We start from the raw sequence: 71,833 nt of genomic DNA on the forward strand, positions 1-71,833 counted from the left end.
ACGGTGTGAAGAGTGGAGGGGGAATTTGTAAAGTTTTGATTTTGAGGGGAGTGAATTCTATTTCCAATGGATATAGATGAGTTTCATGGAAAAAATTCTAAATTATTTTGCGGTTTTATGTAGAGTCAGGGCTAAGGTCAGGATCGAGTGCTTGACCTTGTACACTCATGTTCATGGTTTTAAAAAGCCCGGTCCAACCCACCCGGCCCAACCCGCCCGGCTACAGCCCAAGTCGGACACCCAAATTCCCCACCATGCCAACAGGCTTCTGGGCTATGGATTTCTCGACGCAATCCTTCGAGGGCTGGAACTGGAAGGAGGAGGGAAGAGTGAGAGAGAGAGGAGACGACCGTTTCGCGGGAGGTGAGGGAGTGAAACGTGAAAGACCTTCTTCCCTGATTACTTCCTTACGTAGAGAAACCCTAAGAAGCTGAGGATTCCAGCAACTGAATTGGCCACAGCCACAATTCCCGTTCTTCCCTCTTCTTGTTCCTTCGGTATGTTAACCCGACCTTTCACGCTACTGTATCTGGTCCTTTACTGCTCTCTATATCTCTTTCTCTCACTCTCTCACTCTCTCTTTGTGTGTGCTAATCTTATTTTTTCTGGGTTTTGTAGGGGCAATAGGGTTTGTTCTGCAGAAGGCTCAATTGCACTATCGGCTTTATCCGCGTCGTCCCAGCCTTGCATTGTCTACGCCAACAAAGCTCCGGGAAAGGTCAGCATTTCGTTACGGTTTTGTTCAATTTTAGTCTCTCTTTTTTCCCTCCTTTGGGGTGGACACTGAGATGGGAGAATGCTTCGTGCTTCCCACCTTAGTCTCGATTTTCTCTGGGGCTCCTCATTGAATCCGTTTTAGGGTTTCGTTGAACCGTTGTAATGTAGTTCTGCAGATAACTCCAGTCTGTCAGTTATCCTACAGATACACTAGTAGAGTTGTCAATGTAATATATCTAGCATAAATGCCTTGTACTCTCTCTGCTCAGGTTTATCGCTTCAACCGATCTCTCTGCTTGAAGCCGAGCCCTCTCTCTGCAACCGATCTCTCTTCAACCGAAACCGTGTGTCTACAAACCATTTCTTCATCTTCGTTCAACTAGGAGTGGAGGTATTTTCCACTTTCCCCTTATCTCATGGTTGTGGATTCCTCTGATTTGTTTTTATTTATTTATTTTTTTTATCCTTCTCTTTTTTGCTTAAAACTTTTGTTCTATGGATTATTTGTAAATGTATCTCTTCCCGTGATGATTCACTGCAGGTCATGTGTTGGCTGTTACTTTCTCTTTGTTTCTGTTAGGTGGGTTCAGTTGATTTTATAAAGTAAACCTTGATTGAGGGTTTAATTTGGATCTCAATGATTCAAAGAATGAATGATCGTTTATTAGGAAAGGAACCTACTGTTAAGTTGTGAGGGATTTACTTACTAATAATTTAAGAATAATCTCTTGGTGTCCCCTTGCTTGAATTTCCTGTTACAAAATCACGAGGCAGAGTTCTTTATTAAACCTGTTATGTGGGTTCAGTGATCAATCAGAAATTATTATGGAAGAGTTAGATGGGACTGGAAAATTAATATAACTGACCTCTTCACTGTAGGATTTACTCTCCAAAATTGAGAATGATCCAATGGATGGATCTGCAAAATTTCTGTTCAACAAAAATTAGTAACTATGGAACTAGAATGACACAGCAGTAGCTTAGGATCAACTAATCAGATGGACCTTTTAATCTGGTAGAATAGAATAAAACTGTTGTAAGAGTACATAACATGTCAAAACTTTAACTCATATCCAAGGGCCATATAAGCCATCAACTTATACTAGAGAGTGGCTGCTGCTTCACCACAGTAGCCGTCAGCTTCAAAATGAAGAATACCCAAAATAAATTTAGCCATAATATTCCTTGGGATTTCTTGGTTGCCTTAGGATTTGGCCAATGATATATGAGCTTGAACTGTTTCATTAATATTTGTGTTCGATGAGGGAAAGATTACAAAGCTTTTAGCGAGTGCTTTCTGTTCTCAACTCAGGTGGTAAAGGATTAAAGTGGCAAGTTGACAGCTGATACTGGAAAAATACATCACCATAACTTCAACATGGACTCTGAAGTCTGTTATTATTGGTGATAAAGGACCTAGGACCAGACCTGTTTAGTTGAGGTAGGTTTGGTAGCAGTCAGCTGAACCATAGGGACTTTGGGATATTGATACCTTTTAAAGTTAATCAAGCCGGTAATTCATTTGTCTAGTTCCTGACCTGTATCTGTTCTGTGGCTTATGGAATATTTGGTAGCTCTACTATATTATGCTAAACAATTGCAATCCTGATTTTACATGATCATTTCACACTTACCATTTCCTGAATCAATTGAGAATTCCTTTTTAGTTCTGGATTTTTAAAACCTTTATTACCTACCAATGTGTATGAAAATGAGAAATGGAACAGCTTCATTGTGTTACTCTTTCCTCCCTACCGTCACCTGGTGTCAACATAGAGAAGTTGGTCTGCTCTATCAAATATTATTCACCTTAATATCTGTTTCCAAACACTTGTGCAAGTTAGAATAGGACACCACTCTAGACTCTGTTTTTTTTTTCCCCATTAATTTTATGTTGTATACCAATCGAGACAGATGCAGCCATCGCACAAATGTTTTAGGTAAGACAAAGGATCAAGGAAAGGAGATTGATGTGCCTCAGTGAGTAAAAAGATGGAATCTGGGCTAGAACCACTGTAAAAGCTCCCAATATGATCACAAATTCAGAGAGCTTCATGTTTCCATCTGAGCTTGATAGCAAGTAAATTGGAAAATGCTATATGTGGAAACATATGCGAGTGTTATTTATCCTGTGTGTTGGAAAAGGAGGTTATTCTTTATTCATTGATTTTATAAAAAAAAAATTTCTCTTTAAAGAAAGGGCAAGAGAGGAGCTGGAATGTAAAGAACAAACATACAATTTTTCTATCTGAATCAGGTGGTTGTGCTGTAAGTTCGATAGAGTTCAATTAATCTGTGAAGTTGACATTTTGGATTTGTGTTTTCCATTTTCTTGTTCTTCTCCACCTTGGTTTTTTGGTTGGTCTCCTAAATAATCCTTGAAGCTTAGATTGCTCAATTTCAGTGGACCACATTGTCGGAAAATGATATTCTTATAAAACCCACATAATAGGGCAGAACCTTGTGAAGCTGTTTGGAGGCTGATTTGAAGTGGGCTCATCTTCGATTCATCAGACCTGAATTTGTTCTTGAAAACCCTGGATAAGACCAGATATGACCACAAATTCAAGTTCAATGTAATGTTCAATTTTCATATGTTCTCCTGCAAAAATAATCACAGTGCACTACAAGAAACACAAGTATGATAACAAATTTAAGTTCAATCGGTTGTTCAATTTTCATATCTATGTGCGACATAGATATTTTGTCAACTGATGTGTATCTACCTTTTTTAATTATTTTATTAAAAAAAAAGTGCCCATTTTTTACCCTGATTTTGTGCCAATTTTGCCAGAGAAACGTGGCCATCTGTGTCCAACCATACAAGATTTCAGTACAGATTCTGTGCCAAATTTGCCCAATTCGGCACAGAAGCCTAAAAAGTGCATTCTGTGCCGAATTGAAAAATTTGGCATAGAATCATTGCCATACAACCCCCAAGTTAGGCTTATTTCCTCAGGAATAAGTTTGAGGATTGGTCATATAGGTATTTGGCCTTCAATTCCATGGTAATTCAATGGGCCAAGTATAGGTAGAAAATAGGAAAACATAATTCACTTCACTATTTAGTTAGAGTCTAATTTCAGTCTATCTTCTTTATTATGTCACATTTAATAATCAGTTTTTGTTGCTTAATAGGTTTAATGATTGGGTTTGACCTTAACTTTTTAGTATATGAGTTTACGGTATGTCTTCGATATGTGGTTGTAATAGTGGCCATTGACAAAACAAATCAATGAGTTGAGTTTTGAGTTTTGTTTATTGTTATAGGTGAGGGAACAATGGCATAGCAAGGTTGTGTGACCATTTTTCCCCACCTCAAGCTTGTGCAATTTCTTCTCTCGTGTTGGAAATTCTGCAAGTTCAAGGATATTAGTCCAAGCATTCCAGTGGCTGTTCTTCAATTACTCTAACTTCTGTTCTGAATTTCTGCAGTTTTTCTAATCCTTAAATTTCCTAAACCCGTATTCCTTTTTTCTGAAATTCGTTTTCCCTAAGCCCTATCCATCAAAACCTATGTCCATTCCAAACTAACCACTAGAAGCCATCGAGAATCCATTCCACAGCCTATATACATCATCCGCTTCACTCTATCTAGTACACATTGAATATCAACCATGATCCAAGGTTTTCCTTCACCCCAAGGAACTCAAATCCAAAGCTAAATCTAGACCAATCAAACCATCAGAACTGTTCCAAAATTTACATACTATCTTAATAATACCATTACTTGGTTGATTCCAACTTATAGCCCTATCCAACTGCTACATCCTGTGTTCTTTTGTACCCTAATCAACTAGCCCAAAATTCTAAAAACCCAACTTTTTCAAGAAATCTACTTCTACCCATCCAATTTGTTTCAAACTTGAAATAATCTCTTGTTACGTTTTTCCATATACACTCAAAATCTTGACCAACTAGATTGCCGGGGGCCCTTATTGAAACACCCCATCTCAGCCCACAGAAACTAATAAAGATCTCCATTCCAATTGACAAACATCTTAACCATCATATCTCACAAGCAATCTTTTGGCCTTTCATCGTCACTGTTTAACATTGAACCCAAACCTTACCATAACAAATTGAGTTGGTTCTTGAGAGGTACTGTTATTGGCCCTTGAACCTCCTCAATCTGAGGCTACATGACCACCCCATTAAGCCATTTTCTCCACAGAGTTTGGTTTAAGTGTTACTTTCACACAGTCCCTCGAATACTTCATTTTCACCTCCATCTTAAATCCGTTGTCAAACAAACTATCCAAGACCCTATTTGTATCATCCCAGCTGCATCCCACATACCCAAATTGAATACAAAAAATGCTAATTTCACCCATTTGAGGTTCCGAGTAAGGATCTTGGTAGTGGCCCTGATTTAATGGGGGCCGCATCATCGTATCCTCCGTTGCCTCAAGTTCACGTCTTGGTTTACTGATTGGAGGTTTCTTCTCTTGTTTCTTGTCCATCGTCAAAACTTCCATTTTCCCAGTAGCCTCTGCAGGAGGTGGAGGGCAATGGGTACCATGTGTGGTTTTAAATGTTCGACTGGAAGGAGCCATTGGGTTCCATTAACTTATGTACTATCCTAGCTTTATGGCCACATGATCCATCTATACCATACTGGTGGGGGCTTTGGTGTTTTTTTTTTTTTGGGGGGGGGGATTTACCTTTTTATAACTCATAGTTAGACCCCTATTGTAGGCTTACTAGTTGCTTGATTCCCAACTTCTATGATTCTAATTTTTACAGATTATTGTTTCTACATTTATATGTAAACAGTTTAGGAAGGTTTCTTTCCTAAACTGGGTTCCTGGGGGTGTGGACGCTCACACTTTCTAGTGCAGTTCTGTCGCCCCTCTTTTTCTCAACATCTTCTTCCTTATATTCTCGATGTTATATTTGATTTATTAAGTTCTTTTTTTGTCACATGCTATTAGAGCAATGAAAACCAGCGATAGATCCAATTTCTTATTCTGCTCTGGAAGTCTTCTTCAAGTAGATGACGGTTCTACGTGTTTATCCACTGCTGTAATTCCAAGTTATTGGCTGTTTTGGACATGTGCTAGATCTTTTATTTATCAAACGAAGAAGGATTATGAAGGATTGAAGTGTTTTGAGACTCAATTTATGATGAATTTGCTTACTGTGGTGCTTTGCGGAAATTTTTTTTCTGGAAGACTAAGTTTACCTACTACTACTGTAGTTGATCTTGTTGACATTTTAAGGCCTTATTATTCCTAACTAATGGAAGCTTCAATCAAATTTTTGGCCTACTTCAGTGGCCTGATCATCTACTTCAAAGCCCTAATGAGAAAACTGCTGATTCTCTTTTTTGGTTTTTTTTTTGACAACCTGCTGCTGGCCTGTCTTCTGGAATTACTTTTTTGACTGTATTTATTGGTATTGTTTTGTCTTCTACTAGCTTATGCTGCAAGCCTGTAAAGGAAGAAGGCATCCTAATCTCCATGATATTCCTCTCTCTCGCTTTTTTTTTTTTTGTGTGTGGGGGGGGGGTGTTACAACGGGGTCTCCTGGAGACCCCAAAAAAACAGAAACTAAACAGCACTCAATCTGGCTCCATCCACCTGGAGAATTTCCTCCAAATTACTGGGGGGATTCCGGAAAGAACGTTAGGGAGTTCGCCAAGACCAACGACACCTTGGGCATCCTGTCAACTACATGATTCACCTCTCTACCTGCATAGGGAAAGGAAATCAACCCATTAGAGGTAGCCAAGCCCCTAGTATCAGCAACCAATCAAGCAAATCTTCCAGCTATAACCTGAAAAAGATCAAGGAGTGAAATAGCTTCCTTCAAGTCAGACTCCACCAGCAGAGGGAGTCTCCCTAACTTTACGGCCAAGACAGTCCCTTCTTGAATCGCTCTAAGCTCACTTCAAGAGCTGAGCACTCCCTCATTCTCATTGTGAAACCATCCCTATACTCTCCCTCCTGGTCTCAGAAAAGACCAGCAATCGGGGTGAAGCTCCCATTCTTTCCCGCCGCAGCATCTACATTACATTTGAAGCCGTCAACCTCTGCCGTGCTCCAGCTCTCCATCCCTCTAGACTTGAGTGGTCTTACCATTGAGTTGAGACAAGTAGACCAAGCTTCAATAACTGAATTGCAGTAGTCCCTAGTCAAAAGCAGCCCATTTGCAGGCCTTAAAAAATCAGCCCCCGTGTATGTCCTTGTTGTGCCAAACCCAAAGAAAGTAAGATGTGCAAGTAAATTTGATGGGCCAATCCACAGACCGTTTTGAGGCTGCCCCACACAGATTTGAGACAAGCCATTCTTCACAATCACAGCTGAGAATCCAATCAGTGTTGTGAAGGAACCATTTTACTCCCTATACCTTTGCATGGCTACAATTCCTCAAGACATGTATGTTGTCCTTCTTCCTGCCTAAACAGAAACTGCAAGATTCATTATCAAGAAGTTTCAATCTCCATTTCCTGGAATTAGTAAGCAGCCTATCATTACACACCAACCAAAGGAACCCACATGCTGTAGGGAACCTTTAGCTTTCAGGTCACTCTCCACGTCTTGGCATCTAAACCACCATCTCTCAAAGGTGCATCCATCTTCACCAATAAATTATAGGCTGACTGAACTGTGAAAACACCTCCAGCCGTGAGGTTCCAACTAAGAGCATCACTCCCAAGAGTCAAAGAGGGGGCACACATCCATCAATCTTCACATGAATATCATAAGGGATTTGATGTACACCCCGATCTAGGGGTAGGGGTATTTTAGTAATTTCCCTAAATCTAAGGGTTTGCCCTGGAAATCCAGCAAATATGGAGTCTGGATCAGGAGGTTTAGGTATCCTAAGGCTCTAATTACACCGCTGCCATTGGTAATTCAGATCTGAAATCTGAAAATTCAAATAAAAGTCAAATCAGGGTTTGTAAAGGGCAGTTAGGGTTAGGGAAGGGAAGCAACCTTGCTGTCCTGCAGTTTTAGAACAGTAGATGATGATGTTCTGCAAGGTTGGAACTTGAATTCAGTGGGTCAAGGGCTTAGGTGTATTTGAATTTTAGAAACTTAGGGTTTTCTTGAAGTTTAAAATTATGCAGAATTTCTTAATGAAGAAGATGAAGTGCAGGATTTTTCTAGGTCAAGGAAACTAGGCTGTCTGGGGGAAATAACCTTAGGACTACTACCTAGGGCTAGGTGTGATCCTAGGGGAGGAAAAAAGGGGGTCTAAAAGGGGCTGGGGAAGAGGGTTTAATTGGGGTGGGGGCTTTTGCTATCGCAGGGAAGAAGGGGGGAGGGGAGGGGCCTACAGTTGCAAGGGGAGAGGGTGGGGGCTTGCTGGAACAGAAGAGGAAGAGAGTGAGAAGTGTTTTGATGGGGGTGGGGAGGTCCTATGGGGCCACACAGGAGAGGGAAAGGTTGGGGAGGGGCTGCAGATAGGAGGGAAGGCAGGGGAGGGTGGGGAAGCTGCTGTACTTGATCTTACTAGGCTGCTGTGATTGAGTGCTTGAATGCTTGTAAGCTTCTGGATTGATGACGAAGAAGCTGAAACTTAATCAATTTACTCAAGCAGGGCTCCCTCAACTAGGAAACCCTGATCCGAAAACTCTTAACAATTTTATTAATCATCAAAACTGAAAAATTACATGGACTGTTTAACTATTTATAGTGAAAGACTTTAACTTGGGGTGGGAATCCTTAATTGACAGGGATCCCACCTCTTGACCAAGGTAAAGTAAACTGGAATCTAATTACTTGAAGACCTCCACCCTAGATTTGGAATTTGCGAATAGACGCATGCTAATTAAACATTAAGTTAACTTGAAAAACACATGCTAATTTAAGATAACTTGAGAGACTCATCCAAAACAACTTTGAATCAAAATAAAACTCTCTAAGCCAAACCAAACTCAATTCAACTTACTAATTTTAAACTTAACTAAAATTTTGAAATATTCTGGAAATAATTCTAGAATTAAAAAGGGGAAAAAATGTCCAAAAGACTCCCCCCCAATAGGGGTTTGGCCAAGTCATGCTGGTTTCTTGGAGCCATCTTGGGGGCCCCACTTGAGGATTCACCTAGGGGGTCCTTGTGTTCACATCAGGGATCCAATGCACAAACCAGTTCCACCACTGATTCCTTTATTGTCAACATACTAACATACCTTGTCCCTAATAGAGGACCTCAGAATAGTAGAGTTGCCACCCAGTTAGTTCTTTCACCATTCCCAACAGAGACTAGTGTTCACGAAGACTTTAGGAGCAACCAGATACATCACTTTCCACAACAAAGAATCCATACCACTAGAAGAGTAGGGAGAACTACTCCTACTTGAATCATACTTTGCGTGAAGCACGTCTGCCTAAAGTTTCTAATGTTGGATATACCCCACACCAACTTCACCATGAAAGCATCATTAACCTTCCCCAAATTCTGAGTTCCCAGTCCAATCTGATCAATGGGACGACAAACCCCATTCCCAACTGATAAGGTGGATCTTTTGATTTTGAGTCTCACCCTACACAAAAGCCCTACAAGCTTTCTCCACCTCCTTCAAAACACCCTTAGGAACGGGGTAGTTTGCATAGAGTGGTAAGGAATCATTAAGACAACCATCTCGCCAAAGTAATATGCCATACAGGAGAAGATTAGTTGCTTTATAGGTAGCAAGTCCTTTCACTTTAGAGACGAGGTCTATACATACTTCTTAATTCTTCTGGTCCAAATAGGCACGCCCAATACCTTCGGTTTCCACAAAGCCGCTAGCTCGAATAATGTCTCTGGACCTTTGCATCTCCACATTTTTTGAGAAAAAGAATTCTGGTTTTGTCAACATTGACTTTACTCCCCTAGGCACTACAAAAATTCTGCAAACAATCCTGAATGACCTGCATCCAATCAAGGTACCCCCTAGCTGAAACCAAGTGGGGCCCCTAGGATGGCTCCAAGAAACCACCATAACCTGGCTGAACCCCTATTTAGGGGTGTTTTGAGCATTTTGCCCCCTTTTTAATTCTGGAATTATTTCCAGAATATTTCATAATTTTAGTTGAGTTTAAATTAGTAAGTTGAGTTGAGTTTGGTTTTGTTAGAGAGTTTTATTTTGATCCAAGTTGTTTGGTTGAGTCCTAGGTTATCTTAAATAAGCATGTGCTTATTTAAGTTAACTTAAAGTCTAGTTATTAGCATGTGTCTTTTAGTAGATTTCAAATCAAGGGTTGAGGTCTTTAAGTAATTAGATTCCAATTTATGAGTTTTCAGTCAAGTGGTGGGATCCTTGTCTGTTAAGGATTCCTACCCAAGTAAGAGTCTGTGAAGGCTAAAAATAGCCAAGAATTCAATGTAGTTTTAATTTTTGATGATTAAAGAAGTTGATTGTGTTTGAGGATTAGGGTTCCTAGTTGAGAGGGCCCTGGTTGAGTAAAATTGATCAAGTTTCAGCTGCTTCTTCATCAATCCAGCAGCTTACAAGCATTGAAGCACTCAATCACAGCAGCCTAGTAAGATCAAGTAAGTGCAGCAGCTTCCCCACCCCTCTCCTGCCTTCCCTCCTGTCCGCAGCCCTCCCCACCCTTTCCTTCTCTTCCATGGCCCCATAGGACATGCCCACCCCCATCACGACCTCCCGTCACTCCCTTCCCCTTCTGTTCCAGCAAGCCCCCACCTCTTACCCTCGCAATGGTAGGTCTCTCCCCTACCCTTCTCTTCCCTGCGATAGCTGCAGCCCCCTCCCTCTGTTAGTCCCTCTTACCCAGCCCCTTTAGGTCTCTTTCCTCTTCCCCTAGGGATGCACCTAGCCCAAGGTTGCAATTGTAAAGTTACTTCCCCTAATCTGCTTAGATTCCTTCACTTAAAAAAAATTCTGCACTCATCTTCTTCCTTAGGAAATTCTGCAGAATTTTAAACTTCAAGGAAACCCTAAGTTTCTAAAATTCAGATATACCTAAGCCCTTGACCCACTGAAATCAAGTTCTGGACTTGCAAAACATCAACATCTGCTGTTCTAAAACTGCAGGACAGCAAGGTTGCTTCCCTTCCCTAAACCTAGCGGAACCCTTTACAAACCCTAATTTGAATTTTCAGATCTGAATTACTAATTACAACAGGGTTTTTAGAGCCTCAGGATACCCTATTACCTCCTGATTCATCCTCCCTATTGCTGGATTTCCTGGGAAATCATTAAAATACCCCTAGCTCAAGATCTGGGTGTCCATTAGGAGGCTTCCACATTCAAAACATCATCATCCACAAACATTAAATGGGAGATGCCAGGCTCCCTTTCACCAACTTTGATAGGCAACCATTTACCAGTAGCAACTGTGTCCTAGATACAATGTGTGAGTCTCTCCATGAACAAAACAAAAATGTATGGGGATAGGGGGTCTCCTTGACGAATACCTCTGGAAGGCTGGAATTTTTCACTTACCTCACCATTCCCCAAAACACTGAGCTTTGCCAAAAATATACACATCATAATAATAATCTCCACTAGTTTGTTAGGGATGCTTGCACTTCTAACAGTTTCCTTTATGAAACTTCATTGGATTTTGTCTTAGGCTTTCTCTAAATCAAATTTGATGGCCGTGGACTTTTGCTTGCCCCCCTCTTGTTGCATGGAATGAATCAACTCCTGAGCAACAGTAATATTCTCCTGGACATGATTCCCCGGGACAAAACTAACCTGATTCGGAGAGATGTGGCTACGCGTATACTCCTTCAATCTATTAGTAATTGCCTTGGTGAGGATTTTGAAGCTCACATTACGTAGTGAAATAGGCCTGAACTGAGTGATGCGATCAAGATTCTCCACCTTAGGAATAAGAGTGATCAAAGTCTCATTCATTTTTTCCTCTAAAACACCATTAAATGCCCCCTTTATCATCTTCATCACTACACCTCCGATGACCTCCCAAGGGTGTTGGTAGAAAGCCGCTTGGAATCCATCTGGACCAAGGGCTTTTTGCCGGCCAAGTTGTTTCTCCATCCTATAGATCTCCTCTTCCTCATCCTCACCTGCAAGCATGGACAGCCAGTCAGCATTCAAAATAGGGAAACCATGTGTCGTCTTAAGACTCAAGGGAGACTTTGTGTCATCTGAGAATAGAAGCTATTAACATGATCTTCAAAAACCTCAAGATTGATCTACCAATGACCCACCTTGTCCTTTGGACCCTCAATATTATTTCTCTTCCTCCTAGCAAAGGTAGAAATGTAAAAAGAAAATTGTATTTCTGTCACCTTGCAACAGCCAATTCTTTCAAGATTTTTGCGCCCATAGGATCTCCTCCCAATATAAAATGGCCTACAATTCAAGCCAAAGATCTTTCTCCAGCTTAGTGAGAAACAAGTAGGGGTGTCGGACTCTAATTTCCTCTACATCCCTCCTAACCTGGCATACAATCTCCTCTTTGAAACTTCCAACCTCTGGAAGCAGTTTTTTTTCCACTTAAGGTGCTATTGTTCAAGGCCTTTGAAAGATTCAAGTTGTTGTCCCAACTTTCATTAACTACTTCTGGAAAGTTGCCGTGTAAGCCATATAGCCTCCAAGCGGAACGGACGCCTTTGGGAAGGCCTTGGATTATGGAGCAAATCCACTGGCAAGGGGTGATGGTTAGACCTTAATCGTGGGATAACTCTAACAGCTGTTTCAAGGAAAAGAATCCGTCAATCAGGAGTATAGAGCCACAGTTCAACCGTCAAAAAATATGGTGATACCCATTCCACTTTGGACCTCACCAGGTAAACTTTGGGCCCACAAGTCCATCAAATTACACATAATCGCATTATTTTCTAAAATTCTTGCACTTCTGAACTGACATCGGGGCACCTCCTTTAGCTTTGAAACATCCATATCATTGAGATCCCCTACTATCAACAAAGGATCTTGAAACATCCCCTTGGCCGTAGATAAGTCATTCCAAATCTTCTGTCTAAGCCCTTCATTTGGGCTCGTATAAGTGATAGAGGGAATCCACTTCCTATTCAAAGTATCAATCACTTCCTCAAGAAGGAAATGCCTGTGTTCTTGAAGTAACTTACAAAGAAAGTTGTCGTTAAGAAAAGTCCACCAAATACCACCAGACATTCCTATTGCGTCACTTCTAAAGCTCATAACACCATTAAACTTACTTGTAACCCTGTCGGCTTTCACACTGCTAATTCTTGGCTCCAAACTAATAAGACAGTCTAGCTAATACTCTTTTCAATAATTCTTAAAGCAGTATTGAAGCCTTCACTCCCAACCCCCTACAATTCCAACAGAATACCTTCATAATAAACAAATGAGTAAAAAGCGAGAACATCCTCAAAAGCTTCAATTCATCATGATGTCATCCCCGACGGGCTGACTCGGCTCCAAACTCGATTCATGCATATTGGACTCACAGGTTACCCCTTCTGGATTTGGATCTGGCGGCTTGCATGGGACCGTATAATTTCCAAATCATTAATATATCAAGTTCCTTCCCCCGATTCTCCATATCATACGATTAGGACCAGAATTCTCCTTATATGAATCATAATCCCTTGAAATTAGCTGCATAGGATGATTATTGGGCCCCACATCCAAGAATTTGTACAATATGTTACGCAAAGGCATATGGCCAGCCATTCTCCACGATATCCTGGGTTATTTTCTTCCAGTCTGGACCCTGATTTTGTGTCTGTATATAATCACGTTTACCACTCTATTTGCTTCTAGTTTCTCTTTTACTTAGTTACCATAACAAACCTCATATATCCCTCATGTCCTTGCATTGTGGTTTCTCTCCTGAAAATCACTCTTGGTTCTAGTTACCCAACAACTAGGTTACTTTATATAGCAACTTACTTATTTCCTAGCTAATCAGTTGTTGATAACCAACAATGTCTTTGTTAACTGTAATCCTGCAGCTATGGTTTCGTAGTATTGATTTTCCTTATTTGTATTAAAAAAAAGTGTCCCCCCCCCACTCAAAAAAAAAAAAAAAAAACTGCCTCCTTCCCATAATACTCCAGCTTAATGTGTTTATCCTCACATATTGTCTTTTGCTGATTTTCGTTCCAATCCTGCTCTTGTTAATTAATTGCAAGTCACTATCCTATTATTCTCGTTGCACTTTCATGTGCACTTTGATTTGATAACAAAGATAGCCACCTTTTATTGTCAACGTGTTCAAAGGCCCGAAACAAAGTTTTCAAATCTGAGCTTGCACTAAAAGAATTGCCATTGGATGTTTTGTCATTTATATTTGGTGGCTATCAATCATATCAATCTGGGGTTCTAATTTTTTAGGATTGGCACATTTTTCATGCACATTATTTGCTACCATGAGGGGATACTGAAAATTGTCACTTGGAACCTTTACATGCCTGGCAATTATTTCTACTCTGAAGGGGTGACTTTGAAATTTTTGGAATCTGGTTGTAGTTCTACTACTACTTAATTTTTTCCTTTTGATTCACATGTAATAATACATTTGAGTAGGAGGTTGAAGAACTTGTTTTCTTATCTGCTCGAGACTAGAGGATTATTCAGCAACATGATCTTACCTATTTGGTCAATAGTAACCTAAACTGCCTATTTCTTCTGCAGTGACCCATACTACCTATTTTGTCTACAATAACTACATAATAGTTTGCAATATATAACCCATACCACGATTTGGTTTGCAGTAACCTTTACTGTCTATTTATCATTGGAGACATCTATTTGAAGCTTATCTCTGCCTTCGGTTGAGCATGTTAATTGTTACCTCAATGTCTTTGTTGTGGAACCAGATGTGTTGATGTTGAAGTTGCACTGTTATGTACTTTTGTGGATTCCTACCTATTAGTTGCTTCTTGTGAAGTAGCCATTGGAAATGTTACTCTTTTGAGACAAAGAGTGCTTACTACTACTGGCATTATTTGAATAGTGGCTTTGAAATTGTTGTCGCTGCTTCACTTGTGGATGCAGTTCTTTTTTTTAATGCCTGTTTTTTTCATTGTTGGATGGTTCATTCTACATGAATATTACTTATTGAAGTTGCTGAAGATTATCCCCCTGGGTGAAGTCCTCTCAGTGTTTACTGGCGTCTGCTAGTGTTGCTTGCACTTGTGAAACTGTTAATATCTATTCTTGCTATTCCAAGCTGGGGCTTTTTGGTATATAGACTCCAGCTTGAGGAGTGCTAATTTATGTACCACGATAACTTTATGGCTACGTGACACCATGGAGGTACATATGAGTCATGTGGGCATAGACTTATTAGTTGCTTGATTCTCAAGTTTTACATTTCTATCTACTAATTATTTAAGTCAGATAGCTACATAGGCTTATTAGTTGCTTGATTCTGAAGTTTTACATTTGTATTTACTTATTATTTGTTTATACTTTTAGACATAAACAGTTTAGGATGGTTTGTTCCTAAACTGAGTCCCTTCAGCTATAAATAATATTGTGGGGGGGGGGGGGAGAGGAGGCTACATTTTCTCACGTAGCTCTGTCGCACCTATTTTCTCACATAGCTCTCTCCTTCCTCTTATTCTTAACCTTTTCTTATTCTTATTCTTCATGTTGTCCCTGGTTAATAAGTTCTATTCATTACATGTCCATTAGTTGCTTCATGTTCTCTTCGAGTGTAAGTACAAAGGGAGAGCCTTTTGTGCATTTTTGGTAGATACTGTTTTCTGATTCATACTTCATCTCTTCCCAAGTCCTTGGTTTGTTTCCTCTAGCTATGAGTCTTTCTCAACTATTCATGGAGTTTCCAACATTGTTTTGCATGATCATTCAATTGGGAGTAAACAAACCTAAACTTTCATTCTTCTGTCGGGTTGTGTCAGTTAAAATATTTCTCTGGAGAATCCAACCAATCAAGGAAGCAGGATAGATCTTTCTGCCCAGTATAGGAAAGAACTTAGGATTTCATCTTCATCATTGTATTACCATTTAGGTATAGGTATTGGTCAGGCTTGTTGCAGCATATAAATGCAATCTATGTAGTAAATGAACAAGATCGTAACAGCCTTTTAATTTTTTCTATAGCGTCCAAAATACATATAGATTGCTTCTCAAAATGTCAAATGAAACAGCATCCAGGCAACACTATCATAGGCTCAAAACTGTAGGCAAAACTTAATTTTATGTAAGTTATCACTAGTTCACTTCTCCGGATAATAGTTCAGGGACACATTACCATCAGGGAAGGAACAGTTGACTGATCAGCCCTTGAAATATCAGTGGGGTACTAAAAGAGAAAGTACTCTTGGATTTAAAACCTCAGTGTGCAGAGACCAAACCAGCTAGCATATATGCCTCAACCCTGGGACTGGATTAAGCTCTCCAGTGGGAAAGTAATCTATGGTCCCGATCAAAGGTTGCTTGCAAAGAGACAGACAATCAAAACTACAATAGAGAAAGACCTAGCTCCAGCCAGCCTATGTCGAACCCTGGAGAAAATTCTAGATCCGAGATCTGTCTTCAGTATTTCGTGAAAACTAATCTACTGTACCTTGTAAGGGGAGGAACTACCATCCAAGTCTCACTCCTGTTTGGTTGAAAGATTGCTGAGATCTAGATCTTCAAGCCAGCAGAAGAAATTAGCAAATTGAAGCTGCTGCAGGCTCTGGTTGTCCTCTTCATTCCAGCAGTGATATAGCCTTAGATTTAAGAGTTTCAACTTGAGGCCAATAACAGGATCTCTTATGAACCAAATTAAATGGTTCTGGTTAGATTTGGGTTCAGTGTTAAACAGTGATGGTGAAAGGTTGCTTGTGGGATAGGATGGTTAAGATGTTGGTCACTTCGGTTGGTGATTTTTATTGATTTTTGTGGGTTGAGATGGTTATGTTTTTCAGATTGGGTGTCTCAATTAGGGTTTGGATCTGTTTGCATCAAGAGTTGAAGGGTTTCTATGGAATTATGTACAACGATAGTGTTTCATGTTTGAAACAAATTGGATGGTAGGAGTACGTTTCTCGAAAAAGATAGGAACCGTTGGGGTAACAAAAAACATATGTTGTAGTGGTTGGATGGGGTCAAGACTTGGTTAGAGTGAGGGGGTGGTAGAGGTAGTCTTCATGTGGTCCCAATGTTGGAGGGTTCTGATGGAACCCTAATAATATTTCTCAAAATTTCATACAAGAATGCAAGAAATAACAAGATAACACTGGTTTCTATGGTGCCAGTAGGGGTGTAAATGGATAACCGAAATCCACTTTCGAATTCGCATCCGCATCCGTTTAGGGGTATCCGAATCCGTCCAATTATTAATAGGATGCGGATATGGTATACCCCTTTCTTACCGATTATTATCCGTCCGATAAAATTATCCGATTAAGTCACTTACTTAGATTTATTATTCTTACTTTTATAAATTTTACATATGATATGTGACTATTTTTTCTAGAATTTCTACTAAAATAGCTACCAAAGTTGTTAAATTCTTAAATTTCAAACCTAGCCTTCACAAATAAAAAGGTAAAGATGTAAACAGGTAGTCGAAAACTTGTATTCAATCTATATTCATGCCCATTTAGAAGAATCTACTTAAGAAAATAACTATCCGATTATCATCGGAATCCGACCAGAATCCGTCCAAAAACGATAGGATATTATCCGAATCCGTCCGAATATAATAGGATGCGGATATGGATATACCACTATCCGATCCGAATCCAATCCGTTTACACCCCTAGGTGCCAGTCACTCCCCACACCCCACGGTGTTCCCTCAGCCTACGGCTGCCCACAAGACTTTCCAAAATTTGATGATCTTCCTTCCCTCTTTCCCTCTATTTATTATTTCAAATAACCCTAACTAACCCTCATTCCACAAGGCCTCTCATCCTAGGGTCCTAACATTACTGGCCCCTCGAAAATCACCTTGTCCTCAAGGTGATGGAATTGTTGAAGGTTAGTCGCGTGATGGTGCCGCATAACCGTAGTAAATCAAAATCATCCTCCCAGGCTGAATAACACACCCACTACTCAAAATCAGACTTGGAGCGTTTTTTTTTTTTTTTTTTTTTTTTTTCCTGCAACAAAATTAATCCCCATCGCACCGCTGCATCTCAAGGAGCCTGCGTGCAGCTGTTGGAAGACGATGGATTTTCCTCAGTTGCTGCAGCCCCAACCTTGCTGCCTCCCTTTCTATTCGAAGTTCCAGAGGTTGAAGACGATGGTTCCCCAACTTGTTGGTTCGGTTGGACCATTTTCTGGCAAGTTCTTGGTTCAGGCTTGGTTTGGGTTTGGGTTTTGACCCTATTGGTGCAACCTAGAAGGGGGGTGATTAGGTTGTACCTAGTGGTTTATACCAATTTTCTGGTTTAGTTGCAATTTCAAAATGAGTTGACAGTTTAAGATGAAATCTAATGACAAACAGCAATCACAAACACATAATTTATAGTGGTTCGACTCTACGAGTCTACGTCCACTCCTCTTTTAGTCTCAAGAGAGTATTTCCGCTAACAGATCTCTTTCAATACAGTGGGTAGAGAAACAAACCCTTACAATCTTCGTCTCGGGGCAAGAGTACCCTTTACAATCTTTGTTCACGGACAAGAGTATCCAATACAATCTTCGTTTACGGACAAGAGTATCCAATACAATGAATTTTAATCAACCTAGACTAGAATTAAAATAACCAATTCACAATACGAAAAATATTAGATATTACCTATCAAAAGAGAGTAACCCTTTACCCTTTGAGTGCAAGTGATGTAATGAATGAACCAAGAGTCAATATACTTCAGCGGTTTCAATAACTCCAGACTTTGCTTTAGTGAAAGCTTCAACTTTGGAATATCCCTCAAAGTTAACCGGAGTTGGGAGGACAGCAAAAAAAATGCTAAAAACACCAAAACTTTGCTTTTTCACTTGTGAGTGAATATGTGCTAGATGGGGGAGAAGGATGATTCTCAAATGGGGATGGTTGGGCTTTTATAGACCCCAAGTTACTGCTTTCCCCATTTCCCCAACGGACATAAAATCTTTGCGAGATTTTGTTCTAGACAGACGTCCGTCTGCGCCAGACGGTCATCCGTCTCAAAGGTATCCGTTACAAACAGCTGTGGAAGATATTCTCTTTAAACTAGCCGTTATAGTCAAATCTAGGCCAGACGGACGTCCGTCTGCCCAGATGGTCATCCGTCTGGCCTGGTTTGGCTCAGATGGGCATCCGTCTGCCAGACGGAACCTTCTGTTGTTTCTGAGAAACAGAGTTATGAAAACAGACGGACGTCCGTCTGTTCAGACGGTCATCCGTCTGCCCTGGACTGGCTCAGACGAGCATCCGTCTGCCAGACGGAAATTCCGTCTGACCTTCTGTTGTTTTTGAGAAACAGAGTTATGAAAACTGACGGACGTCCGTCTGCTCAGATGGACATCCGTCTGGGCTCTGTTTTTCTAAACAACTTTGGGCTGGGATATGGCTTGGATTTTTAGATCGTTTTGACAATCCTAAGCGCTATACACCTTACTAACACGTCCTAGGTCACTCTAGTAACATGGATTACATATTATGGATGTATTTACATGTGTGTGTATGCAAAGGTGTCCTAAGCCCTGATTTAGCCTAAGTCTTGATCTTTGACTTGGTCTTTGACTTGATCTTGATCAGTGATCTTGATGCTCTCCTCTTGACTTTGGTTCTTTGTCTAAGATGGTTTGATCTTGAGCTTGACTCTCCGGAATTTTCTTTGAACCGGATATTTACATCGAGATTCTCTGCAGTGATGAGCTGGACAAAAAACATATCTTTATGGAAACATTAGTAGAGTGTTTGTCATCATCAAAACTGATTGGAGACTGATGTGGCAAATGCTGACTTGGCATTTTCCAACAGACCCGTTTGAGTTATTTGGGTTTAAAGTAATGCTGAAAAGGCTTGGATTTTGGGTATACGAAATGGGCCAGGCCCATGAGTGATGATGGAAAGGAGTGAGGTCCAAATACTTAAACCCATGGGTGAAGAGTAATTGGCTGATCGTTGGTTTGATTGTAGGGATTAGGTTTTGGGTTATGAAACTGTAATGGGCCCAAAATAATTCTATTAAATGGGCTAGACATGAACACTTAAAATCATGGGTTGGATATTGAGTTAATGAAATACGATGGGCTGGGGATTAATGGAATGGGCTGGGCCCAAGGGGGTTTCTTAGGAAAACGTATAGCCCAATCTTTGAACTGGGATCTCTTGGGCTCTAAATCTGATTCTAAGCATACTTGAATCGGGCCCGAATTAGAAGCTCCTTGGCCCTTAATGTTTGAACCAAACTGATTGACCGGTTTGGGTTGAGCCGAACCAACCTCAAAATCCCTAAAACTCCACCGTCTTCTTCCTTTCCTGCGAATAGAATTTTTGGCCGCATGCAACTTGCCATCGATTGTACCTGGCCTCCTTCTATGCTTCTTCACTTCACTGCATCTCGATTTTATAGCAGAATATTGCTCCTCCACTCTGGTTCGGTAGGTATCTTCACTCAATCCTATCTTCATCTTTTTGACTCACGTTTGGTGATGCGTGACTTCCGTAGCCGGCAGTACTTCATCCTTTATTCGATACTTCTCAACCTGGTTGTTGTCTATCTCCAAATTTGATGTCGGTTGTCTCCCGTCGCTAAACTCACACCTCAGGGCTTCTTTGAATCCTGTCCAAGAAAATGTCGTCCAATTCTTGTGATAGATCCAGTCAAGTGCCTATCCTTCCAGATGTTGGATCGCTACCCCCAACCATTGCTCTTCCTCGATCTGGTTCTCCCAGCAAAAGAGAAGAACCTCTAAAATCCATCTCTGAACTCCTCTTTCACCAAAAAACGAAGGCAGTGCCATCACCTCCTTGGATCGTTACAGCTCTGATGCCAATTGATGAAACCCTAATAATATTTCCCAAAAATTCATACAAGAATGCATGAAATAACAAGATAACACTGGTATCTATGGTGCCAGTCACCCCCCACACCTCACGGTGTTCCCTCAGCCTATGGCTGCCTACAAGACTTTCCAAAATTTGATGATCTTCCTTCCCTCTTTCCCTCTATTTATTATTTCAAATAACCCTAACTAACCGTCATTCCACAAGGCCTCTCATCCTAGGGTCCTAACAGGTTCTAATGGGTAGATCGGGGCAAATTTTAGGTTAGAAGATAGGGTTTCTAGGTGATCTGAAATTCAAGAAAGGGGGTTAAAATGTTGGATCTTGGATGGTAATTTGATGCATAATGTTGATAGGATGAAGTGGATGAATGTATAGGCTGTGGGATGGATTTGGGAGGATTTTAATGGTGTATATGGGCTATGGGTATGTTCTTGGGAGTAAGAGATTACAACAACAACAACAACAATAAGCCTTGTCCCAACTAAATGGGGTCGGCTACATGGATTCTTGCCCTCCAATCAGTTCTGTTCGAGGCCATGCTAGATACGAGGCCTAAGCTATGCATATCCTTTCTCACCACTTCTCCTAAGGTTATCTTAGGTCTACCCCTAGCTCTTCTAGTTCCTTCAATCTGGATTATATCACTTCTCCGTACAGGGGCATTTATAGGTCTCCGTTGAACGTGGCCGTGCCACCTCAAACGACTTTCTCGAAGCTTATCACTTATGGGTGCAACTCCCAGACAAACTCTAATATGATCATTTCTTATCGTATCCATCCTAGTTTTGCCACTCATCCATCTTAGCATCCTCATTTCTGCTACACTGAGTTTATCTATATGATTCTTTTTAACAGCCCTACACTCTGCACCGTACATTATAGCTGGTTGAACAACGATCCTATAAAATTTTCCTTTAAGTTTTAATGGAATACGCCGATCCCAAGACCCCGGACACACCTCTCCACTTCATCCACCCTATTTTAATTCTTTGGAAAACTTCATCCTCTAAATCACCTCTTTTACTTATGATTGAACCTAGGTACCTAAAACAATCACTCTGAGGAATCTCTTTATCATCAAGTATCACCACCTTATCATCTGCCCAATCATGACTAAAGTTACAAACTAGGTATTCTGTCTTTGATCTACTAAGTTTAAAGCCTTTTGATTCCAAAGCTACTCTCCATGATTCTAATTTGGTATTAATCCCCACTTGAGTCTCATCAATCAACACAATATCATCCGCAAAAAGCATACACCTAGGTACCTCATCTTGAATGTCTTTGGTTAATTCATCCATTACCAGTGCAAATAGATATGGGCTTAAAGTTGACCCTTGATGTAGCCCAACTGTTATCGGGAATTCATTACTTTGTCCCCCTACTGTTCTAACACTAGTCACCGAACTATCATACATATCCTTAACTATATCTGCATATTACTTGCAACATTTCTTTTCTCTAGTCCTTGCCAAATTAACGCTCTAGGGACTCTATCATAAGCTTTTTCTAGGTCAATAAATACCATATGAAGGTTTTTCCTACATTCTCTATACCTTTCCGTAAGTCTCCTAATTAGGTAAATAGCCTCCGTTGTAGATCTTTCCGGCATAAACTCAAATTGGTTTTCTGTAACTGTAGTTAAGTGTCTCAAACGGGTTTCAATTATTCTCTCCCATAATTTTATAGTATGGCTCATCAATTTAATGTCCCTATAGTTATTACAACTTTTAATATCTCTTTTATTTTTGCAAATTGGAACCACGACGCTTCTCCTCCATTCGTCTGGCATTTTCCCTGTGCTCATAATCTTATTAAACAACTTAGTCAACCATACTAGTCCATGGGTTCCTAAGCTCATCCGTACTTCAATTGAGATTTCATCAGGACCTTGTGTGTTGCCGAGTTTCATCCTCCTTAAAGCTTCTTTTACTTTGGACATCGATATTCTACGTACATAAGTTCGGGCATTGGTGCCTTGGTGAAAGGATAATCGTCCGAATCATAGTGCTTGAAGAATAGAAAAGCAGAAGTTAGGGTTTGGGAAATTGGAGGGTAAGAGGAAGGGAGAGAGTTGGGGTTAGGGATGCTTATTGTTTTAAAGTATCGTGAACGAGTTTGGATGGTTGAAGATGTTCTTGAAAATAAGTAAAGAAAGGAAAGTAGAAAACCCCACCCGATGAAAAAAGAAAAAAGGGGGGGGGGGACTCCTTGTTCTTATGTTCTTGTGGTCTCTTGTATTTTACATATTTTTTTTATGTATAAATTTTTTGATATACTTCCAGGGTATTATCATGAAATTGTGAAAGCTTACTTGGCTGTAATCATTTATATTAGGAATAATCTTTGCACTGTGGAGTATTGGAAAAATTAGTTATTTTGTTCCTTCTAGGTCGAGGTATTGTGCTGTACATGTCTGCAAGAGGACAGCTACCATCATCCTTTGAAGGGCGTGCTATCCAAGCTCCAGGAATGATGCGTCATGGTCCATTTCCTGGCCTAGGCGCTGCTGGCCAACGCCTAATGGAGCCACATCCTCCCCCAGAACTACTGGAGAACAAGGTAGCCGTTCAGGCAGTGGAGATGGAACGGCTTGCAAGAGATAATCAAAGATTGGCACTTAGTCAGGTGGCCTTGAAGGAGGAAATTGTTGTTGCTCAACAAGAGATACAGAGGCTTAAGGCACACATTGGAAGCATCCAAACGGAAAGTGATATTCAGATTAGGGTCTTGTTGGATAAGATCTCAAAAATGGAGGCAGAAGTTCGAGCCAGTGAGAGTTTAAAAACAGAATTGCAACAGGCACATTTGGAGGCACAAAGTCTAATAGCAGCTAGAAAAGAGTTGAATGCTCAGGTTCAGCATGCTACTCAGGAATTACAGGAAACACTTTCTGAGGTTAAGGAACTACCAGGGATGCAAGCTGAGCTTGATGGTTTAAGGGAAGAACACCGGAGGCTGCGGTAAGATGGCACTCTGTCGAAACTCATCCTCGATGTCTTGCACTCTGCTTAGCTAAATATTATGTTTACCAACAGCTGCAATTTTCTAAAAATATGCTCTTGTTATTACAAACAGTGCTACGTTTGAATATGAGAAAGGCCTAAACATAGAGAAAGTGGAGCAAATGAAAGCAAAGGAGAGAAACTTGATATCCATGGCAAGAGAAGTGGAGAAGCTCCGAGCTGAGGTGTCAAATGTTGAGAACAGAGCACATGGTAAAATTCCTTTTCCCCTCCATTGGTTTCTACTATTGCTATGTTAGATTTAGCCCTTTTCCTGGTGTACCAAAAGAAACGGTAATGCAGCGATATCCTGAAACTGATTCTAGTGGTTATTTTACATGTAGCTCCGAATCCATATGGAGGGATGTATGGTATGCAAGATCCATCACATCTGCACACAATTCCTGGTGAGAGTCTCTATATGGAAGGCTATGGAAGACCTCATGTTCAGATGGGTGGGAGACCAGGAGAAGGAACTTATGGTTATGGCAGTATGGGTAGTTCTGCTGGTGGTAGTGTTGCTGGTGCAAACATTGGTTCTTCTGGTGGTGGTGGTGGTGGTGGAGGTACTCCAGCTAGCAGTGGGGGCAATGGTGATCGAGGAGGATCATATGATGCTATGAGATAAGCTCCCTGAGTTTCACAAATTTTAACATACAAAGAAACCTTCAGAGGGAGGCTGTTTATAAATGATTTCGGTGTAACCAATGTTTTTAGTGGTCAATTGGTTGGAGAGTGGAAGAAATGATCTTCGTTTTTCTGTTGAAACTATAATTGAAATAGAGAAGTTTTGGATTTTAAAAAGGATAATTTTCATCTGGACCCCCTAAGGTTTGGTCCAGGTCATTTTTAATCAAAAAACAGTCTTCCTTTGCATATGGCTCCTCTGATGTTTCTAAAAATGACTAATTAAGGACAAATCATAATTTGATGACCAAAATACCCTTATAGTGCAATGGTCAAGATTGTATCATATATGTCATTTCGATCTAACGGTTTATATTAAAAAGGAAATTTTAATTATAATTTTAATCTTTTTATTTTATTTTCGAGGATCTTAAGAATTCAAATTTACAAACTTATACCCTTAATTAAAAATCAATAAAATCCCATTACAGAAAGCATGAGAGAGACAATTAGGGCTTTGATGAGAATACCACTGGGAAATTGCTAGGTTGGGCGGCTACCGGCGTTGGATGAACGCTAGGTGAATTCCAATAAATTTAATCTTTTGTTGGTTTTTCCTTCATCTGAACCAAACCATTCTTCTTGGGTTTTGTCGATTGATCATAGGTATCGGCGGAAGGATTTAGGATTCGAGTTCCAATCATTTGCTCCTTCATTCTTCGTTGCGAAACTGAATATTTCTACACCAATGGCATTCTCGTACACGCTCATCTTTACTCTCGTCTATTTATCTTTGGGACCAGATAAGCTATGTAGATGCTTTTGTTGTTCCTGTTTTGAATGAATTTGTAGGTGTTTGGACATTCACTTTCTTTTACTTGACTGGGAAGGTGAAAAAATATTATATTTGCACTTCACGGGTTCAAACCATCTTCTTTGATGCTACAACAGCTTCGCGGAGCTAGTCTCCAGAGGAAGGTTATATAGTATCAACTGTTCTTGACGGCGACAAATTAAATATCAATACATATTCAGTTCTGCGTCAACCTAGTACCAATGATGTCGTCGTCCTCGACTCCTCGGGAATATCTTTTACACAGTCTCTTTCCCTATCTCTCAAGGTATTAAGTTCCCCAAGCTCGTAACTCAAAACCCTAATTGTCCCTCTCATGCTTTTTGTAATGGGAATGAGATTTTATTGATTTTCAAGGGTATAAGTTTGTAAATTTGAATTCTTAAGATTCTTGAAAATAAAATAAAAAGATTAAAATTGTAATTAAAATTTTTTTTTAATATAAACCGTTAGATCGAAATGGCATATATAATACAATCTTGAGTTCTTGACCATTGCACCATAAGGGTATTTTGGTCATCAAATTATGATTTGTCCTTAATTAGTCATTTTTAGAAACCTCAGGGGAGCCATATGCAAAGAAAGATTTTTTTTTGGACTAAAAGTAACTTGGACCAAACCTTAGGGGTCCAGATGAAAATTACCCTTTTAAAAATGCAAGCCTACCTCACCAAGATGCACTATGCTTAACAATTTTAGTAGAGCAGGGGGTTAAGAACCCAGGTTTCATAAGTCAAACTTAGTCACTGGGTCAAGACTGGTTTAGGGCCTGTTTGGTTACATGAATCCAGATATTTGAAATCTCTGGATTCATGAATGCGAGATTTATATCTGTTTGGTTGTGAAAATCTCTAGATTCATGAAATCTAGAGATTCATCTTTTTACACTAAATCTCGCATTTGAAATCTATAGATTATGACTTCATAGATTTGAAATCTCCCTCATGTAACCAAACCGGTCCTTAAGTAATCGAATTTTTATGAATATGATGACATAAGCCTATTTAGAAATGACTTAAACAGAATAAGCCCATTTCCTGAAGGCATGATTCTTCTTCATCCAACGGTTGCAATTCCTGAAGGCATGATTCCTCTTCATCCAACGGTTGCAATTAAATCAGTTCACGAGTTGTCCATCCAATGGTCTAATGGAGATGATTGGATCCCAGCTTAGCGTGGCAGTAACCACTTACCAAACCCAAAAAAAACAGGAAATGCATATATGCTGGCTGGGACAACAGAGGCAATTCATGACGTGAAGGGGGTAATGCTTGGATGAGACGAATGTTTAGTGTGTTGGCATGGAAGAGCTTAGAATGCTTGTTTGCGGCTGTGAAGACAAGCTAAGAGGCTAATTCATGAGTTTGATGAAAGGATTGGTTCTTACTTGATATTTTATGTTTGCAGTGAAAGAATGAAGATAAAAAGAAAAATACAGAGTTCCTGTGACTGTGAGTAGATGAAAACAAAGAAACTTGCCTCAAATCTCTATAATGAAATTTCAACGGATCATCTATGTGCATGCAAACATTTTTTTTTTATATCGTTAAAAGAAGAATAAACTAACAACATAACAGAACAAAAACACTAAAAACTAAAGAATATCAATAAGAAAACTCTATCAAAACACTCAATAATCCAAAGGGGCCCTAAAAATAATTGACTTGGTCAGTCAAGATTTGGATTAGGTAATGCTTTCTAAGGTGGGTTCTTCACTCTCAGCTCAAGTTATCAAGTGAATCAAGCAAAGAGATTAGAGAAAGCAAAAGATATTCTAAGCTCTTGCTTAGCTTGGCCACATAATCAACTCTATTTTTTTCCCCTAACAATAACAAGTTATCCTATTATTCAAGTTATTATAATAAGGGCTTTAATTTTGCCCATAATTCATTTCATTAATTGACTTCCAAGTTTTTTTTGGGTTATGATTGACTTCCAAATTAAGGGAAGCTAGTTCATTTAATAATCAGGAATCCTTGGTTTCTTAGACTTCAAATAAGCAAATGTTTTGCATTCAACACAAAAATATGCAAGACAAAACTCTTCTATACAAAAACATTAAGGAGTCTTTGTTTGCTGTTGCACGGCTTTCAGATGGTGACACCAGAATCCATATGGATCCAACAATTGTGATTACAAGGGTGGTAGAGATCATAGCTATTGGATTCAAATAAATTTATGCATTGCTATCTAACACGTCGTACAAGATACTTGTGTGATAGCAAACAAAAAATCAACATCAAGGTTAATTTTTTCCTTTTTTTCCCATGAGAATAGTTTCTTAGCACTAACGGTCTCAAAAAAAATTGATAACTTGTGGCACAAAGAGGCAGGCTTAGCACAACGGTTAGTAAACCACACAACATCAAAATAGACTCTTTGTAAAAATTATTGAGGTAAGATAGCATAAGAAAATTATGTATAAATTAAAAATTTTCACTTTATAGCCATATCAATCTCTTCAACTTTGTATTACCCAAAAAACCCAAAAAAAATTTATTAAAACTCTTGGACTTCAAACTACTACTAAAGATACTTGAAAGATCTTGCATCTGCACTTTCTCAATCAATCATGCAAGAGTTTAAGTAGCTAAATATTTCTCTTAATGATTCCATTATAACTTCATAGAAGGTCAAGAGACTTAAAGAAAAAACATAGTGGGTTGTAAGGTAAATTCTCATACTCAAATCACTAGGTTGTGTAAGAAGGAAAGTAGACTTAAAGAAAAAAACATAGTGGAATTCTAATACTCAAGTCATTGGGTTGTGTAAGATTTGAAGTTTAAATTTTTATATTTTTTTATTATTGAAGGTCTCTTGTTCTTCTCTGAAATTGATATATCAATAGTTAATTCTTCAATAAAAAATTATTAAAATTTTTTTTTTATAAACAAAAATAATTAAGGTTATAGACTAATCTTGTTGTTTTGTTTTTTATTAGGGCAGGTATGTCTAATCAACAAGAAAATATTAGGTTCATGGCAAATCAGGGCTAACCCAACCCCCAACTTGGTCCATTGATACCTACTATCAATATTTCCTCGTTTGCTTAAAGGTGTTAAGTGAGATTCTCCTTCCAATTTCAGTTAAATTGCTTTTGAATGTTTAAGACGTGTGGTTGTTGTTTCCTTGCTGGTTGGTTTTTATCTTTCTTTGCTTTAGAAGTTTCATGAAATTTCTCTAAGTAGGACCCATTACCCATCCACCAAAACTTTGGATAAAACATAACTCCACCGGCCAAAGCCAAGAATATTTCCCTCCCAAAGTGATCTCATATCTTAAAGTGCATCTCAGTCAAAGTATGTCTCTCTCTCTCTCTCTTTGTTATTTTTTTATTTGAGTCATAATCTTTGTCTATGAGACTATGACTCTAAACCCACAAAATAAAATCTTTCTCATAATGTCTCCCACTATTATTTCTTTATTTCTTTTAGATAGAAGATGAGACAAGCCTGAGAGATAATGCTTGAAGTCCATAAACTTTGGCCTTGAGACTTTGATATTATTATTTTAGTTTTACTATTTCTTCTAGATAGAAGGTTGTTATGACTATATCAAGTGTACATTCATACGTCATCGTTAATCTATGTGAAGATTTACTACTATATCAAGTGTTTGTGTTGATTTACACGCACTTGGACTAATCCTCGAAGAAGCTTATGAATTAGGCTACTCGGAACTTTCGACGTCCGACTTATGTGGAGTTGATAGTTGTCGACTGAGCCAAACCCATTAAAGGATATTTGGTTGCAAAGTAAATGGTGTTTGTTTTCCCTTTTATGATGTTTGATTATAAATTGAATAAAGTGGAATGAATTTTACTAAGTTGTTTGGTAGGTATAAATAATAATAATAAATCAATCTCTTTTATTTCAAATCTCATGATTTAATATTTCATGATAGAAGACTCCTAATGAGATGTGTTTACATTGAAAACATCACACGTCTTGTCAATAGACCTATGTGTCATATACGTCGATGACTGCATTATATTCATCCATGTTAATGTCTATTTGTTTATTTTTCATGAAAGGATAGATGGTCTTGACTTTGGACTTTCGATGTATAAGTTTGAGGTGTGAATTGATTTGCTTTCTGTTGCTAGCACTCTCATCGAAGACAAAAATTTCCGACTCTTTGAATTTTGAATATATAAATTATAATACGTTGTCATTTAAAACGTATAAATTATTTTACATAGGAAATATAATGCTTTAGTAATTAGACATCTTTTTATTTTTTTTTCCCTGAGAAATGAAATCTTACTTAACCAAATTTTTTGCATTTTCCTTGCAACCGAACAAACTCTTAATAGGTTCTCTTGCAATAGTTTTACGGCTCGATTGATACTATTTTGGTTCGTTGGACCGGAGTCACTGAACATCTCAGGAAATGTGAAACAACACAAGGGTAAAATCGTCTTTCCTTATTTATTATGTTTGGCGGCAAAAATGCTGTGTTGGCAGACACATATACCTTTTCCGCTTCTGACACTACGAAAAGTCAAGCACGTCAACGTCATCAATGGCATTACAGTTATTCAAGCAGTAACTTAAGGGCATTTATGTCAATTCATTCAATGATGAGAGAAAAGTGAAAACATCAACAGCTTTTGATTATTACTTTCCTTTGTCGTTGTCTACGTTCTTGTCCTCTCTCTCTCTCTCTTCTGGTCTGCTACTTTTTGCTTTGCTGTTGTTGCTCTTTGTTCCTGCAGGAGCTGTTAGAAGTTAAGGATTTTTAAAATAAATTAATGGAAGATAAACAGAAGAGAGGAAAGAATCCAAGTACATTGAAGGGAAAGGAAGAAACCCTTAGGCCTTAGCTTAGAAATCTAAATAATGACAAGAAGCAACGGAAATCGATGAAGATAGATGGGTAACCGTATTTGCAGGTCCAGGAGGAGTACGGTCGAAGACCGTTTCACGAGACCTCAGAGACTAGTTCGTGACTCCACTGATTTTGATTACAAGAAGCTTCGTAAGCTTATACTCTCAGAGAAGCTTGCGCCTTGTTTTGATGGAGTTGAAGAAACAAATAATTCTGACTTTGAAGAATGCCCTATCTGTTTCTTCGTAAATGCTTTCTTCTGACTTGTTGTTTCTTGTCAAAATCTCTTCTTTTTTTTATGAATTCACAATTTTGGATTGTTTTTCTCATTTGGGTTCTGGGATTTTTATTTTTCAGTACTTTCCGAGTTTGAACCGGTCGAAATGTTGCATGAAAGGGATTTGCACTGGTGAGTTACTGGTTTTCATCAACGATAGGATTGTTCTTGGTGGGTTTATCTCTAATTAGGTTTCGTTTCTATGTGGGTTTATTGCAGAGTGCTTTCTGCAGATGAAACCTTCGGGTGTTACACTTTACGCACAGTATCCTTTCTCTCATCTGATCATCTTCGAATTTTGGTCTTCCCTCTTCATGTATATTCTTTGTACTTGGGTTGCGTTTGTTCGATTTGTTATCTTTCATATTAGCTTCTGTTTCTGCGTTGGTTTCTTGTTTCTCGTGCTCTTGTAGTTGCTTCTTCCCCACTTCTGCTTTATTTGGAGTTCTGTCTCTTGGTGGCTCGTGTAAAGTGGTGATTATTCCAAACTGATTCCAGTTTATCCCCCTTCATGGAAGGGGCGAGGGAGAAATTTTGTTTCTGAATGGGAATTGTGTCTTAACAGGGTTGAGGGCTTCCTTATAATAAGTAACCTTAACAGGGGAAGGGGAACTTTGGAAAGGAGAAAGACAAGTATATTTTGTACCTACTGTTGTTTACTTTTCTAGTGAATGATTCCAATATAAATGGCTCTGTATTATAGGAATTTCATGAATTAGGAAGAAACAGGGGACGGAGATCTTTGGGAAAAAAAGGAAAAAGAAAAGAACAGTGGCAAGGTCGGTTGAAAATGAAAATGATCGCGATTCTGATGCTTTAGTCCAAACTATAAACAGATTTGATAATCACAAGTATATGGTGATATGACATGTCTTGTAAAATAAGGGGTTTTGTGTTACAACTTGAGAGGTAGACATTGAAATGAAGAATGGCAGACACCTGTCGGAGGTTTTCCATGAAAATAATCCAAGCTTGAAACTTCTTCAATTCTAATAATGGCCAAGCTGGAACGTGTATGAAATCATCCTTGGAAATAAGGAGGAAGGCTTGCCTATGATCTTTTTTACGTGATTGACCCATACTGTTATCATGCCAATGGAATATGGTCGGAGGATGTAAGATCACCTGAAAGGTGGATAATGTGGTTATTGACCTTGTGGAGTTGAAACTTGAAACACCGTTTGGACTTTGACTCTCTACTTACTAAACCCTTTCTGATAGGCACTGTTCCTGTTCTGTTACAGCTTTGAAAGTGAGTTTTGTAAATAGAATTTGAAATTGAGAGGAGATATATAGAAAATAAACCGCGATATTATTTGACCACGACAGGGTTGTGCTTTTTACAGGATACTACATCAGATAGTTGGATATATAGTTGATGGATGGAATGTACATATTTTTTCTTTGAATGAGTTTTGCAGGTGGAGCAGCAGATATTTTTAGTTTCCAGTGGAGAAGTCAGGAATATTTTGTCACTCTTCTTTAATCCCCCCCCCCCCCCCCCAAAAAAAAAAAAAAAAAAAAAAAAAAAGAGAAGTGAATATGCTTGTTATAACCTTGTTAAAGAATATAACAGAACTCTCTTAGATTGATATCCTTAGCTGTTCAAGATGTCCATTTTGTAAAACTCCAAGCTATGCTGTTGAGTACCGTGGTGCCAGGACTCAGGAAGAAAAGGGCTTGGAGCAAGCTGTATGGCTCTTTATCTCTGATTGGTACTTTGTTTGTGTAATATAGAGATAAACTTAGATTGTGTGCATTGTGTGATAGGACACCAGAAATCTTACTATTCTGTTTCTCGTTTGTATATTTTTTTGTACAGGAAGAACAAAAGGTCATTGAGGCCAAAATAAGAATGCTGCGGGAATCTGAAAATGCAAATCCGGCCAACTTAGTAAACCAAAATTCATCACCAGTTGAAATCCTGACTGCAACATCAGGCTCTAGGGAGCCATCTAATGGTTTTCCTCTAACCTTGAACAGTTAGATTTGTATCAGTGCTTCACATGGATTAATCATTCATTGTTCATATAGTTGGACCACTTTTTTTTTTTTTTTTTTTTTTTTTTGGGGGGGGGGGGGGGGGGTGTTGGGGTTTTTTTGGGTGTTTTCTTGTATTGCCCTATCCTCAGTATTTTACTCAAGCTCTATTTGCTGGAACAAATAGATGGTGAACAGAATTTAAGAGGGTCAGAGCTGGCTTTAGCGAGCGGGACTGTTGATGTATCTCCTGTAAATGCTTGGAATGAAAGGTTTGCATTTCTTGCGCCTCAATTTTGCGTTATTGCGTTTTCTGTTATTTTACTTCAACCAAGTAAGTGTGCTTAACCAAATTCTAGCTGGAATGACACCTTAGCATGAAAACATCCATCCCATCTAATAGCATGAGTACCATGAGTTGATTTTTGAGTTTAAATTGATATAAGGGAAATTTTCAGCGTCACCCCCTAAGTTACCCCTTAGAATTAATGCCAACCCCTAAGTTATCCAATTTATTAATCAGACCCCTTTAGGATGAAAATTATCAATGATAGCCCTTGCCATTAGGAAATCATAGTTAAATGCTGATGTAAGCAATTTAATCTTTTTTAACTAGACAAGAATAACCTTGAATGAAAAACTTTACGCTTGACTTGTTTCTTCATCTTCCTTTACCGTCTAACTTCTTCCTCTCCCAATTGTAATTGCTCACAAAGCTTGGGAGATATGGTTCATGGGTAGTGTTTTTAAACTTAGGATGTGGGGGTAATATTGGAAATGGATAAATAAAAACTAGTTGGGACTAACAGTGTTAGTAATAAGGGGTCTGACTGATAAATTGGGCAATTCAGGGGGTGGCATTAATATCAGGGTGCGACTCAGGGGATGGGACTGAATGTCTCCCTTGATAAAAAGTAGGAAGAATATTAGTTTACTGTGAAGTTGAAACTAGCCCACCTAAAGTTTGTCTAGTAAATAACAGAATTGGGCATATGTTAGTGGACCATATAGGCACATACATTCATGTTTGAGGGGCCTGGGGTTCTTTTAGATTTAGTGGGGGCACTAATGTGCCTAAAATAGGGGTAGGAGGTAGTACTGGCTTTGTAATCATGTTGGACTCTGTGTCACTCATAGGATCCACAAAGTCTAAGACTATATAACTAGTCCCAAAATAACCCCCAAATCAAATTAGAAACAACAGGCTATGAAATCAACCAAGCCAGCTTTTGGAACTCAACCAAACTTGGATCAATTGGTGCTTGTACAGAGTAGAAGCACTTTTGAGAGTTCCCCTCAATCCCAGTGGCTGAGTTGGGAGATATAACAGCAACACCAAACTTAGAAGTTCAGGTCTTCAGACAAAACCAGTCTTCAAGGTGCTTCAAGTCTAGATCGAGTATAGCCCTGTAGAGGTGAGCCTCTGCTGCTAATATGAAACAATTCTGATGGAAAGAGGTGGAGTTATGGGATGGGAATGAAATTAGGTGGTTTGATGTTACAGAATGATCCTGCCAATAGAATGGCCTGCAATAGGGGTTGAGTGGGATGATTGGTCTTGCAATCTGGCACTGAACCTCTCAATAGGTTCTGCAAGATGGATGTGGAATTATCAGATTCAGATAGGGTGGCAACCTCTTCAGTTTGACAGTCACAGCAGCAACAGATCTGGACCTTGTTTGTCACTTAATTCTGATCTTCAAGACATCTTCTCAGAACTTGCAGTAACCTTCAAATGGAAGCGGCAACAAAGAGGGTTGATCAGGATATGGAAAATAGGGAGGTAAAGATGAGCAGTGAAGGTGAGAAGAAAGGGGATAGAGGAATGGCCTTCTCAGACTGGATCTCTGAACCACGGTGTCCTAGCTGTTTAAGCAAGGATCTATTGCCATAACTAATGGCAAAGTTCACTGCAAGATTCCTTTCTCCAAGTATGTTATTTACAATGGAGGCCTAGTAATAGCTTAGGCAAGCTTACAGTGGAAATAGAAGAGAAAATATCATTCTCGTCAATTTTACTTTGATTTAATTATTAGGAGCAAATTGCACTGGCACCCCAAAATGGAGGCTTTAAAGCATTGACACCTCACTTTATGTTTAAAAATCACAAAGACCCCAAAATTGGATTTTTATCGGATATATTTGTCAAATTTATCACTGAAAACAGTTAAATTACTGTTTATTTAAAAAAAAATCCCTATAACAAACAGTGTCTGAAAGGTTTTCAGTGACAAATTGGACAAATATATCCGATGAAAATCCAATTTTGGGGTCTCTGTGCTTTTTAAACATAAAGTGGGGTGTTAGTGCTTTAAGGCCTCCATTTTGGGGTGCCAGTGCAATTTGCTCTAATTATTAATACTCCTTCCTACATTTTGAACCATGACACTCCACTTCCCTAATGACAAGATTCCATCAACCGGACCCAGGCCAAGAAAAAAGTGCTATAAATGATGATATCACATTCAAATATGCATTTACCCCCGAATGACCTTGTGTTATATGAATTCCAATGTTAACCACCTCAATGGCTTCCTCCTCCTTCCCCTTCTAGAACTCCATCTATCCCAACCCTTCTTACTCCTTCTGCTGTCCTTCTGCCCCCAACCATTATTCTTCTTGCTGGTGGAAGGAAGATCACCTGCAACTTGTATTCTCTTACTCTTGTCTTCCGTCTCATCTTCAATATCTATTCTTTAGGTTGGGGTTATTTCACTCTCATCTGTTTCCTTTTCTTTGTTTGTTGGCTCTCTTGCCATGCTTCTCCCTTTTCTCTTTTCTCTCTCTCTCTCTCTCTCTCTCTGCTGGAAAATTAAGAAACAGAAGCATAATTTGAGGAAGGGAAGAGAAGGAATAAATCAAGGAATAGATTGGTTGGCTCACGATCCACAGCCTATGGGGATCTTACGGATGCAGATTGGTAACAAGGTAAACACTAATTGGGAAGGGGTTCAGGTGGACTCAAGTCCATATCTGAACCTCAAAGATTGGTGATACAAGTAAACCAGTCTCAATAGAAGCTGGCTCCTTCAAAACCAGCTGCCAATGCACAAGAGAAGAAGCTGACTCTATTTTCTATTTAACTTGCACTACTCGAGAAAATGGACTCTGGGTTTGGAGACCTAGGATTTATCTGGGCAAGTATTCTTTTTGGTGGTTCTGCCATGGTACAATTCAGAGTTGATTTCTGGTCCATCACTGTCATATTCATACTTTTAATTGATGGTACCAGAGAGGGATTCAAACTTCTGGAGGGGGGTCATGATACTGGAGATGAAGGAAGGATCAACTTTGCAGAAGATCATGAGATCATCTGCGAAGGCAAGGTGAGTGAGCAATTGCCGTTGGTTCATTTTGTTTTGATTTGATTGAAGCCAGATAAAGTATTTAGAAATAAAGGGTACAACAATTCGTTCATGTACGACAATCGTTATTCTAGCAACATTTCACCTTTGTTTTGTGTTCAGTGGGTTCTGAAGGGTATGCCTTATTTTAGGCTTACATTCACAGATTGCTTCTAACTACCATAGCATTAGATGCAAGGTGATAATTTCTTTTAAATTTAAATTCCTAATCATGTGAAATTGGCCTTCACAAGGCTCTCAAAACTGCCTTTCTCAAAATTTTTTTGTTTAATCAAATTTAAGATCCAGAATTCACCAAGAAAGATCCTCACAGGAATATTAGCACATTCTCTTCTTCAATTTTCCCATCCAAGAGCAAAAAGAATCGATCTCCATAAAAAGCTTCCTATTAATCATTATGCATCCCAAATTGGCCTCTGATTTCTCCTGGAACCATTATGGTTGACACTTTAGCTGCCACATTTTTTCACTTTTTCATTCGAATAAAAGGTTGTGCTTTTCTATGAGTTCAGTGTTTATCTGGAAAATGAAGGCCTTTCTGCCAGTGTCATTTGTACTCCCACACTCTCTCCTCCAGACATGCAAGCACCCTGTGTATACAAACCATGCAGCGTCCATTCGTGCTCCCATTGGCTTGTTATGGGAGGGTTCCATTCCACACCAGCAGTGTGGCTATCCCCTAGTCTTAGTTTATTTAGAATTTCTTGATTCACGTTCTGGATTAACTGATGTTAATTATTAATGTCCTGCAGGAGTGACGAATTTGGTCTGAATCTGGAAGAAATCATGGTAATGGAGGCTATATGGAAATCTATTCAGGTGGGTCTGCATTGATTCTTTCTCTGCTCTTTTAGTTGCTTTTTGTAAAACAAAATATAGGACAAAGAAAGATGGGCTGTATTTCATGAATTTGAACCATAATCCTATCTCAATTGTTTCTCAGGATACCGGCATAGTCAAATGCACAACCCAACAATCTTCAATATCAGATGGCACTGGAGGTGAGGCCCACAGGTCTAATCAAGGCATTATATCATTGGCTTCAATTCATCAAGACATACGACCTACAGTTTCGGTGACTGGTGGAATTGCAGTTGCCATTGCAAGAATGGCGGAAAGTAACATTCTTCATTCAGAAAATTCTCACTCAACCCATGATGATGAGATAGTTCAAGCTCAGAATGAAAATTCTGAAAGACATCAGAGCAGCACCTCAAGCCCCATATTTGAGGGAGGACCTGTTACTGATACAGAGCCCGATGTTGATGACGAGCACTCAGAAAATGCTTGCCTGGAAAGTAGTTATTCCACAACCGAGGATGAGTCCTGGGGATTGCACTCAGCCTATTCCCTTAATGGGAGTCAATGCTCATCAGATGGGTCAATCTCTGATGATGAACCAGCACCAGAGGAATTCCCTGATATTGAATCTTCCTGTCTGAGCAGTGTCCACACAATCTCTGGTTCATCTTGTGGAAGCCCTAATTGCTCTGAGCAACTGACTGATTCACATCTTTCAGGTGATAGCCATCATAGAAGGTATTCCAACTATGATTGTTATTGAAGTCCCACTTCAGAAATTAGCATGGAAGGTGAGATACATGCCTTGGTTCTCATTTGGTTCACCTGGTGTGCTTTGTACCAACTTAGTGTTCTATTATTTAGGCGGATTCTATGATGGTGGGAGTACAAACCTGGAGCCAGTATTAGCCATTCTAAGGAGATGAGGCAGGAAATAGAGAATTTAAAGGATGGTCTCCTATTCACTGAAGTTCTGTTCTTCCTCACTTTCGTTGAGTTCCACTGATTCTCATATGAAGATTGCTTCATCTCATGATTACCCACGAAAGCATCAGAAGGGAATAACTGGTACTTCTTACTCTGAGGTGTTGGTGTGCGAAGTTGTACATTGTTGGTGTGTTCTTATTACAAGTAACAAGGGTGAACCCACATGCCTTCTTGTCATACATTACCAAAGGGAGAAAGAAATAAGTTTGCAAAATTGAAAATAATACTGATTCCTTCTAGGGTTATTTTCTTAGCTTCACAGTGTGGAGTAACCTTCAGTCATTTTTTTTGGGGATGGGGGGGGGGGGGGGGGGTTTGAATGATGAAACATATATTGGCTTTAAAATGATGTTTTATGTGTCTTTTCTTTTCCATCACAAATTTTACTGGTTTGGTTGCATGGAAAATTGAAGGGAATGGATATAAAATTTTTGAATCTAGATTATGACTTTTAAAGTCATTAGCTAACATGGTTTTTTGAAATCATTCTAGGGATGGGTATCAAATTTTCATTCTTAATTTGCCCAATTTCGAAAGTTTTTTGTTTTAATTATTATTATTATTATTATTTTTTTTTTTTATAATTTCCATCCCCTTTTAAAGTTTGTAACCAAACAGTGCCTACGTTTTTGTTGCTGAAATCAAATCATACGGTCATGTAAAAATTCTTGTGCGAGTGGTTAGTGGTGATAGCCTTCGATGTAGAGGCTAAGAAGGTCTTAGATTTGAATCTTTGTTCTAATATAAAGTGAATATCGAAAGAGGTACTCTTAAAATTCATCATCAGTGCAAATTAAGTTTCTCTACTAGAGATGAATGATGATATCTCACACAAAGAATCAAAGAGCATAGAAATATTTCTTCTAATAAATTCTCATTGGAGTCTATCAGAATAAAAAGAAAGAAAATTCTCATTGGAAGACCTAAGAACAACTCTCAAAAGGGAACCAAGGAACAACTAACGTAAGTGATTCAATGGATAATTTACCAGAGGCTTGAGAAAAAAATACATCATTAGAATGACATCTTCTCCTTGGGAACACAAAGCAGACTCCAGGAAACTTTATGAGCTCCTACAGAAGAAGAACCGTGCCAGAGAAATTTGGCCATGAGACCCTTAGTTCGAATCAGAACACACTTAGAAATCTTAACAACATTCAGCCAATAGGCGAAAATGCCTATAATAATATACCTCAACAAAGTCATTCTATCAGCATATGATAAGAAGGGGTTCACCCAAGAGTTTATGCATCTATCAAACCTTTGAACCAAGCTATTAAAATCAGATGAGCAATAGGCCTTAGAAGAGATAGGGATTGCCAAGTAGCGGAAGGGAAAACTACCATGAGCAAAAATCCCATAAGAGAATCAAAGGCAGCAATCATTGAGTCAGAGCGTTCTTGAAGAAAATTTGTGATTTTTGAGAATTAATGAATAGTCCAGACTCTCAAATAGCTATTCTCTTCGTCCCATCCTCAGGCACCGAATGCTTACTTTCAGCCTATTTAAATCGGGTGTCGGACGAGGACAAGTCTGGACTTATTCAGCCTTTTTCTGATGACGAAATACATGCAGCGGTATTCGGTGCAAATGGATTAAAATCCCCTGGTCCGGATGGCTTCCCGGGAATTTTCTATCAGCATTCTTGGGATGTAGTCAAAGTGGATGTTACAGCAATGGTTCATCAATTCTATCACACAGGTACCTTCTCCTTAACTCATAATGCTACATACATCACTCTCATCCCTAAGAATGATCATCCTCAGGCAGTGGGTGACTTTCGCCCGATCAGTCTATGCAATATGAGCTACAAGGTGATTTCAAAAATTTTGGTTAACCGGTTGAAGACTCTCATTCCGCATCTGGTTTCTTTCCAACAAGCGGGATTTGAGGCAGGCATATTCAAGATAATATCCTCATTGCCCATGAAATCCTAACAAAGATCCATAGACACAAAAAGAGGAAGAAGGGTTTGATGGCTATCAAGTTAGATATGAGTAAAGCATATGATCGGCTCGAATGGGGTTTTATCCATCAAGTGCTACTATCCTGTGGATTTCCCCCCAAATGGATCCAATGGGTCATGTTTTGTGTACAATTAATTTCTTACACTCTGCTCTTTAATGGCACGGAAGCTGGCAGCTTTAGCCCATCTCGTGGGCTTCGACAAGGGGACCCCCTCTCGCCCTACCTTTTCATTCTCTGTGCAGAACTATTAACCTCACACCTTGAATTGGCAGTTGATGAGCACATTTATGTGTGAAATCTTAGGGCATAAAGCATGCATTTTATACACTTAGAATGGAGTTACCTTGGGTTTTATGTTGTTTTTACAGATTTTAGGACTTTTCAAGATTTAAGCAAATATTTGGAGTTTTGGGCTTGAATCATGCTATTTTACACGTCAAGAAGTCCATTCAAATTCTCAAATGCGAAAATGGGCCTGATCTGGAGCATGATGGGCTAGAGATGTGTGATTATGGGCCAACTCCGAAATACTGAAGAGATAAAGAAGGCAAATTTGATCTACAGATGAGATTTTAAATCAAATCTACAAAGATATTATTGAGAGAGTCCAAACGGAAAAGAGTCCTTGCATACCTCAATATCTTATCTTATATCTTGGATTTAATTAAAGAAAGAAAAAGAGGAAAAAGAATTATATTCATAAAAGAAAAAGAGGAAAAATCCCGTTTTTGAATGCCTCTGTCCAGTTTTGATCAAACCCTTCATCGAACAGTCATCCAGTGCCTGATCGTGCTGATTTTTGGAGGAGAGCTTCATGACTACTTAAACCTCAAATCCAACGGTGGAATTATGCATCTGATCTCTCTAAGTCGGCGCGATTAGTACGTCAAAACCCTAATTGGCTGAGTCAGATAGAAACCCTGAGTTTTATTCAAATTCTGCCGTGCTTCATATCTCATGTAAACTCTATAAAAGGAGAGCATACTCGATCAAAGGAGAACATGTTCTAGAGCTTAGTAGAAGCATTCTTTCTTCTCTCTTTAGTTTATTAAGGTTTTCTCTAGTTTTCTTTGCTTGCATTAGTGAGATTTAAATTTCTAGATTCAATGTTTAAGTTTAATCTTTTTATGTAATGCAATTCAAGTTCAAGCTTCAAGTTCAAGTTTCAATTTTTTTTAGATTCTTTTTTCTTTGGGTCTAGCAATTGCAGATTTAGATCATTCTAGATCTAAATCTGGTTGTTAGGGTTGGTTGACATTCGAATCGTTTGTTCAATTCGCAAGTAAGTAACTTTCTTTATTAATCTTCTCTCCTCCCTCCATTCCCGCTTCTATCTACCCCTTCATATTCTTAATTTAGGATTTACTTTCAACATTATTTATTGTTCTCCCTTCCCCTGGATCCTTGATCGGAGATGCCTCGATCTCCTCTCTTTGGTTAAGCTTCATTTTCCTTTAATTGCTTTGTTTATTGCTTTGTTATTTACTTTCGGCCTATTCATTCATCATCTCGGACCACATAAGCGGAGCAAGCCTACACGTCCTCCGCCGGTGACGAGTGGTGTTGCATCGCATTTTAGCTATTTCCTTTTCTTTTTATTGCTTTGTTTATTGCTTTGTTATTTACTTTCCGCCTATTCATTCATCATCTCGGACCACATAACCGGAGCAAGCCTACAGTCGTGCCTCTGCTGCTGGTGACAGGTGGTGTAGCTAACGGGTCGATCTCAAGGAGATATGCCACTTAGAATTGAACTTCTCCTTTCTCCTTGAATTGGCAGTCACGAATCATAAACTTAAAGGCATACAGTTATCTCATGGGGGTGAAAGATTATTGCACTTAGCTTTTGCGGATGACCTCATTTTATTTGATCAAACCTCTATGTCGGAAGCTCGTACATTTGGTCGAATCATCCAAGAATATTGCTCTTATTCCAGTCAAGAATGAAATCTCAACAAGACCCGTGCTCACTACTGCCCTAGCACTTCTTCTTCTATGAAACGGGCTTTGTCAGATCACTTTCATATCTCGCCTTCTTCTGCAGCGGACATTTATCTGGGCATCCCTCTTTTTTCTGGAAGAATGAAGCGGAAACATTGTGATACGCTCCTTGCTCGAGTCACCTCCCGTCTTCAGGGATGGAAGGCAAAACTTCTATCTTATTCGGCAAAACAAGTACTCATCAACTCTGCCATGGCCGCAATGCCGAATTATGCTATGTCCTGTTTCAAATTGCCGACTTTTATTGCACTGGATCTTGAAAAACTTATGCGATCCTTTTTCTGGTCTAATGGAGAAAAGCAACATGTGCATACAATAGACGGGTTATCTCTCTGCAGGTCAAAAGCTGAAGGTGGTCTAAATTTTAGAAATCTTCAGGCCTTTAACCTTGCTCTTCTGTCTCGGAAGGCTTGAGAACTTCTCCATTTCCCTCACTCACTTTGGGGTCGCTTAATGTTAAACAAATATTGTAAAAATCACAGTTTTTTGGAGGTCCAACCGAAACAGACGGATTCTTGGGGTTGGCGGTCTATTTTGATGGGTCAAGATCTCATCTTGCGAGGACTTCTTTTTCAAGTTGGTGATGGATCCCATATCAATCCTTGGACCTACCCTTGGATCCCTAATTCTGATATGGATAGAGGTTGTTATTCTTTTGCAAGAAGAGGGCCAGCTTCGGTGGCACAACTAATTAATCAGAGCACTCGTACTTGGGATCGGCATTTACTTTCTATATGGTGGCCAAGACAAACGGTATAGAAAATTCTTGCCATTCCTATTCCTTCTATTCCCATCCTAGATCATATTATCTGGCAAGGAACATCATCTGGTGCTTATTCTGTTAAATTTGCTTATCGATTGGCCACTTCACACAATGACTTGTCGGAGGGGCCATCTTTCAGTCACATATCTGGCGACAACTTTGGAATTGTCCTCTTCCTCCAAGAACCTTGCATTTTCTCTGGAAGCTCCTACATCAGAAATTGCCTTCAGCACCTCTTCTGGCTGCTAGAGGATGCACTTGTCTGACTTCTTGCCGTTTATGTGGATGCCATGATGCCTCCCTTGACCACTTACTCTTATTTTGTCCGGACACAAGGTCAGTATGGTCAGAGCTCCATCACTCTGAGATGACGTTGGGAACTGCTGTTAAGGATCTCGTTTTACAGCTTCTATCCACGTGGTCATCTCAGGACATGCAACGTCAGGTTTTGGACCGTCTACTGATTCTTTGACTTCTCTGGACTAATTATCATGCTCAGCTTGATGACTCTTCCCCTAGGCCCTTGTCGTCTCGTAGCTTTCAAATATGGAAAGGTCTCCAGTTCTACTCCTCTTATAATCACAAGGAGAAGACCAAGTCGATTCACCCTTTTCATATCACGTGGGTCCCACCTTCCCCTCCTGCTATTAAAATAAATGTTGATGGCTCTTTTTTTAAAGACAAAAACTTAGGGGGATTTGGCGGCTTAGCTCATGACTCCTCAGGAAAGATGTTGTTTGGCTTTGGGAGTGGCTTGCAATGCCACGATATTCTAAGCTTGGAAGCCATGGCAATGCGTCAAGCCTTAATCTGGGCGAAGGATTTTGATTTAACAACTGTAGAAGTCGAACGTGACAACCAAGCGCTGATTGCGATCTTGAAAAAACCGCTTACCGATGTGCCCTGGAAGATTTATCCTATCATTTCAGACATCCTTGGGCTGGTCCAGTCTTTTGACTTTATATCTCTAGCACATGTCCCCCATGAAGCAAATATGTCGGCCGATTCCTTGGCAAAGGAAGGTGCTTTAACGCAAGATACTTTCCTTTACAGTCAGATCCCTCCCCTGTTTCTTAGTTGGTTTTTGTTGTTTGATGTTTTGCAGTTTGGATGTATGCGTGGTTTTTCGTTTTAATAAAATTCTCCTATTACAAAAAAAAAAAAAAAAAGAATAGTCCAGACTCAGAAGAATAAAAAGACCTGTTGCTTATACACAACATTTTGAGTCAGCAAAACAAATAGAAGTAATACTAGGCTCTTGACAAAAATGTTGGGATGTGCTAAGGACATACAATGGTGGAACAAGGAGGTTTTTGGTCTAGTTCAAACTAGATTATCCAAACTGCAATCAGAATTAGCAGAATTGCAAGATAGACCAAATTCTAGAATAGTAGAAAAAAGAAGGAAGGAAGTGATGCAATTGATTATAGAATACATGGGTTTTGAAGAAGTGTTATGGAGGCAAAAGTCTAGGATCACATGGTTGGAGCAAGGTGACCTAAACGCTAATTTTTTTCATGCTAGCACAATCATCCGGCCCAATGTAATAGAAGCAAAAAGCTGAAACTTCAAAATGGTGGTTGGACAGATTCGGAGACGGAGATATATGATGAGGTCCTTAAATTTTATGAGGAGATTTTCAAAATTGAAGGTGTGAATCATGAGGCTTTACATGAGATTCTTCAACCTGTTGCTTATATTTTATCAGTGGAGGATAATAATGTTCTTGAAGCTAGTCCTTCGGTGGATGAAACACAACAGACTCTCTTTCAAATGAATCATCTAAGTCCCTAGGTTATGATGGTTACCCTCCCCTGTTCTTTCAGCACTTCTGGAAGCTACTGGTCCATAACTTTGTGAGTTTGTTACTTCTCTTTGATCAGTGTTGTTGTTAAGGTGGTTTCTAAAATATTGGCTTCTAGGCTGAAGGTGATGCTTCCTCATTTCATTAACACAACTCAAGCTGTGTTTGTGCCTAAAAGATCTATCTCAGACAACGTCTTCACATCCCATGAAGTCTATAACTTCCTAAGAAGAAGAGAAAAGGAAAGAAATGCTATATGGCGGCCAAGCTTGATATGAAACAAGCTTATGATAGAATAGAATGACCTTTTCTTGAAGCTTTACTGAGGAAATTGGGATGCAGAGATAAGGTGGTGGACTTAATAATGGAGCTGGTCACAATAGTGAGATACACCTTTCTTGTCAATGGTGGTGAAAGGTGTGCAGTTTTACCATCTAGAGTAATTCAACAAGGAGATCCTCTTTCGTTAGCAGTATTTGTGGTGTGTTCACAAGCATTAAGTAACTACATTAGGTTTGAAGAGGAGAATCAAAGAATTTTCAAGTTGAAAATTAAACCGGGAGCTACAAACATATCTCATCTCTTGTTTTCGGATGATAGCATTTTTTTCTAGAAGTTGACGTCAACAAGGTCTTCAACTTAAAGAAGGTGTTAGAGTTGTATTGTTCAGCTAGTGGCCAACAGATAAAATATCAAAAATCAGCTCTCACTTTTAGTGCAAATACTCCTTCTCGTTTGAGAAGATGGTTAAGTTGAATTTTAAAGATTTGATATGGAGATGGCCCATCTCGGTATTTTGGAATGCCTATGGAGGTGGGAGTTAGTAAGACTGAAGTCTTTTAGTGTAATGTGGAGTGGCAGTCTACCAAATTGAAAGGGTGGGCTCAGAGCTACCTAAGTCATGCTAGAAGGGAAGTCCTACTAAAAGCTGCAGCTCAACCGGTCTCCAACTATATAGGTATGCATTATAAAATTCTCAAGAGAATCTATGAAAAATCAAGAAAGTTGGTAGCCAACTTCTTTTAGGGAGGAAACAGTGATTCAAAAACAGTTCATTGGCTACCTTGGGATAAAATCACTTAGAAAAAAAAAAAAAAAAAAAAAAAAAAAAGGTGGTTTAGGTCTAAGGGACCCTGGACCCTGCTTTACATAATAGAGCATTATTATTTAGAGTAGCATGGAGATTATTCGATGAACCAAACTTGGACTGTGCTAAATTAAAGAAGGCAATTTACTACCTAACATTAATGTGTTAAAAGCTAGGTTGGGTAGAAATTCATCATGGGAGTGGAAAAGTATTTGTGAAGGAATAAAGGTATTGTCACAAAGGTATTGTCACAAGGGCTGACTTGGAGGGTGGGAAATGGTAAAGACATCTCAATATGGAATGACAATTGAGTTCCTTCCATTCTAGGTTTTAAAGTTTAGCAACAATATTTATTGATGGGGACATATGAGAAGGTGGTGGATTTGATTTTAGAGGAGTCAAGAGAGTGGAACACAAGCCTTATTCAGGATATTTTTCCACCAAGAGAAGCAACAGCTATTTTACAAATTAATCTTCCAACTTTTCTTAGTCAAGATAAGTTGGGGGGGGGGGCAGCTCATAATGGGATATACTCAGTCAAATTAGCATACCTAATATTAAGGGACAACAAAAATAGAGAAAAAGGTATGTTGCCCTCTTCATCAAAGCTAAGTAAATGGAAAACAACATCTTCGTCAACGTGGAAGGCCATTTGGAACTGTTTTACATTGCCAAAGATCAAGTCTTTTCTATGGCGAGCTTGTGTAGAAGGCGTGGCATCAGGAGAAGGATTTTATGTTAGAAAATTAACACTTGACTCTTCATGTCCAAGGTGCGGCTGCAAGGAAGAAACTACAGATCATATAATTTTGCATTGCCCTTTTTCAAAAGCACTATGGCTTGCTAGCCCTACATCAACAAGGTTCCCTACTTCATCAGATTTTGGTATTCCGTAGTGGGTTAATTAATGGGAGAATTGGAAAGAATGTGGAAAGGAGAGGATAGAGCAACTAAAGAGTTTGGCTACCTTTATTGCATGGTCAATTTGGAAATCTAGAAATAGTCTCATCTTCTCCAAGACTCAAGATGCTCCTTCCGAGGAGCTACTAAAAGCTTTGAGTGCATTTGAAGAGTTCTACAAAGTGAAGAATAAATATGGAAAAACAAATACAACAAGGTCTTCTCAACCTCAAGAAATTGTATGGACTCCCCCTCATCAAGATTGGCTTAAGATTAACTGTGATGCATCTTGGAAGAAAGGTGAGCCTAAAGGAGGTCTAGGTATTGTTTGTAGAGATTTCTAGGGAAGACCGGTATTTGCCATATCTAAATTTTCAAAGCTTTGGCAGTAGCAGGGAAGGGGAGGCGATGGCAGTTAGAAGAGCTTTAGTTGAAGCCGTTGAAAATGGGCCAGGTAAGATTATAATCATATTGTTTTGTAGTTATCAGCCCTATTTCTAAATATCAATGGTCCTCTCATATCACAATTAGGCCCATTTTAGATGATATCATGTATCTTAAGACTATATTTGAGTCCCGTGTTTTTGAGCATGTTCTTAGGTTGGCAAATTCAATAGCCGATAACCTAGCTAGGAAGGCCATGTCGGCTAGGTGCACGACTTTGGTGCATGTTTCCACTCCGTGGTTGAAAGATCTTTGTATACTTTTTTCTTCAAGCTCTGCTCCTGAATAAAATCTCTTTGACAAAAAAAAAAAAAATACTAGGCTCTTGATAGTGAAGGTGAAACACAAATGCCTCATTCAAAGAAACCTTGTCAAGAGAATCAACAAAGGTCTGAAAAATCATATCAATGAGGAGGGAGGCAGGTATAATGAGGGGAGACATGGGGCACCCCTACCTCAAACCTTGATTAGCAACAAACTTAGATGACTTAGTCCCATTCAAAAACTACATAACTTGGATTAACAACACACTGCCTAATCCACTAAATGAATAGAGGAGAAAACCACAACTTGCTCAACAAAACATATAATCCCACTGCACAAAATCAAAAGCCTTTCAAATATCGATTTTAGCAACAAACCGAGGGGGTTCCAGCCTTAAGGTGATAATCATAGAAAAGCTTCTGACAAAGAAAAAATATTCTCAAACACTTGTTTCCCCTCAACAAAAGCAACCGGGATAAACAAACAACCTTTGGGAGGATCAACTTCAATTCATCATAAGCTTAGAAATGAATCTATAAAACAAAAACTAACTATAATAGGCCTAAAGTCGTCAGCCCAGAGAGCTTCAACTAGTCAAGGGGATGAAGACGATTAAAAAAAAAAAAAAACTTTAAACTACTGCATAAACATTAGACCCAGTGATATCCCAAATTTTCTTATAAAAGCTTGCCCCAAATCCGTTATCTTGGGGGCACTATCTTCATCGGCAGCAAAGACCATACTCTTGAATTCCTCAACTAAGAAAGAAGCTACAAGGTCCTGGAATCGGCATCACTAAGGCAATGTTCCTCCAAAACATTAAGGTTAGAACAAGTAGGGGAGGGAGAACCACCAAACGCTTTCATAAAAAGCCTTGCAACCTCTTCACTGATCTCATTCTCATCGATGAGCTATTAGCCGCCATCATTTTGAATCATAGAGACCCAATTTCTAGCCTACCACTCTATAATACACTAGTGGAAAATTTTGGAATTAGCATCACCAACAGACTCTAGAGCATTATTAAGAAAACAAAGATGATTAACAGAAGCCCTCTCCCATGTTGAAGAAAAAGAACATCCGAATCATCAATAGCAATTCGCTCTTTGAAGACTAATCAACTCAATCTCGGCAGCAACAATTTGATTATCCAAACGATGAAAAATAGACCTGCTTTAGGGCTCCAAATGCTCTTTCAAAACCTTCAGTTTCTATAAGTCTTAAGATGGGAGAAACACCGCAAAGAGAATTCCAAATTGTAGAAACAAGGGGGAAGAAACCCGGATGATCAACCCAATGAGAATAAAAGTAAAATTGAGCCCCATAGGGCAAACAAATTTAACACTAAGAGAAACAACAAGAGGTGATTGATCCAAAATTTCAGGGTAGAGGACACACATGAGAAGAAGGGAAGGCTACCAACCAGTCAGAGTTGATGAGAGCATGATCAATTGGAGAACAAATTTGCCCTTCACCAACTTAATTTAAGTTCAAAAATGTCAGCAACACCCATAAACTCAACCATAGGGTGAATGGATCTCCAGGTAGGGTTAGACCACCCACACGCTCATCAAATCGCTTAATGGTGTTAAAATCGCGTAGAGAGGCCAAGGAACACAAATAGAAGAACTAATAATCTCAATATCCCTCCATAGAGGAAACTTATTTTCAGTAGCATTGAACCTATACACAAACATATTAAAAAAACTGGACTCCAGAAGTCAAAAGAGTAAAGCTCCCATGCACAAACTGATTTGTAACAAGCATATGCTAAAAAGAGAAGATATTCTAGTTCTAGAAGACCCATATGCAACCATGAGCCTTATAATTAGCAAATCTCCCCTAGCTACTAGGAAACAACCAATAAAGAATAGCTTTATTATCCTCTAGAACATAAGTATTAAAGCTAACCCATTCCTTCACCAATCGAAGCTTTCACAAGTTGTGTTAAATCTCAAATGTTCCAAGTAATACAAGCAACAATTAAGCTAGAGAAGAAGAGTAACCACCCTAGAGAGCCTTAAACTTGTTTGAACTAGGAAAAGAAGAAAACATGACTACAAGGTCCCTAGCAAAATACTGATCAAACAAAACATTTGGAGAGGGGACATGTATAGGTCACAAGTAATCAGATGCAGAGGACGCGTAACACACCAGAAGGCTTAGCATAGGAAGGGGAAGAACCCCAGACAACCTTGGAGAAAGAATGATAGCCAGAAAATGAATTACTAGGGACAAACTTAGAAAGAGACATGCTTGAAGAATCTTGAGGCCAGTTACAAGGATCAAGACTGGGGTCAAAATGGGGGGCCCATTAGCAGGCTCAACAAAGGGGTCAACAAGATGTTCCATCAAACCAGTCGCAGGAGCTTCAATCATTAGATCAGACATAGCAACCTCATGATAAGATTGTGACAAAGGTTGACTACCACCAGAAGAAGGTTGACTACCCTCCAGAGGACGAGTAGAACCTTCGAAAACACATCTACTAGAACCACATTGACCACCTCCATCGGAAGGCCGACCACGAGAAGCAGGTTCTTGGGGCAATTACCATCGCCATGGACAAAGAGCATGCAATGGCTGTGAAGGAGAGGCGCCCAATCATAGTCAATGGGCTACATCAAGATAGTCCCATCCTTGTCACAAATCTTGTTAAAGCAAGGAAGACCTCGACTAGCATTAAAAAGAACATAGACTCACACAAAAGTGAGACGCTCATGAAGAATAGTGCGCTGATTAGAACAAATAGGAACTCCCACAGTATTGGCAATCTTGCTAAGAGAATGAGTGCCCTAGAGATGTTGATGCAGCCCATAAAGCTGAATCCATACAGGGAGACGATTCTTTTCACTCTTATAAAAGGTCAAGTGCTTCGTCAGAGATGAAAAATCAAAAGCCGACCGCCAAGCATCCAGGGACCCTCCTCCAAGGCTTTCCAACTAGAACCAGCTTCCTAGAATTCAAAGACAAAGACTCCATCACCCACACCATAAACACCCATCGAGTCAAAGTGAGCCCTCCTATTAGCAACAAAGTGCTTCATGGAATCAAAAGGGAAGTTAGTGCCAAAGACAAACCCACTAAAGCAGACTCCCAACATTCCCTTTCATCACAAATATCCTCTAATTGAGATACCTCCACTAGCTCAATATCAAGATCACCAGCTGAATAAACAAAAGATCAGAACTATCCTCCAAAACATGCCTGCAAGAAAAGAAACTGGCCCAAGAGAAAACTCTCTCGCCAACCATGTCATATCCACCCAACCAGCATCCATTTTCCCGAATACTTGAGAGAGAGAGACCCACAATCACAAGATCCATTTTCATTCACGTCACATACCATGCACATAATAATATAATCATGGGCAAGAATAAATCAAATGTTTTAATATTAAAGAATGAATATCAAAAATAACCAAAGATATCAGAAGGATCTCAAAACAACTAAGTGGAAGCAAAGTTAAATCTAATAAAAATGCTAATCCTCGAAAGAATGATAAACTAGAAAGAATAAACTAGGACAAAAATCTAAGTTTTCTAATGTTTCGCCTTCTTCTCCAAACGTTTGTACATTTGCAACTTTGGGTCAATGTCTAGCTTATAGTCCCAATGATGAAGGACGTGTCTCCTATCATTGTTGATCGAGGTCATAATAGTACTCCACATTGTACTTGGATTGTACCACAAGCACAATTAGTTCCTATTGTTTCCTTAGTTGCATAATCAATGGGAGATATCTTTGAACTGGAGCTTAGGATCTCTTCTTCTCCTGTAAAGACATCTAAAACACAAGCCACAAAAGGATGAGCTCCAAAGAACTCAGCGAGTAATTCATATACACATGCATATCTTCATTCAAACATTAAGTAATAATAATAAAGCGCTAACATATTATGGAGTGACATGATTATGCAATGAGATGTAATAATGCTCCTATACTCTAACCAATGCAAGTCTCTATCTAGGTAGAAACGTATTAAGATGTAACACCAGCCTCCTTTAGGTAGGTCTCATCACATTGATCTCTGATGGGTTGGTTATCAATCTTGAGATCTCGGGTAAGGGGGGTAAAGTTATCCCTCTTGGTTCATCAGCATAGTCGGGGTTTAGGTCCCCACTCTCTCACCAAACCATTGGTCTGAGTATTGGCGCGTGTCAGGGATAATCATGCGAGTCATATACTCCATCATATCATTCTAGGTTTAGATACCTTTTCTGTGGCACCAACCGACTCGGTTCAATATCTTTCCCTATCTAAAGTCAACATATCCTATGGCTCCAACCAACACGAATTGCTCCTTCTTTTAACCCCTATTGGTCATCCACATATAATGGGCAGAAAACTCTCATGTCCTCTCAAGGGTTGGATACTGGTTTTGAGCGCCCACCACCCCACACTACTGCCATAGGTCATTCAACCTCAATCCCCTGCCGATAGGGTATGACATGACAGGGTGCCTAACCATGTTTCATCTAGACCCCCTAGAGATGTTCCCTAATCTATATATTCCTTCTAAGGTTCCTAGGGTAATGGATAAACCACAACCCCAGATCAAGTCCTCTTTTATACTAATACAACAAGGCACCAATATCTCATGTAAACAATCATAATTTATACTTCCAAAGCATTCAAGAATGTAACATTTGTAAACAATAACATATAAGTGAATGTACAAGTAGAATATTGCATTAAGAATTAAAGATAAGCATAGGTAATGAATTCCCTCACCTTGTAATTTAGTTGTACAACTTTAAGAGAAACCAAAAAGGTGCTTTAACAAGCCCCAAATAGTCTTATTTAAATGTTTGTTAAAATTAGAAACAACCCTCACGGTTCAATGTCGAAAATAGAAACAAAACTAAAATTGACAGGTAGGGGTCTCATGAATAGTAACAGGTGGGGGTTGCCTAGGAGACACTGACCATTCAACCTATGGGGAGTATGGGTTACCTAAATAGTACCCATACGGGTCGCCCAGGAGACCCTGAAAAATGTTGGACAATCAGTAAATCAGAAGAGATACAGGTTTTTAGATCTGTGACTTATCTAATGAATTGTACTAGGCTAGATATTGCTCTAGTAGTTGGAAAATTGAGCCAACATACTTATAATCCTAATAAAGAGCATTGGCTTAGAATTGAAAGGTTACTTTGGTATCTTAAGTGTACTATGCATTATGGGCTTCGCTATAGTGGAAATCCTTTTGTTTTAGATGGACATTGTAATGTTAATTGAATCTCAGATTCAATAGAAACATAGAAACACTAGCTACAAGTGGATATGTGTTTATGCTAGGTGGATGAACAATCTTGTGGAAATCAGTTAAACAATCATGTAGAACTTCTTCAACAATGGAAGTAGAATTCGTAACTTTGGAAAAGGCTAGAAATGAAGCTGGATGGCTTAGAAACTTGATTGTAAATATACCTCTGTGGCCCAAACCAATGCTACCTATATTGCTTCATCGTGACAATAAAACAACTGTAGGAAGTGCCAAGAATAGGTTATATAATGGGAAAAGAAGATACATCCATCTTCGACAGAATCTTGTAAGGCAATATATTGATGAAAGAACAATTGCAATTGATTACGTGAAATCAAAGAAGAATTGAGCTGATATGTTCACTAAAGCGATGCCTACAACCTGTGTGAAGAGATTTAATCTTGAATTAGGTTCAAAGAGTAAACAATGAAGTCACTAGATGACCTATTGGTACTACACCATTTGAATAAATATAGTAAAGTAGTACCACCATATCGTTGATAGGATGAGTAACTTACTCTAAATCAAGCATATGTCATGAAATGTGGGGGTGTGTTAGATGTGGTGCACACCTAATGCTGACTTAAACAAATATAGAGGGTAAGGCAGCCTTCAATTGGAAATCTTACACAGACAAATTTCCTTAAATATCTGTGAGACCAAGATTCGGGACAAGGCCGACAAAATGTCTACTTTTCTTTATAAAGGGTTTGTCAAGAAGGTCGACCGGTTGGGTATGAATGGTGGAGTAACTATCTACGTTAAAAATGATAGATTCAAGAAGTTTGACTTCATCGGTACTCTGTAGTATGCTTCATTAGGTTTAGTGTAGATTCAAGTCCAAAAGACATCTACAACTAAGTATCCTACTGTGTGTAATGTGTTCATTGCTGCTTGGGTTATCATTATTTATATTTGAAGTTTTAACCATTGTGGGAGATTGTTGAAAAATATTTAAAACTTAGTATATTATTTTAATTTAAATATATATTTATTTATATTATTTTATCTTATGATTTCTATAACGAAAACTTTAGTCCCACACTAGGTAGAAAGGAGCTGGTTATTTGGTTTATATATAGTATGGGGTTAAGGATCACACTCACACTTATGGTGCAAACTCATATGCCATGCGAATCAAGCCTGAACCCTAATGTGACTCAACCATGGTTATATAACTATATATTAATTAGTATTAATAATCCTATATGACTTGGACTTGGTCATGGGTCATAGTCCTTGATTAGGAAAGCCCATTTTGTCATGGACCCTAATTCAGAAAGCCCACTGCTTGGTGGAAGTGTGGATATGCCATTAGAGAGGTACTTTCCCTTAGAGAGATCAATTAAGTATGTATCTTTCTACAAAGAGTTGAGCTGAATAGGTACCCTCATAAAAGAATGTGACTTTACCCTTTCACCCATAGCTTTTGGGACTCTATATAAACTTATTTTTGAGTTCATTTTTGACAATGAATTTTCCTCCTCTCTCTCTCCCGGTTGTTTTTCTGTTAAGTGGTGAAAACAATCTGATTATACTTGAAGTAATTTTTTTGTGGTACAATCTTAAAGGTTTGGGCTGACAAATCTTAGGCATGAAGACACATTTGGTACCTATATTGCACAAATCGATGTATCTAAATACCTCAAAAGAAAGTATCTCTGGCACGTTTCAGCTCTGACAAAATCCGTGATTACAAAATCTTTCAAGTATTTTCAACAGGTTTTCAACAGGTTTTCAACACTTGTCTTCTTTAGTAAGAGCTATTGGTCATAGTCAATAAGTGACCCTTTGATAGTAAATTATAAGTTGACCTTTTTATATTTTGAATCTCTTCAACTATAAAATACACTTATAAACACACGAAAGAAACAAATATAAAAATCGGTTCCACAGTTGGAAAAATATTAGCCTTTTAAAGCGTGATAGTTTCTCGTGCCATGAACCCGTGGGGCCATAGCCGATCCCTTCGTCTCTGGATTCCAATTTTCCAAAACAAATTTGGGTCTTCCTGTTTCTCCAACCTTTAAAACCTCCAACCTGTATTCCAATATTGCGTTTTGCAAGGTGTTAGTAATTCGTCGGATCGGAAAATGGCGGAGGTATGTGCTTCAAACCTATTCTCCCTTTAATTCCTGCTTGTGTTTTGCTTGTTGCAACAGTAAACTTTCTTCAATGTCTGTGATTTCATTGCTACTGTTTCGCCCTCGCGAAGAGACCTGTTTTCCTTTAGGAATTTTGGCGTATTTCCTAGAAAATTTTTCCGATTATGAGAAAATTAAGATTTCGTGTTTATGTCCCAGTGTTTCTGCTGTGTGCCTATGCATTTCTAGAGGTGGGTTTTAATGTGTTCTATCTTTTTGTAGTGCTTTTCATATTAAATTGAAAATGTTTGTATTTTCGAAGAACTTTTAATTTTTTTCAATGGAATGTGGGAAAAGCCGTTGAAGGTTTTCTGACGCGCGGTCAAGTGGAAGCGTTCGTGGGATGTTGTTGAACTTTGGGTTGATGATTGAAACTCACCTTTTCCCCCTCTGATCTAATAGATTAGGTAAAGATAAGATAATCTTGCATTTGTGATTGATGGATGGCAGTAAGGTTACACTTGCATTTGACTAGAGCCTTGGTTCAGAAATGGTTCAATTGGCTGGTCCCAACTAAAGGATTGATTTAGTTTGTATACCATTGGTGGTGGTGATCGCTAAATTATGTTTGGTTCATATAATTTGAAAGGCAACCTTCCTGAACACACTCCTGTGGATTAAAAGAAAGGAACACTGTAAAGCTCTGACCCCATTTGAGCAAATATTCTTGATATTATGCCAATTTAATTTTTGTACTACCGTGGACTTGAGTATTTTATAGTTGGGTGAGTTGATCCTGCAGATCTTACTATGCTTTGGACTTGAATGCCACTGTAATGTTAGATGGAAAAGTTCTCACCTATATTATGTATGGTTGTCTTTGTCATGGGGGTGGGGTGGGGTGGGGGGGGGGGGAACTAATCTTACTTAAAATTATCAACAGTCATCCTTGGGGACATTTGAAATGTCTGACTCCTTAGTGTATCCTGGTAATCTATTTTGTATTTGTTTTTGTATTTATTTATTTTTTATAATTTGGTGGGGCCGAAATGGTTGTCCCAAATTATAACGTTAATGTTTTGCATATGGAAGCTTATTAGTATGGTTTGGTACTATCAAGGCTCTGGAACTTTGCTTGCTAAAAAGTCACATAATTAGGAACTTTGTATTAGATAGTGTTAGTAGGACTATTTTTTTCTTGCAGTTTGAGAGGTTTAATACAATTATAAGGAGCTCCTAGACTAATTTTGTTTTCGGATAGATGGTACTTATGGGGAGAACAGTTGACTTCAATGGTATTTTATTCTTTTTCTTTTTCAATTGGAAACATTTAAAGATTACTGAAAAGCAAGGTTTAAAGTATTGGTATCGAGTATCGTATCGGTCAGGTGATTTTAAGAGATGTATCGTCCTGTATCGAGTATTGTATCGCTCTGGTTGTGTATCGTATCGGCTGGGTCAAATATGGATACGTATCGGCTAGTATCGTATGGTATCATGGGATACTTTAGACCTTGCTGAAAAGAAAGAGGAGAACAAAGATTTGCATTTTAAAATGTTCAAAGGTGACTACATACAACAACAACAAGAAGATGCATTGTCCCAACTAAATGGGGTTGGCTACATGGATTCTTGCTTTTAAAGTAGCTCTATTTAAGGTCATACTCGATATAAGGCCTAAGCTATGCATGTCGTTTCTCACCATCTTTCTTTAGGTCATCTTAGGTCTGCCTCTAGCTCTTTTAATTCCATTAATTTGGATTAAATCACTTCTTTCTGCATCGGCATTTACAGGCCTTCGTTGAATGTGGTTGTGCCACCTCAAACGACTTTCTCATTGCTTTTCACTTATTGAAGCTATTCCCAGACCAACTCTAATATGACCATTCCCTATCTTTTTCTTCCTAGTTTTGTCACACGTCAGTCTTAGTATTCTCATGTCAGCTATACCGACTTTACCTATGGTACCGTTTGTTTGTTAGTTAAAAAGTGGGGTGGGAAAAAGTATGACTTTTCCATAAAATCCTAAAGCATGCTTTGTTTGGTTTAATAGGGTGGAAAAGTGGGTAGGCCTATATGTTAACATAACATGTCACTTTTCCCACCCCACCCTCTTTTAAAGTCCTAATAAATTAGTAGGACTTTGTGGAAAAGTGAGAGATATAATAAAAGTGAGACCCACATTTGTAACTTTTCCACAAAATCTTTTTTTTTTCCCCATTCCCTCACTCCCACTACATATGTGTTTCACATGTTTATTTTTTCACCCCTTTTTATCTAGAAAACAAACAATGCCTACATGATGTTTCTTTAACAACTCACACTCTGCACCATACATCATAGCTAGTGTACGACAGTTCTATAGAATTTTCCTTTAAGCTTTAAAAGAATATGTCGATCGCACAAGACCTCAGATGCGCCTCTCCACTTCATCCACCCTATTTTAATTCTCTGAGAACTTCATCCCTTATAAATCGTTTTGAGGAATCTCTTTCTCATCAAGTTTCACCACCTCATCATGCACTCGATCATGAACAAAGTTACAAACTAGATATTCCTTTTTTGTTCTACATACTTTGAAGCCTTTTTAATTCCGAAGTTGCTCTCCATGATTCTAACTTGGTATTAATCCCTATTTGTGTCTCGTCTATCAACATCATTAGCGGAAAGTATACACCCAGGAACCTCATCTTGCATGTCTTTGGTTAAGTCATCTATTATAAGTGCAAATAAATATGGGCTTAAAGCTAATCCTTGATATAGTCTAATTGTAACTGAGAATTCACCACCTTGTCCTCCCACCGTTCTTACACTTATCCCTGAATCGTCATACATATCCTTAACTCTACATATTTACTTACAACATTTCTTTTCTATAGTACTTGCCATATGAAGATCTTTCCTATGCTCTCTATACCTTTCCACAAGTCTCTTAAAAAGGTAAATAGCTTCCATTGTAGATCTTCACGGCATAAAACCAAATTATTTTTTCTGTAATTGTGGTTAGTTGTCTCAAACGGGTTTCAATTACACTCTCCCATAATTTCATAGTATGACTCATCAGTTTGTTGCCTCTATGGTCATTACAGCTTTGAATATCTCCTTTATCTTTGTAAATTGGAACCACGATGCTTCTTCATTCATCTGACATTTTCCTTGTGCTCATAATCTTTTTAAAACAACTTGGTTAGCCAAGCTAGCCCATAGGTTCCTTAGCTTTTGGTGACTTCTATTGGTATTTCACCGGGACCTTGTGCCTTGCCTATTTTTATCCTCCTTAAAGTTTTTTTTTTTACTTCAAACATCAAAATTCTCTGTATATATGTTCAAAAATTGGTGCCATGGCAAACAGTGTAATCATCAATCCGATATACCTAAATTATGTTCATTTAGTAAACTAGAGAAATAGATTTTCCATCTCTTCTTGATGTCCACATTAGTACTTTACCATCTTCACTTTTAATATGTCTTAACATGGTCTAGATCTCTACTCTTCCTGTCCCTCATTGTAGCTATCTTATAAATACATTCTTTCCCCTTCCTTATATGAGGTCAAATCCACGTAAGAGGATTTGGCTGGATTTTTTCGCTGCCAGCTGCTGACGTGACACACTAACCCTCATTAACCCGGGCTTGGGACCAGCAGCAAACACTGGTGAAGTTCAGAGGCATACATGAACATAAATGGACATGTCATTGACTGGTGGAGCCAATGCACAGAGACATTGTTGCAAACTAATTTTTGTATTGTCAATGATAACAGCTGAGGTCAGGAAGATGAAACTGATAAGTGCAAGTTCAGAGAAGTTAGAATGGCCTCTGATGTGAGGAAGTACATGTCACCATAATCTACTCCACTCTTGGCAAGCACACCTAACCCCAAGTTGGCAATATGTTTTACCTACCCTCTTTTAGGTGTGTGTGTCCATCTTTCAGTTTGGCAAAATTTTCAAACAAGCTGTGTTAATAAGATTATAGGCACAAGGAAAATGCCAATTGAATGGAAGGGAAATAGTTCCCAATTTACAAAAAATATAGCTGATATTCAGAGCTGCAGTAACTATAGAGGCACCAAACTAATGAGCTATACTGTGAAATTATGGAGAACAAATTTGGCTTTATGCTATGAAAATTTTGAAAAGATCTGAAGATTGCAAAAGGGATCTCCTTATGGTCTTTATTCACATAGAAAAAGATTATACCAGAGTTTTACAGGGTTTGTTGTACTTGTATAGCTGTATATAACCTTAATCTTGGCTTTTCTTCGCCCTAATTTATGTTGACAGCCCCATTTAGTCGGATAAGGCTGCGTTGTTTCTGTTATACTTGTATAGTTGTTGATAATATCATGACTTTTTCTCTCTTAATTTACATTGCCAATTGGAATACTTGATGGTTGGTTGTAGATTTCACCTTATGTGCACAAGTACTGCCATGGGAAGTCTGATAATGGGATGACCTACATTATCACCCCAAAAAGTATTTTCTTTCTAGATTCCAAAACATGATATTGGACATGGTAGAGTCACCTAGCGTTAATCCTGTTTATTATAGTCATGGGAGATGGGAGGTTAGAGTCAGTCCTAACCCTTGGGCATCATATGACTGTAAAATTCTTGAAATTACAGAATTTGTGTTTTGAGGTGTGAACTATTCCAGGATCAAAATCACTATGAGTTGGGTAGTCTGAAGAATCTTTGCTATTCTGTGAAATTGATGGGCTGGTCCACTACATTGCAGTACTGGGAGAAATTAGCTTTAGGCCCTTGTAAAATTAGAAGGATGATAATAGTTTAGCTTTTAGAAGCTTACAGAAGTTGCACTAAATTGATGCAAAAGCCTCTAAACAATGGAACGATCATTAATGGCTGTAGGACACAGCTGCAGTGTTTTTTTTTTTATTTTGGAAGGCCACAATTGTCCCAGTTTCACAGATATGATTCTCAGCCTCTTTTGTAGAGGCTGGTGCATCATGTGAAGGGTGTTTTTATTTTATTTTATTTTTTTAAATAATAATAAAAAGCACTCCACCATGTCAAAGTGTAATGCCTTGGGCCAAGAGAAAGTAGTCATTGAACTATGTAAAATATGAGGCCATGGATGCATGTAAAAGTGGGAGATGGTTGCATTTCCTTTATGGAGTTGGAATAAAAGATAGGATGGGTTGTTATTTTGTTTACAGTGGGACTTGTTTGATTCTGAACTTTACCTCCTTTCTGATTAAGAATTCAGTGTAATTTCTACATTCATCATAAAGAAATTCAAAGTAGAAGATGTGCCCTTTTAAATCTTTTTTTTTTAAATAACCCTTTTTGTGTATCTATGTTTCAGATTGAATTGAAAACTGCACCAGCTGATATTCGTTTCCCTACCACAAATCAAACTAGACATTGTTTCACTCGCTATATTGAGTTTCACAGGTTTGTTTGTTTTTTCTTCTTCTTCTTTTTTTTTTTTTTTTTTTTTTTCTTTTGTGGGGGGGGGGGGGATGTAATTTCTGGTTAAGCTTATAAATTTGTTGATGGGAATATTTCTTTCCAAAAGATGTCTCTTTGAAATGCTTAGCAAGATGTCCTTCTCTTTTCAAATGCAGGTGCCTGTCAGCCAAAGGTGAGGAAGCTTCTGATTGTGAAAAGTTCGCCAAATACTACCGTTCCCTCTGCCCTGGTGAATGGGTGAGTAACATGTCTCTTATACTTGATCCTTAATTCAGTATGAAGGATAATATGATCTCCATATCTTTTAATCCAGCCATAAACATTAACATGCAAAGTCTAGGTGATGTAGAATTCCAAAGAGGGATTATTTTTGGCTTGCTTTAGTTCTTTGAGTCCCACTAAGTTTATGGTTTAAATTAATGCCCAGGCAATGGCTAGTCAACGTGTAGGCGACCAATATGCCCTTCAAGGAAAGGGAATCTGGTTGCGCAGGATACACCTTGACAACTATATTTTTGGGTTACGACTGCAATGGGCCAATTTTGTGAGCCCAGATAAAGGGATTAAGTCCTACATGGTTTTATGTATTCATTTTTATCTGGACCCCTAAAGTTTGACCTATGGCAGATTCGATCCCCAAAGAAATCACATTTAGCATCTTTCCCTTTGTACTAATCAAAAACAACAATGACAACAACAAGAAGCCTTGTCCCAACTAAATGGGGTTGGGTACATGGATTCTTGCGTTCCAATCAGCTCTATTGAAGGGCATACTAGATATAAAGCCTAAGCTATGTATATCCTTTCTCACATCTTCTCCCCCCTACTCATAGAAAAAAATTCGAGGGAATCTCAAGTTTCGACTAGGTGAAAATGGGGAACCTAGGTGGGAAATTGGGAAATTGGGAAATTTTGAGGAAACTTAGGATTTTTTTGTGCAAGTTTTGACAGGTTTTAGAGAGTGTATTAGGGTGGACTCTACATTTAAGCTAATTAGAGTATAAAGAACACATTTGCGCATGCATTTTGCTAAAAAAGTCAATTGTAGACATGTCATTCAATGTGTACATAACATCCATGTAGAGTTGTTCAAGAAGTACACTATAAACTTTTTTTTGGGTACAAAGGGGCTTTTTAAGCCGGGGGATGGGGATATTAATATGCCTCAACAAGAGTTGAACCCACGACCTCTTCACTAAGAGGTGGTGGTTTCACCACTAGAACAGCTTTGCGTTGGCCAATATAAACTTAACTACTTATCAACTACAATGTAACTGATAATAAAAGGAAAGTACAACTCAGTGTCAAGAGGAGTGCTTTGGTGGATTTATCCTATGAACTGAGTAGTATTATGCCTGTAACATCCTCTCCTCTAATCAACAAATATAGACATCCCTGACATTTTATGCCTATGGTTGTCAAGGTAATCGAGAACTGCAACTTTATAAGTCTAGTCATCAACATGTTTAAGATAATCAGTCTGAGGGAATTTGAAATTTAGATATGCAAGTCCTGATGGAGGGGTATTTGTCGTGGTATTTGGGAAAACATGAAAGAAGCAAAAAAATTTTAAATTTGGGAAAGCTACAAAACTTGCAGGAAAAAGTCCCAGGTTTTCATGAAATTTCCCAGGTTTCCACAAAATTTCCCAAGTTTCCATGAAATTTGAGATTTTTTTTTCTCATGAACCAGCTGGGTTGAACCAGGTTTCTATAGGTTTTGACGAAATTTTGATGGTTTCAATCGAAACATGGGATTTTTTTTGGTCCCTAGTTTTTCGTTCGACGAAATTTCGTAAGTTTCGACCAAATTTTGTTCTATTCCCCTAAGGCCATACTAACCAGAAACTACCAAATAAGGACACTGTTAACTTTTTACTAGAATGGTCCGTTAAATTTTTTTTGGCACCAAATTACCTGTCTTACTAAATAGAGGTTTGTAATTAAAAAAATTCACCCTTTGTGTTCCCCCAGTCCACTAATCACTAAAGTATATTCTTTCCCCAATTAGCGACAATTGAAACTTTACGCATCTTCTTCCCCAATTTGGTTGAAAATATTTTTAAGTAACAAACTTGAACAACGAACATAGATCATATTTCCAGATGCATTTTAATGAATTCAATTAAATAGACACACCATCTCCAACATATATCTTTTTCTTTTTCCCCCTGTTTTTTTGGCAATCCATCTCTAACATATATCATGTGGAAACATCATTAACAGTAGTGGTAACAACAACAAATTGATTAAACAAAAAACTGAACCAAGATTTTCTAAGTTTTAGCGCCTTTTGTAAAGTGTTTGGGAAGATTGGGCGATAGGTTTGAGAGCTTGTAGTAAAGGAGTTAAATATAAGTAAAACAAATATGGAAGAAAAATCAGGAAAATAATTTGTTTATTTGACAGAGATAAAGTTTCAAAACCAGATACAGTAGATTAGCTTGTTCAAGACTGGACTTTTAATTACAAACAATGGGGTTTTAACGTTGGAGATCAAAGAGATAGGAACAATGACTATGAGAGTTACAGGTTTTAAAAGATGGGTTTTGATTTTTGGTTTGTAATTAGAAAAAGCATAAAGATGAAGTGGGTTGGTCATGGTTTGATTCTTGAATGAAGAGTTTGGGAAGGAAACTTTGAAGCATGGTCTTGGATGGAAGTAGAAGAAAGAAGAAATGGAGATCCAGGTTTCTTCCCTCATTTCTGGGAAAATTCTGCATCTCTTTTCCAAAGTTGCTTCAGTGCCAGCAGTAATTCCTCAGGCAACTTCACTTCTCCCCCTCCCTAGAGAATAAACCCAGATCCATCCAGATTCTCTCAGTCACTGACAAAATCTGATTCTGAATCCAATTTGATGCTAATGGCTACTTGAAGGCAAACCAATGGTGGTTGGGACGATGGCGGAAGTGGCAAACTTCAGATTTAATTTTGTTAAACATGCCCAAAAAGTGAGTGAGGGATTGAATGTTTTTATAAATTTGAGGTGTGACCGGGTATCAAATCCATATTGATAGCATACATCTATATTAACAATTAACAGATTGATTTTTAATGTATGTTTTCCAGTGGTTCAACCACATTCACTGGTCAATCATTTTTGAAGGTGATAGATTCAGTAAGTTGGTCACTGTAGGGCCTGCATATATGTTAAACTAGTGATGGTTTACAGTGTGAGTAGATAATCTTTGTAGAATCTCCATAGACCTTGAATTATACTTTCTGTTTAGGTGGCTAGCTCAAAATGTTTTTTACACTGAAGATGCTTGAATAACCATAAGTTAGTTTTCCCCCCCTCATGCATGTCATGCTATTTCTATTCGCTTCCGCATAAGTAAACTGTATTATCGACTTGTCATATCTAATTCGATCGGTAATGTTAATGAAGATTGTCAGCTTTTGATTTTTCTTTCTGTATAATGAACCTTTTCTCCTCTTCTTATCTTCTGCAGATTGAGAGATGGGAGGAGCAGAGGGCACAGGGAACTTTCCCAGGTCCTCTGTGATTGCCCTTCATGCTTTGTTTTCTGTGGCCAGTTCTGCATGGGAACTATGGGTTTGATCAAATTTCATTTCAGACTTCTTGTGGCTTTTGGAGAAAATGCAATTGACATTATAAAATGATATTGCACTGTTTGGTTGTTTACAGTACTAGATTATGTGGCTGACCTGGTTGAAATGGATCAAAAAAATTTAGATTCTTCAGATTTTGGTTTTGTCGTTATTAGCTAACTGTGTTTTTTCCATTACCATCACTGCTCCTCTCCTATCTTCCTGCCTTTGCTTTCATTTGCTGCTTACAGTAAGCTTTTTATGGAATAGGGGAGCTTAATTGTAGTTTCTCTGGGGATGGCCTTGGTAAAATTCAATGGCTGATGAATTTGAGGTGATATCATGGCTATCACGCTTAGGCATTTAGCTGTTTGTGATCTCTTATCATGACCTAACTTAGAAGTATTCCACATTTCTCAATAAGCCTCAACAATTAATCACAGCAATGGCAAGCCTCTTCCCGACTAAATGGGGTCGGCTACATTGATTCTTGTCTTACATATTAAATGTAAGGCTTAAGTCATTTACGTCCTTTTGCACCACTTTTCTTAGTGTTATTTTAGTTTTGTCCCAAGTTCTTTTAATTTCTTCAATCAGGATTAATTTGCTTCTTGGATCAAGAGTACCTAAAGGCTTTTGTTGAATGTAGTTGTGCTCGTGCGACCTCAATCGATTTTCTCATAAGTTTATCTTTCGAAAATACTCCAAGACTAGTAGTAACATGATCATTCGTATTGTATCTTTTTTAGTTTTATCATTCGTCTATCTTAGCATCCTCATTTTTTATATATTTTAAGTTATTTATATAATGCTTCTTAATAGTCTCACATTGTACTGTACATCATAGTTGGTCGTACGTTGTTTTTGTCGAATGTTTCAATAAGCTTTAAAGGAATACATTGATCACAAAAAACTACAGATTCAGCTCTCCACTTTATTCACTATGTTTAAATTCTTTGAGATCTTTTATATCATTATTTTTATATATATATATATTTTTTTTGTCCAACCACCTTTTTTTATTTATGTGGAGCCTAGGTATCTTAAATAATCGTACGGAATCTCTTTTTTCCTCAAGTTTTACTACTTCATCATCCGTTCGATCATGACAAAAAGTACACACACTAAAAAATAATTATCGACAATAATATGATTTTGGGGGTAAATCACCTGAGTTGAGTCAAAATTTGGAAGAGATTTGGTCGAATTAAAAATAACTTGATTAGGTCATAAATCATCCAAGTCAAATAAAACTCAAGATTTTTATTCGTTTCATATAAGCTCATTGAATTTGACCGATTTTGAAAGGTTCTTCTAATGCACCCCATCGAATTTGACCAATTCTGAAAGGTTCTTCTAATGCACCCTTCGGATTTCAACCCTTGTTATGTGCTTCCACCCTAAAACATGCAAGTTAAATGCACCCCTTAATATGAGAGGTGAGTTTAGTTGACAAAAGCAATACATCATGGTAAGAGGTCAAAAATTCAAATTTCGTTGACCTAACTTAAGCGGGCTCGGGCATCTCAATTATGAAAAAACATTGAATATTAATTAAAAAAAAACATATTATGCATTACAATTATTTTTTTCTTTTTTTTAAGTACAGAACGGGGCCAAGTGCCCAAAAAAAAAAAAACTTAACTCAAAGAAATCTCTAAATCTGCCTTAGGCAGATCTTCTAATTTTGGTGGGGGAAACTTGATAAAATGCCCACAATTGAGATGAAGACATCTTGATCTTAACCATAGAATTAGTGACTTTATTGGCTTTCCTTCCAACGTGTTGCAACCGAGTCTGTCTATTTCCACCTACGAGAGTCCGGATCTCTTTAACATATCGCATGAAACGACCTACCTCTACACAGCAAGGACTCAGAAGGTCAATGACCTTTTTCGAGTATGATTCTATGAGCACCTGTTACACACAAATTGAGTTAACTAGTATTCTAAAAGAAAATTTTTTGCATTAAGAATTTGGATTGCTTTGAGGTTTTTCACTACATGTTAGTAGATAGGGTTTACTTGTAAATATTAAAAATAATAAGAAATAAATTTTTTTAGTGGAATCTATTCTTGTATGTGGTTGAAAAGTGTTGAAAGAGAACTCCATTTTCCTTGATAGGGACATATGATCAAGACTTTATACATCATGAGATGATGGCAATATTTATTCAAAAATATCTACATAAAAAAACAAAAAAACACTTGTGGTTGCATTTCCTTCCCACCAAACAAATTTTCGAAATCTGTTTCTTCTAATAATTGAGAGCTTTCACTTGGGGGGAAAAAGTTTAAATAATAATTTGTGTATGGAATATTCCTAAAAGGAGGCGAGATATTTTATTGCAAGTGGCGCCCACCTATAAGAATATTCTCGTTGCTGAGAATGAGATTTTTTTTTTTTGATAGTAAAAAACTTTATATTAAGATAGGAATTCATATTGGTTACAGTTCTTGCTGTCCGTTATGGCCAACATAGCTAACTTACTAAGGGCCTGTGTGGTTACATGAGTCTGGAGATTTCAAATATCTCGAGATTTCAAATCTATAGACGTCAAATCTATGGAGTTATAATTTATAAAATTAAGTGTTTGGTTGTGGAATGAAATCTGTGAATTCATCCTAAAAATTTATTTGATCGACATGATTTTTGTGAATGTACAATTGTATAGTTTTTTTGAAATCTCTGGATTTCACCCCTTACCCATAAATCTACCGATTCACATTTTTACACTAAAAACGTGAATCTGTAGATTTCATGAATCTAGAGATTTTTACAACCAAACGGGTATAATTCTTAGATTCATGAATCCAGAGATTTGAAATCTCTAGATTCATGTAACCAAACCGGCCCTAAACCATTCCTGTAGTGTTGGGGATTTAAAATTACCAAAAGATGATCTAGGGTAGTTCAATAAGGTCTTAACAAAAAAATGTGTTAAATTTATCTGCCAAGCAGAATAAGGAGTCTTTAATTGGTTCAGCACTGTCTTTTGATTACACAAAATTTCCTGTATCGTAATTTGGTGTTTTTTCGCATATTCCAGTCCCATCGTAACTGCCTTAAGTAGTGCGTCCATTTCTCCACCATTAGCTATTTGTCCCATATCCAAGTAGCTGAGACGCTGAGAATGAGATTTTGTGTTCTATAACTTCTATCTTCTACCAAAGAAAAGAGGGAAAGAGATTTTATCTTTTCTTGGATAAAAGAATTGAATTTTTCTTATGCAAAGTACTGTTATTCCTATTCAATTTTACTCCCATTTTTCTTTTTATACATAAGTGAAGGAACACTACATAGGCCACAGCTAGAGTCAAGAACTATGACTTCTTTACTAAAATATATTAATTTTTAGAGCAAATTACATTGGCACTTCAAAATGGAGGCCTTAAATTACTGACACCCTACTTTCTATTTAAAAAGCACAAGAGACCTCAAAATTAGATTTCTCTTTTGGTTTTTTTTTTTCCCAATTTATTACTGAAAATCTCTCAAGACACTGATTATTATAGGGATATTTTAAAAAATAAACAGTAATTTAACTGTTTTCAATGATAAATTTGACAAATATATCTATTAAAAATTCACTTTTGGGGTCTATGTTTCTTAGACATAAAGTGGAGGTTTCAGTGCTTTAAAGCCTTCATTTTGGAGTTCCAGTGCAATTTGCTCTAGTTTTTATCAATTGAGCAACTCTACAATAATTCCTCCTCATCTTGCCGTGGATTAGCCCTACACGTCTAGTAATTAGAGGTGGGATCCCTATCTATTGTGTGGTGTATGACAATCTCTCAAGGGATAGGTGATAGAAAATTATTCTATCTCCTTCCCCTCATGTCTACATATGTTTTTTTTTTTTTTGTCGTATCATATATACATATTAAATTTTAACATTCAATCATAACATTGAAATATGAATCATAACATTGAAATATGAACAAATGTCCATCCTCTAAAGATTAAGTAGATGTAAGTTGAAGACCGGACTCTTGAGGATAATTATTGATTCTCCTTGAATTATAATCAAATTACATATCGAATCTTGTACTTTATGAAATTCCTATTCCTCATCACTTCAAATGGTGCTAAGTGGCTGTTAGATGTTAGCGTCCTTCTACTCTTATTGAAATTCAAGTATTAATCCAAAAAGTCTATTTTAACATTCATTAAAATGAAATATATGCAAGATTGCCACTTTGCTTTCATTATGAGTTATGGTTGAACTATTAGTTCGATGTTGACCTCAATTTAAAAATGACGAAAGATAAGTTTTTTTTTTTTTCTATTATTTATCAGAAGTAGAAAATTAATTTAACTAAAAATTAAATCAATATTAACCACCATTTAGGGTTTCTTAGGACATTTTAAGAAATGGATAGATAATGCATCATTGGTTAACAAATGGTTCTTAATGGCAAAAGGCAATATTAAAAACATAGAAAATACAAGGTATGATAAATAATTAAAAAAATACAGATTTTTTTTTATTTTTATATAATTTAACTACATTGCAAGCAGACAACAATAATTATCCAAAAATCAAATTGTCATCTACATCCTAGGTATTTTTAGGTGAAAATAATTTGAAAAAAAAAGGTGTTATTTATCTTTTTAATTTTTAAGTAAAGAAAGAAAATTTTTTAGTGTCCATTTGTGAAGACTTTGGTCATGCTTCTTGGAAGATGACAGTAAGTATTTTATGAAGAGGTCTTAGGGTGAAGGAAGTTGTTGGATTTGAGTATGTCTTATATTCTGCAGGTCCATATAATTATAGTTTGACTGTATATAATTGGATCATGTTTTAGGTCAATTTCTTGTGCATAAATAGAATTGAATTGGATGGAAATTTGGGTTTTGAGTTTTCCTATAAATATTCTTGGAATAATCAAATAAGCATGCAAGCATAAGTAAAATGGTAACACTTTGTAAAATTTTCATGATAATGAAAGTTTCAAAAAATAGTAGTATCTCTATTTCTTAAAAGGAAGATGTAGTCAATCTTGTCGAATCATGTTAATTTTTTTGTTATTGTGAATATATTTTATTAGTGTTATTTGTAGTTGTGCATTTATCTCCATCACAACTCTTATCTTTGAGTCATCATTCATACATATCTTCACCCTCTCCCTCCACTCCCTTGATTTTTTTTCTTTCTTTTTAATAGAAGCTCCTTTGAATCTATACCCTCCTATCCTTGTGAATCATTTGATGTCAAAGAAAATAAAACTTGTAAAGACAAAGAGAGAAATTTACAATTATCACATCACTCCAACATTATTAAACGAAACTTTTCTTCTTTTGGTAAACATTATTGAACGAAACTATAGACAAAAACAGTGCCCATCTTGCATGATTACCTAAGCTTCATTTTTTTTGTTTCTACAAGTGAAAAATGGCCATGTCAATGTATGTTTTTGCTTTAGGAAGCAATCCTCATGCTTTTTGATCTAGCAAACAGTTCAATGGACCAATGGACCCTAACGATTAATTAATATATATTTATGTTATAGTTGTGATAGATATTTTATTTTCTTAAAAAATTTAGAATGACAAACATTGAATTTTGTTTCCTGAAAGAGTTTAATAAGGATTGGCTACACTATATATATATAAAAAAAAAGTTAAGACAACATTTCTCTATTAAATCTTGTTGAGGTTAGAAGACTTATGTACTATACATATATATCAATTACTATAGGTTAGATTGGAGTTGGATCAGTTTTGACATAATTAGGAGAAGGTCATTTGTTTTGAGTAAGGCATTGTGTTTTATAACTGAGGCAGATATACATATTCGTTTACCATTTTTCATTTATAATAAAATTGATCTTTATTGGAAAGAAAGAAAAAAAAAGACAAAAAGATAAAAACTGAGTAGATTGGAAGTATAATACCATTTAGGTCACATTCATGTAAGGAATAATATTGAACATGAACCTTGATACCAATGTTGTTTCCTTACCATGGTTGAAAACTTGTTCACAATATTAGGTTATTTATTTTTATTTATTTTTAATTTTGTTTTTAATTTGTAGAAAGGGAGAATGAGAAAGATATATGCAACTCTACCAAACATGGAAAATGAAATTCGCAACCTTAATGGCATGAATCATGATGTTACTTTATGATTTTTTTTTCGATAAAGTAGAAAAGTTTATGAATTTTTATTTCCACATCATTGTCGAAGACTAAGTAAAGGTTTCTCCTAACCAAGGAAAAACAAAAAGACAAAAAATCAAATGAAAAGCATCTTTTTATTTATCAAGGAAAATATGGTGAAAAAGTGATTGAGAAGTAGTCTATACTTTCTAGAGGGAGAGGTGATCTAGACTCAAAATTCGTTATTATTTTTCACTTTAGCACAAGAGTTAATGAAAATGCACATTCAAGCATAAGTTTGAATGACATTAAACATTTCATTGTGAATTGAATGACCATTTTTCATGCTTTGGGTCAACCACTTTCTCCTGTTAGAAAATTGAAAACAAATCCTCTATAAGAAAGTGTATTATTAAGAGTGTAAGTTTGGTCCTGAGGGCCCAAAGTCACCTTAGCTTGTGTTGAGCCTGATTGAATTTTGGACTCAAAATTCTAACACTAAGGGTGATCAAAGTTGAGTATTTGACTATGACCCAAACCTAGCCTTAATGATCTATAGTTTATTTTTGATAAATATAAAGCAACAAATAAAATTAACATTATTTTATTGTTTTGTGACCGGGCTTAGGATCAGTGTCCGGGTCAAGATTGAATATTTTACGCCAATGCATCCCAACCTTGCAGTGTCAAGGTCAAGATTAGGGTTAAAGACTGTGTAAGCATGTATGGGGTTAGGATGAAAGTAATTCGATCTAACCCGACCCTATTAATGCCAACTCTTTATTTTATTTATTTTTCTCTCTTTGTGGGGTCAGAAAAAGTAAGATGTTACTAATAAAAAGTGGTCAAAGAATGGTTTCTAATCCCACTCTTAGATTCATGGCTATCTCTTATTTTGACAAATGGTGAATTTTCTATTGAACTAGTATAAAGAGCCCTGTCGAGATTAAACAATCATGTATCACAAATTGAGCACTTAAGATGGTGGGATTGTTTTTTATTACCACTTCACCTTAAGTTTAAATCCTTTTTGTAGCGTCTCTTGAATGCAAAGTTACCAGTCAAGATTGCCATTTCCCAATGGACGAATTCCCCACCAATATGTGATTGGTGTGGTGACTTTGACGAATCAATATTACACATTTTCCTTTCATGCGATTGGATAAAGAGGATTTTGGCAATGGCACCACAAGGACTATGGACACAACACCTTAATCACAACTCCTTTCTCAACTTATGCAACTCCATATTTCTAAACCTAGACCTTGATAAGGCTATGATGCGTCTAAAATTTGTTCAGTCTTTAGATCATTAGAATGACATGCTATTCGTACGTTGGATATGGAGAAACTTGGGACAGGTCCCCTTAGGCTAAGCAATAAAGATGAACTTAATCCAAACAGTCTATGGAGCCAAGCTAAGGAATGAATAACTAGAATACGATTCAGATTGTATGTGTCCTTCTACCTTATGAGTAGGTGATGTCTTATATAGTGTGTACCTTCGAATTTCCTTCGGGATGAACTTTGAGCCCTCCGCTAGTCGTTGGATCTCAACGAATGATCCGTTGAGTGATAGATCTCTACTAGGTTGGACTAGTAGATGACTCCTTTGATAATACGATCATTATATGATAGTTATCCATATAATAATGATAAATAGAAACAAACGCACACCAAAGTGATTAACCAATTCCGACGTGCGGAATGCTAGTGTAATTCCCCGAAGTACCGGACCCGCCATGCAACGAGGATTCTCGCCCAACGGGAAGAATGAACAAGATAGAACAGGTCGGATATTCTCCATATCGGGTACAAAAACTTGGCATCTATAAACATGTATCTATTGAATATAGAGAAACTTGAAGGTTTATAATGATAAAGATCCTAATCTAGTAAAGGTATTGACCATCGTAACTAGGTGAATAAGAGATTTGAAACTACTAACAACTAATCTCAAGGAATCTCAAATTAACCTTGAGCCCTACTTTATTCTATTCAAAATGATATTCCCTTAAACCCTAACTGTATCAAAATGGAGTGTGAGATTTTTTATAATTCTATCCACGGAAAAACAAAAAGGAATAACATGGCATTCTAGATGGAATAGAAACAACGCACACCAAAGGAATACAAATACATGAAATCTAGTGCAATGAAGAGGAGATGCAACTTCTACTACAAGGGAAGAATGACACAACATGCCCTCCAAAAATGATCCCCATTTGGCTTCAAAACTCTTCAATATTAGGAACATTTTTGAGATAATGGCTACTAAGGTTAACCATAGGAAATACCAATATAGACAGTACTATGACTAGATATGTTTTTCACTATAATTGCTCTGGTTAAGAGGTTATAAAAAAAAAAAAAAAAAAAAAAAAAAAAAAAAAAAAAAAAAAAAAAAAAAAAAAAAAAAAAAAAAAAAAAAAAAAAAAAAAAAAAAAAAAAAAAAAAAAAAAAAAAAAAAAAGAAGAAAAATTATTTCATATATGTGGGCTTTTGCCCCTAGTTTGAAACTCTAACTTAGACTTTGTACGTACTATGAGAAGTTGATCTTTTACCAAATGAATTAATCTCTCTCTAAACTCTCTCTTTCTAATTCAAAGTTTTTTTTTTTTTGTTTTCCGATAACTAAGGTGCTTGATATATAGATAAATAATAGAGAAGATAAATTACAGACAGTAACACACATGCCCATTCATGTTATGCAACTGAGACGAAGGGGCAAGCAAATGTGAACAAGAAAAGTAACCTTAGCTTCACTAGTTACATGCATGATCTGCGAGGAAGTCTGCAGCCGCATTATATATCCTCATGCAGGCGGTGAACAAAATAACAAGCCTGGACTAGATGTTGCTCATGTGAGTGGTAATATGTCATAGGGATCCTCTAGGAATCAAA

The 71,833-nt window shown here is 37.8% G+C and overlaps 4 protein-coding genes across 5 annotated transcripts; all 4 read left to right on the forward strand.

Moving 5' to 3' along the window:
• The first annotated feature begins 276 nt into the window (after nt 1-276).
• On the forward strand, nt 277-25,068 carry LOC149018465 (protein FLX-like 4). Its single transcript, XM_089152706.1, has 6 exons — nt 277-497; nt 619-718; nt 987-1,108; nt 22,923-23,493; nt 23,609-23,748; nt 23,880-25,068. The coding sequence occupies exons 4-6, from the start codon at nt 22,943-22,945 to the stop codon at nt 24,161-24,163; spliced, it is 975 nt and encodes a 324-aa protein (XP_089008832.1). The 5' UTR covers nt 277-497; nt 619-718; nt 987-1,108; nt 22,923-22,942; the 3' UTR covers nt 24,164-25,068.
• A 4,575-nt stretch (nt 25,069-29,643) lies between these two features.
• LOC149018466 (E3 ubiquitin-protein ligase DA2L-like) lies at nt 29,644-37,543 on the forward strand. Of its 2 annotated transcripts, XM_089152705.1 has the most exons (9): nt 29,644-30,090; nt 30,203-30,254; nt 30,342-30,387; nt 31,733-31,814; nt 31,945-32,083; nt 32,290-32,374; nt 36,220-36,286; nt 36,411-37,059; nt 37,133-37,543. In XM_089152705.1, exons 1-8 carry the CDS (start codon nt 29,890-29,892, stop codon nt 37,029-37,031), a joined length of 1,293 nt encoding a protein of 430 aa, XP_089008831.1. In that variant the 5' UTR covers nt 29,644-29,889; the 3' UTR covers nt 37,032-37,059; nt 37,133-37,543. The 2 variants fall into 2 exon arrangements, with proteins under 2 accessions (XP_089008831.1, XP_089008830.1); XM_089152704.1 differs by having other exon boundaries at nt 36,411-37,543.
• A 4,811-nt stretch (nt 37,544-42,354) lies between these two features.
• On the forward strand, nt 42,355-43,122 carry LOC149018467 (uncharacterized). Its single transcript, XM_089153893.1, has 2 exons — nt 42,355-42,432; nt 42,487-43,122. Exons 1-2 carry the CDS (start codon nt 42,355-42,357, stop codon nt 43,120-43,122), a joined length of 714 nt encoding a protein of 237 aa, XP_089010019.1.
• Nucleotides 43,123-53,658: 10,536 nt separating this feature from the next.
• Nucleotides 53,659-62,981, forward strand: LOC149018468 (cytochrome c oxidase subunit 6b-2). Its single transcript, XM_089152707.1, has 4 exons — nt 53,659-53,857; nt 59,171-59,259; nt 59,433-59,514; nt 62,729-62,981. The coding sequence occupies exons 1-4, from the start codon at nt 53,849-53,851 to the stop codon at nt 62,780-62,782; spliced, it is 234 nt and encodes a 77-aa protein (XP_089008833.1). The 5' UTR covers nt 53,659-53,848; the 3' UTR covers nt 62,783-62,981.
• The last annotated feature ends 8,852 nt before the right edge of the window (nt 62,982-71,833 follow it).

Source organism: Hakea prostrata, chromosome 4 (assembly GCF_041222555.1).
Source record: "Hakea prostrata isolate BN-2017 chromosome 4, UWA_Hpros_2, whole genome shotgun sequence".
NCBI classification, from domain to species: domain Eukaryota; kingdom Viridiplantae; phylum Streptophyta; class Magnoliopsida; order Proteales; family Proteaceae; genus Hakea; species Hakea prostrata.

What these genes read in the sequence shown, in the direction of transcription:
- LOC149018468 (XM_089152707.1), top strand. An exon ending in CGCTATATTGAGTTTCACAG is followed by an intron (nt 59,260 to 59,432) that starts GTTTGTTTGTTT and finishes TTTCAAATGCAG; the next exon opens with GTGCCTGTCAGCCAAAGGTG. An exon ending in CCCTCTGCCCTGGTGAATGG is followed by an intron (nt 59,515 to 62,728) that starts GTGAGTAACATG and finishes TATCTTCTGCAG; the next exon opens with ATTGAGAGATGGGAGGAGCA.
- LOC149018467 (XM_089153893.1), top strand. Translation starts at nt 42,355, where the DNA reads ATGACGTTGGGAACTGCTGTTAAGGATCTCGTTTTACAGCTTCTATCC. An exon ending in CTCAGGACATGCAACGTCAG is followed by an intron (nt 42,433 to 42,486) that starts GTTTTGGACCGT and finishes TATCATGCTCAG; the next exon opens with CTTGATGACTCTTCCCCTAG.
- LOC149018465 (XM_089152706.1), top strand. Translation starts at nt 22,943, where the DNA reads ATGTCTGCAAGAGGACAGCTACCATCATCCTTTGAAGGGCGTGCTATC. An exon ending in GAAGAACACCGGAGGCTGCG is followed by an intron (nt 23,494 to 23,608) that starts GTAAGATGGCAC and finishes TATTACAAACAG; the next exon opens with TGCTACGTTTGAATATGAGA. An exon ending in TGTTGAGAACAGAGCACATG is followed by an intron (nt 23,749 to 23,879) that starts GTAAAATTCCTT and finishes TTTTACATGTAG; the next exon opens with CTCCGAATCCATATGGAGGG.
- LOC149018466 (XM_089152704.1), top strand. Translation starts at nt 29,890, where the DNA reads ATGGGTAACCGTATTTGCAGGTCCAGGAGGAGTACGGTCGAAGACCGT. An exon ending in AATGCCCTATCTGTTTCTTC is followed by an intron (nt 30,091 to 30,202) that starts GTAAATGCTTTC and finishes TTTATTTTTCAG; the next exon opens with TACTTTCCGAGTTTGAACCG. An exon ending in GTAAATGCTTGGAATGAAAG is followed by an intron (nt 32,375 to 36,219) that starts GTTTGCATTTCT and finishes AATGTCCTGCAG; the next exon opens with GAGTGACGAATTTGGTCTGA.